The sequence below is a fragment of the Phragmites australis genome, chromosome 2 (assembly GCF_958298935.1).
Source record: "Phragmites australis chromosome 2, lpPhrAust1.1, whole genome shotgun sequence".
NCBI lineage: Eukaryota > Viridiplantae > Streptophyta > Magnoliopsida > Poales > Poaceae > Phragmites > Phragmites australis.
Window position 1 is genome coordinate 12,249,043 of NC_084922.1, and position 72,089 is coordinate 12,321,131.

At 38.8% G+C, this 72,089-nt stretch overlaps 2 protein-coding genes and 1 long non-coding RNA gene across 3 annotated transcripts; all 3 read right to left on the minus strand.

Moving 5' to 3' along the window:
• Positions 1-10,831: 10,831 nt before the first annotated feature.
• On the minus strand, positions 10,832-18,359 carry LOC133910286 (uncharacterized). The gene is made up of 3 exons (XR_009908498.1): positions 18,288-18,359; positions 13,110-13,253; positions 10,832-10,897 (listed from the first exon to the last, which is right to left on the minus strand). It is a non-coding gene; the product is annotated as an uncharacterized LOC133910286 (long non-coding RNA).
• Positions 18,360-23,430: 5,071 nt separating this feature from the next.
• LOC133909863 (uncharacterized) lies at positions 23,431-24,420 on the minus strand. The gene is made up of 2 exons (XM_062352408.1): positions 23,769-24,420; positions 23,431-23,670 (listed from the first exon to the last, which is right to left on the minus strand). Exons 1-2 carry the CDS (start codon positions 23,866-23,868, stop codon positions 23,537-23,539), a joined length of 234 nt encoding a protein of 77 aa, XP_062208392.1. The 5' UTR covers positions 23,869-24,420; the 3' UTR covers positions 23,431-23,536.
• A 16,746-nt stretch (positions 24,421-41,166) lies between these two features.
• Positions 41,167-41,732, minus strand: LOC133909864 (uncharacterized). Its single transcript, XM_062352409.1, has one exon. The coding sequence runs from the start codon at positions 41,631-41,633 to the stop codon at positions 41,376-41,378; it is 258 nt and encodes an 85-aa protein (XP_062208393.1). The 5' UTR covers positions 41,634-41,732; the 3' UTR covers positions 41,167-41,375.
• Between the last annotated feature and the right edge of the window lie 30,357 nt (positions 41,733-72,089).

Here is a 72,089-nt window from a genome sequence, read left to right on the forward strand (position 1 = left end):
GGTAGGAGACGATGGGCCGTACATTAGATCCTTATCCAACAATGGAGGATATGGTGGATTGTAGAAAAGGAAAAAATCAGTCATATGGAAAGTAGGATCACCCCATTTTACATATGGAGTGAATAGATCTAACCTTCTAGAAATTTAAACAAGATGCAAAAGGTTCTGGATGATTTTTATATATTTATTCCACTATCACAATATTTGTATCCATGATACATGAGAGAAAAATGTCTGTTGCCATTAAGGGGGAGGCCGGTGTTTGTGAAGGTGATATGTCCTAGAGGCAATCATAGAGATGATTGTATCAAGTCTATGTTTATGCACTTCTAAATAATATGTTATTCCAAAAATGACTATCATGCATATTGATTAGCAAATATGTGACTTGTTCATGGAACTCTTTATTTGTATCATGATGTTATTCTAAATCGAACCATGTTTATCATTATGATGATTCATAAGACCAGCACGTGTATTGATTGATGATCATATTTCACAGATGATAGGTATACAGATACCGAATCAATAATGGGCATATTTATATTAAACAACATGATGTTGTATAGACCCACATTGAGATACTGTTGGGATTGCTATTTATGACGTGCTATCAGTTGTTATCTCAAATATTGTACTTGCAGGATCCTTAGACCTGAGATTGTTATTAATTTCCAGAATGTGTAGTGACATACTTTACGCATACTACACCATAACTGGGTAGTCATAAAAGTAGTTTTCATATTTATCATCAAACATGTCGTGGGGTCCGAGCAATCAAAATAAAATTTGTCCCTACTTGATGGAAAGATATCTCTAGGTCTCTCATTGTCGTTAGATAAGAAAGTGCATGGCCATGTCAATATGACTAAAGAGTTAATCACAGTTTTGAGAATCCACAACTCGATTGAGTGAATGGTCAAGCTAACACAAAGGGTGGCATGTATCTCACCTTGAGCTCAACTGGTATCGCGAGGTAAAGGGATCGGTGCATCTGTATATCAAGGTTCAACCAATATGATCTTTGTGTATACTCAGAAGTCAATATTTCCTACTAGAGACTGCTATTGATTTCGGTTTGAAAAGTGTTTCCGAGTCGTAGCCGTTTATACATGAACCTAATAGGTTACACACTTAATAGGTTGGATCAAAACATATGGATTGGATTCGTATATGTGTTTTATTAGATTGTGACCCATAAGGAGTTAGAGTCTTAAAGGGCATCCAATGTGGGAGCCCATTAGCGAGCTCTATATAAATAGAGGTGTGGGGGTGAGTTAATGTGAGAGCCACTCTGAAACCCTAGCCACAACTCTCCACACAATCTTCCAAAACTCTGGCCATGAATGTGGTGCTAGCACACCAGCATACGACGATCCTACCCAGTAAGTGTGGATATCATAGAGGCGATGCTGTTATTGCAGCGTTGATCTTCTCGGTGTGAATATCGTGACGCTGCAGCTTAGCCGACCGAGGACTTGTTCGATCGATCGACATACTTGCTCAGTGCTTGTCGCAAAGCACGATGCGACCACTCAGAATTGGTTGAGAAACACGACACGACCACTCATAAGTGGTCGAGAACTCGACTCACCTGCTCAGAGATGGTCGACACTGTGAAAAACAAACAAAGGAGACATGAAATTAATGATAGGTTGTAATATTACCCGTCATTTATGATAATAGTGATGAGTTGTAGTTGTGACCCATTGCTAATTACTACTTATCAGTGACAGATCATCCTATGATAGTCATTAGTGATGAGTCATCCTAGGTCAGTCATTAGTGACAGGTCAAGTTGTAAACTATCACTAATGATCACTTGAGCAAAAGATTTTTAAAGTAGTTACAAATCTTGATCTAAATATTTTCGATAATATTATATTGGCTAGGCATGTGTTGATGATTAATTTCACCATTCATGTTGGAAAAACAAGATGCGGAGTGAAGTGCAGCCCATAGGCAGCAAAAGCCAAATTCTTTTGGAAAGAAAAAGAAAATTAAAGGCACAATAATTATATATATATACTGCAAAGTGGAGGAAACATGTATGCATGATTAGGATGAGAAAACTCAGTCTGTTCATGCCCAATCAATCAAAGCATACATGCTTAATTCTCCAAATTTCAAGCCCAAGAACAAATTTGATATATAGTTATATTGTTTTTTTATTTATTTTTCTCTTATTTTTTCTTATCTCAGCAGTACTAGAATAGGAATTTGTGTACATTTCTGCTCAAGTTTGATGTAAGGAATGGTGGCTATAGACACGAACGTTAATGCGCGTTTCAAAAACGATGCAGAAACTTCAGAGGACGAATTTGGCCTAAAAGTTGCCAAACCTAACAAAATCAGGGAGAAACGGATGTAATTTTTTCTGTAGATATCTAAAGAGTAAAAAAAGTTAAAATCGGAGTTCATATATAAAAATTATACCTATTTTACCAAAGATACTTTGGATCACCTATCAAATTGCGATCTTTTGTATAAAGAAATATTAATACAAATTTGGATGAAAAAAATTATATGTAAATTATAACCAGTTACTTAACAAATTTTATATCTAAAGTAAAAAAATACAGTCATTAGTGATGAATCAAGGTTATAACCCGTCGCTAATAATTCATAAATGATAGGTAAGATTCTGACCCGTTAGTTATGACCTTGGACAAAGAAGCTAAAATGATAAAATATCTGATATCAATATAGTTGATGGGCAACAATAGATACGATAGAGCAAAGTGATGTGGTGAACTAGTGATAGAAGAAATGGCAAAGAGCAGTTCTTTTTCAACTATCTTGGAAAAGAGTTAATGAATGAATACTTCAAAGAGGAAATGACCCCTCGAGAGCTAAGCTGCTGCACACCCGAGCAGGCCCACCTGCAAAGCAACGAGCTTCCTCACGAAAGAAACCAAGAAAGGTCTACTCCTTTCACAACGCAGCCCTCTAGTGAGGGGAAGATCGTGGTACAATTTTCACGAAACGTAAAGATTAAAAATAGTGTTAAAATATAGTAAGTGATCTATGGCGAGTTACAATGAGCCTATCGCTGAGATGGCTCCGATTAAAAACTATTTTTTAGTATTTTTTATCAAAAATTTGAAAAACTCATCAGTTATTAGTGACAGATTGAGATTATAACCCGTTATTTATTGTAAGTCATAAGTGACGGGTTGTAATCCGTCACTAATAATTAGTAATCAGTGATGGGTGTGTGATCTATCACCTATTATGGTTATCACTCATCACTGAAGGTTTTTTTCACGTAATGCGAGGAACTAGTCGAGGAGCAGGGCTACATGTGTGGAGCTCGTCGAGTAGCTATTTGAGAAGGTTGACGTTCACGATATTGAATCGATCTAGTTACACTCAACGTCGAGTGGTAACGATCTATGATCTTTTATTAGCATAATTTTTTAACTGACTGTAGTAGAAATTTTTTAATTTATACTTAGTGTAGCTTACTTGTTCGCTAATAGTTTGACCGCTAAGGTAATGGTTTGTTTATTCAGGATTGTGAACTACTGGAAGTGCCATGGTCACTAAGAAGGTTGCCGTGTGTAGGTTTTGGGTTGCCAAGTGGCTTGGTATTGTTGCAAGTGATATCTCTAAATAGGGAAATAAATTTTATAGGATCCAATAAGAAAGTTCTTTATAAGATTTTAATTTATATCATACATTTCTGATCTAATAGCTAAGAATCGGGTCTTTTAAAGGACAAGTCCGGTAAAATTTGTTTCCTCTAATGAGTGGGCACGCTCTGTTTCGGAAACACTCGCACAACTTTGTCGCGCTGGAGCCCGTCGACCATCCCCCTTTCCCTATGCCCTTTAGCTTTCACCTGCGCAGGCTCCACATAGGCTCCACACGACAACCTTCCAGCTTCCGCTGTGTGAGCCGTTTCCCGGCGACCGGCATCCAGGGAGGATGCCGCTGCACCTCATTTCGTCTTTATCTCTCTCTCTCTCTTCCGTATTGTGGAGTGGAAAGGGCGACAAGCGTGGTCAAGCGGCGGATGATACTGGCGGATTTTATTCTCGTTTTTCTAACTTTCCAATTGTTCCTACCAAACAAAATGGGTTATAATTTAATATATTCTTATTAAAAGGTGCCGTTAAAATTTCCAAACCACAATTTTTTTTTGAGTTAAATTTCTTTTAGCACCTAATAAGGAGCACCATTTCCTGATAAAAGAAGGGTAAGATTAGGGGTGGAAATGGATGGCAGGAAATCCGAATTATCCGATTCCGTATCCGTTAAAATGTGAATATGGATATCCGTATCCGTATTCGTTTCTGAAATGGATACTAAAATGGATATATCCGAATTCGTTTTCGAGATTCGGATTCAAATGTGGATATCCGAATTCGAGATATATCCGATTCGTATCCGTATCCGCCAACCAGGGAACCAAATTTTGCTAAAGTTTTAGAAATTTCAGATATGAACGAAATTCCAACCCAATCAAATTGGAACAATTTCAGTCAAATTTCATCAAATTTCAGTTAAATTTGATCAAAAATTTAAATTTCCAACATGAATTTTGAACAAAATTTTGTAAAATTCCGGCCCAATCAAAGTAGAACAAATTTCATTCGAATTTTATCAAATTTCAGTCAATTTTTTTCAAAAATTTAAATTTCCAACCTGAATTTCGAAGATCGAGTAGATATCCGAATGCGGATTCGTATTCGAACTATCCGATTCGTATTCGTATTCAAAGATATCCGGATCCGTATTCGTATTCGAATTAAAATGTGGTAAATCGTACTATCCGAATTCGATTTCATGCGTATCCGATCCGTTTCCATCCCTAGGTAAGATAGCAGCGTTGGAGTACAGTTTCCTCGTATGGAAAGGTGAAGACATTGGGAGCAAGCAAAACGTCCTTGCTGAGGAGTGAGAACATGGCGTGCAAGTCCCACGTGCTCGGGGGCATTCGTTTGTGACTTGCCTTCATGGCGTGCGTGTCATATTAGCATTCCCCATATTTCTCCCTATTAGGCCTTGTTTGACAAGCGATCGGCCGGAGATGTGGCCGACCACGTGTTTTCCCACCCCGGTTTTGGATTTTCCCGGCTCGGCCTAAAAACGCATTTGGATGAGCAGTGGAAGAAGGGTATTTTCCTGGCCGAATCCACTTTGTTCCACGGGAAAAGCTATCCCCCCACCTCTCGTGACGATCTTAATTTTGCATGTGCCTGTGCGACGCCTCTTTCCTCGCGTCGCTCCACCTTCTCCGACCTTGAGACCGATGCTTTCCAGCTCCGCGCCACTGACCTCTTCGCCCTAGCTTGGATGTGCCGTATCCTCTACTCCTTCCACCCCTTCTTCGAGGACTTCTACGACCTCCTTTGGGGCTCCAGGGCCGCTGTTGCCTCGGCTGCTTCATCGCTGGCTTCTTCGACCGCACCATCAAGTGACCGGCTCGATCTCTGCAATGTCGCCCACGACGAGCTTCCTCGTCCGGCACTGGCGCAACCTAATAAGTAGCTTGCCATTGCTGCAACCACTCCTTGCCTGACCCCACTGCACCTCTCGGGGAGGCCCAGATCCGCTGCTCCCCGCAACGGGTTCACCGGCCTCGCCATCCTCATGCTAGACAAGATGTCATATCAGTAGGAAACGAATTATACAGAACTCCTTCCTTCCAAAAGATCCCGCTCCTCGTCTGACATGTGTCTCTTTTTTTTACGTGCATATCGTTCTCAACTGTTGGATCAGAAATGTACAGTGTGGATAAGGTCTTGTAGGGATCTTTATACCGAGTCCTATAGAATTTGTTTCTATATCAATGGCGATCTAGTGGCACTACATAAAAAAAATCTTTAGTGATGAGTGATAACCGTTATTATTAACGAGTCTTGTATCTGTCACTCTCATCACATTACTAATAAGGTTATTAGTGACGGTTTATAACATATCACTAATAAGGTTATTAGTGACAGGTTATAACCCGTGGCTCGTTATTAATGTTCTTTCATTAGTGACGAGTCATAACTGTGATCATCATTATTGACTGAATATTAGTGACGGGTCATAATCTTAACCAGTCACTAATGATAGATCAATATTTTTATGGTTTTTGCCACCAAAAAAGTCAAAAAAATATTTTTTTCACCTAAACTATTCTAACGTAGGTCCATCACATATGCCTCACAAGTTATGCTATTTTTTACATTGTTTTCAAGTTTGCTAGAAAAGATGTCATATTAGTGGGAAACGAATTATACAGAACTCCGTCCTTCAAAAGACCCCGCTCCTCGTGTGACATGTGTCTCTCTTTTTCACGTGCGCATCGCTCTTAGCTGTTGGATCAGAAACGTACAATGTGGATAAAGGTCTCGCAGGGATCTTTATACCGGGTCCTATAGAATTTGTTTCTATATCAGTGGCGATTTAGTGGCAATATGTAAAAAAATCTTTAGTGATGAGTGATAACCGTTATCATTGACGAGTCTTGTATCTGTCACTCTTATGATATTACTAATAAGGTTATTAGTGATAGATTATAACTCATCACTTATAAGGTTATTAGTGACAGATTATAACCCGTGACTCATTATTAATGTTTCGTCATTAGTGACGAGTAGTAACTGTGATTATTATTATTGACTGAATATTAGTGACAGATCGTAATCTTAACCAGTCACTACTGATAGATCAATATTTTTTATGTTTTTTGACACGAAAAAAGTCAAAAAAAAAAATTCACCTAAGCTATCCCAACGTAGACCCATCATATATGCCTTACAAGTTTACGTTAAGTAGGAATCAAACCCACGACCTCCCCTCGTGCGCGTAGCCAATTTACCACCTCTGTTATCACCTAAATATGACAAAAATCGGATATTTTATCCTTTTAAATTTCTTTATCGAAGGTCATTAATGATGTGTTATCAACATGTCATAACCGTGATCCATCACTAATCACTGTACATTAGTAATAGGTCGTAATTTTGACCTATCACTGATGACTAATTGTGCTAAATTTTATCGAAGGTTATAATTTACACATAAAATTTTTCTTCATCCAAATTTGTATTAATATATGTGATAAATTGCGGATATCTAATACAAACGATCACAATTTCATAGATGACCCAGAGTGCTTTCAGTAAAATAGGTTAAATTTTTGCATACGAATTCTGATTTTGCCTTTTCTTTTACTCTACGGACATCTAAAAAAGTTACATCCGTTTCTCCTCATTCTTGTCAGACTCGGAAAAAATTTCGAGACTAAATTCGGCTTAAAAGATTGAGTTCTCGCCTCATAAAGTTTTTACACCATTTTCGGAACACATGTTTGTATTCATTGCCGCCACTCCTTACATCAAATGTGAGTAAAAATGTACAATAGTTTTTATTCTAGTGTTGCTGAGGTAAGAGAAAAAATAAGAGACAAGTAAAAAAATATATTTATGAGCAAATCAAGATCAGATTTACATTGCTGAGCATTTAAATGGAGAGCTAAACTAACATGGTTTATTTTAGCATGGGACACTTGTTTAGTAGATGAAGACTAGCATATTACAAAATAATCATATGATTCTATTTCCATACTTTTTTATCAATAGCAAATACCACAAGCAGAGCCCTTACCAAAGTTTAGCACTGATTAATACCATCATTAATGATGGGTCACAACTAGACTCGTCACTAATAACTAGCTTAGGATAACTCATCACTGATGAGTTAATCATTAGTGCAGGTTACAATTTAACCTATCACTAATGATTGGCCTAGGACGACCTACTACTGATGACCTGATCATTAGTAACGGGTCACAACTTGACTCATCGCTAATGACTGGCCTAGGATAACCTGTCATTGATGAGCTGGTCATTAGTGATGGTTCACAATTTAACCCGTTACTATTATGATCAGTGATGGGTCATATTACGACCCGTCAGTAATAACAACTTATTAGTGACGGATCTATATGTGATTCTGATCAAAAGGCACATTAGTAACGTGTTCTTATCGGACCCATCACTAATAGGATATTAGTGAGTCATGTTGAACAACTGTCACTAATATGATATCTCCTTTTACTTTCTTACGTAGTGTGGCATGGCTATGGGAGGCGGCATGATCGTCGGTTTGTTGGTGTAGCAAATGCATCATTATTGCATGCCACTTGTTCAACTAAATGCATCAACTACTAGAATTTTGTTGATTTCCTTCTCTATTTTGGTGTACCAATTGAATCGCCATAATTTTATTTTGCAAAGTGGTATCTTTGTAATCACAAGTACATATTTATTTGTTACAACAAATGTTGTAACTTGTAATATCCTACGGCAATATAATATCTCGCCACTTATAAAGTTCATAACAATGAGAAAAAAGTTTTAGTCACAATTAACCAGGTAAGCATTGACAAAAATGATATTTCATCAATACATTTACGTCACTAATATAACATGATGTGGTCAAATAATATTTTGTAACTAGTAAATTGCATAATAGTGCAAAAAAACGTTTAGTCACAATTAACCATGTAAATAGTGTCAAAACAATGTTTTATCACTACTTTTGTCACTAATGATATATCAAATGATGATATAAAATTTTGTCACTAATAAACTATATAATAGTGAGAAAATTAATTTCGTCATAATTAACATGATAATTAGTGACAAAACAATATTTTGTCACTACTTTTCATATGTGATGCATTGTTTCTTGTAGTGTCATTTGTTCAAATCCAATGATCAAGAATGAAAAGTACATATCGAAAGGTACTTAAGTTATAGATCGGTACCATAAAATGGTAGATTCAGTACCAATCAAAAGATTATGTTGTGAACCGGTACTATATTTTAAAAGAGAGGAACCTCCCAAGCACCATAAAACTTCTTTAGCCTCCTAGCTTGCTAGTACAGATCATGTCCTAGAATCGCTCTGGAGTCATGCATATATTTGTTTAAGCTATCCTTCATGTTATTGGTTGTTCTATGTTGAACAATATGTTGATGGTTATGCTTGTGTGTCCCTTTTCAGTTGTTTAAATCAATGATATCGCTAACTTGTTATATTTCTGGATGTAGTGTTGCTGAAATTTGAGGTCTCAATGCTTATGTGAACTGTATGAGATCTTCGTAAAGAAAATGTGAATTGTGTGAGGTGTTATGTGGCTTCACAAGGCGCAAGATGCTTGCCTATTCGGAATGACGTGGTGTTGATGAGACTAGAAAATAGTACGCCTTTGGCGTGCTATGTGCCCGTCGCTGATTATAATTTCATTATATTTTGGTTGCTAAAATTACCTGATTGTTTGATTAGAATGTAATCTTGATATGTTATAAGTCATCATAAATATAAACTCATAGTTATAATATAAGTAAAACAGATATAGCAAACTGGTTTCAATACTTGTTACAATATCATATATCATGTTTCATGATTTATACATCAGGTGGAGTAAATTTGCGGGAAGACATTGAACTATACACATCAAAAGAATAAGTACTGTCAGCAAAAGATGACCGATCTTCTATTCGAATTAATATGTAATTCTAGCAAAGTATAGCAAACTATACACATCAAAATATTATCACGTCTTGATTGCCACTACTTCATGCATGTTCAGCATGTCCCTGCACCAAAAGGTGGGGCTGATCGAACTATATACATAAAAATATTAACATGTCTTATATGCCACTACTTTATAGATGTTCAGCATGTTTTGCACTGACAGGTTAGGACGAGCGAATTATATATATATATATATATATATATATATATATATATATATATATATATATATATCAAAGTGTTAATAGATTTTGTCTGCTACTATGTTCTTATGCAGGTCCAGCATGATCTGTAACAAAACATTGAGACCATGCTGTAATTATAGACAAAGAAATATATAAAAGATTAACAGGAATCATCTATACTTAATAAACATGTAGGTCCTAAACCTTCATCTTCTAGGAAAGAAAAACTGGATAGCTACTAATTACATATGCATGTCCATATGTCAGTTCTTATTATGCAATGTGATCAAAGTCATATAAACAGAGAATGGACACCATAGACAAGGCAGAGCAAAATATTAACATCACTAATCAATTGAATAAATCATTCAAGATCAGTTTAAAATCAGAAAAATTGTGAGGTCGGCATAAGCAAAGAAGGAGGTTGGGTTCTATAATTAGAAACCATTGAAGGATTCAAACTCTCAAAAAGGTTAATCTTGTGAAGAGCATTTGTAATGTCTCAAACTACACGTAGCCCCAAATGCTCCTACTCTTGCCTAACTCATTTTTCTTGGGTTGGACAAGTGACCAGAATATAGATATGGTTGTATAGAAGATGAAGTTTTTTAGATGAGGTGAACAGATAAGTGTAGAATGCATGAGCCTATCGTAACTCATCAGCTAAAACCTTTAGTAATGCAAGACAGCTTTAAGTACAAGATAAATTTCTGTTAAGAAGTTTTGTAGAGACAACTATGTCCTCAAAGAAATATCAGGATTGAAAGGGTAAGAGGTGGATTGTTGTGATACCATATTGCACTCTTAGCTTTTTGGTGCCGCTCGAGCTTTTTTCATTGAATATATCAAATGTATTATCTTGAGCTTGCTCATTCTAGTAAACAATAATACAATCTGTGAGTAGTATGTATATTATAGAGAATGAAAAAAATTTATACAGAAATTGGTGAGAATAAATTACCTCTAAGTTGGTTGTTATAGATGTCTTTTACATTTCAATTCATGTAGGAAAGTTGGATCCCTTGTGCAATATAAAATAAATGATTAGTGATGATGCAAACTAAATTTCAAATTATGTTGTACATTGTTGCAGGAAATTCTTACTGTGTCTGTTCTATTTCCATACTGTCATCGTCAATATGCAAATTAGTGAAGTTGTGGGAGCTTTCCTATACATAGTTTGAGTTGTAAGAATATCAATTTTATTTTATAAATAATAGCAACATGGAACATGAAAGATAAATGAACCTGTATATTAGCTTGTTTTGGTTTTATTGGTATTGTAGGGAGTTGAAATTTTTTAATAGAAGAAGATGTTCATGATGATTGTGATAAACTTCAAACATTTTCGATTTGGGGGACTGTTGGTATGTTCCTTGTTTTCCGAACTGTTGTTTGATATGTGTAACTTCAAAGGATGGTCGATCACTGTCAATATTTTTCTTGGCTGCAATTTTTACAATGAATGTATACTTCTGCCCAATCAAAGTTTGTATATCGGGAGGTGTATCAAATCGATCATAGAGAGCTTGCAGTTTTTGACAGTTTTGCAATTAGCTGTTGAGCCTTTTGGTCGAACAGAACAAATTCTAGCTCATAAGTATCGTCACTTTCTATTAGACATAGCTTGTACCTTGAAATAGCAGGAATTTCTGATTCAATGGAGGGTAACTATGCTGTATTAAACACTTATGTATAAAGGATAGAAGGTATACCTGTATTCAATTTTAGTGCATGAACATCCTTTCTTTGTGCAGTTATAAATTGAACCATTTAATCGTGGCCTTGAATGGCATGCATTACATGCCAGGTAATACCAACTCTGTCTCGGTGCTAGCCTTGTGATGGTAACAGTACATTGGAATTTGTCATCCTGGAGGAATGGTATAATAAGCATATTCTATGTTAATATCTTTATATTTAATACATATATATAGTTAAATTGTAGATTACATTACATATTTTACCATCTTTTCAAATAGATCGATATCTTTAAGCTATAGAATAATAGTTTATTTAGCTTCTTGTTGAATGCTTTGATCATTAACCAGCTCTAATTTCTCTATTGGATCTACTATATCAGGTAAGCTGAAATAGAGGAATGATGTTATTAGAAGGTTGTACTGTAGAAATTGCAATGTAAATTGGATATATTAGATGGTAACTTTTTGTTCTTACCATGCATAGAAAATTCTAATATCTGGAATGTTTTCTTCATTAATGTACCAACGCCATGTTGATGACCCACTTAGAAAAGGCGTTTAAGATCTATAGCTTTTCCATAGTGTCCCAACAAATATAGCAATGATAGGGTTATCCTGTCCTATTTCATATACTGCATCAGCATTGAATTCAGATGCTCTTGATCCTAGTAGAGATAACTCTGTTGTTTGTCCACTATGTTATTGCAAAATATATTTATTATTATATGTAGAAGAGGATAGTGATAACAGTTTGAACGTAAAGAAATATATGCTCAGAGACATAAGAATTACACTTGGTTGCCGTATCACATATAGTATGTTGCACAGTTATTGCTACTAAATGGGCCATAATATGTACGACTAATTATAATATAGCTAGCAAAAACAAAATGAATCATGATCCTAAATTTTATTTCTACTATATTGCAGAAAAATATATTTGACTGAAATATGTAAATCTCAAGATTCTAAACCAAACTAAAAAATGTTGCTCTGATCCACATGGAAGGCCTAGATAAAGGATAACACATCTAATATGCAGAAGTCCAAAGTCAGCTAAAGTAAATCAAAGTACACCATGATTCAAGGTGATAATAATCATTGATATGATAGTAAAATATGAAGTTTTAACCGAGATCTTTGAGCATCATTGTTATTTTTACCTGGAGTTTATTAAATGCTCTAATTGTAGCGATCTTTGATATTGCAGTGATCTGTCTTATTACATCTGTAATAGTGACAGTGAGGTTAACAAAGTTTTGAAATAAAATGCATCATATTTTTTTCATCTTTTCCTTACTTTGACAACAGAATATTAAATGCATACCTATAATTTGATCCGTCATATTCAAGTGATCAGGGATCTCTGCAAATAGTGCCAAAGTGTATGTATACCTTGGGAAGTTCTAAGGTTGTGGATTCACAATTTTGATCTTCGTTCTTTTGTTCAGTATGATCATATATGGATTTTGAAAACTTTGAATCTTACTTTTGCATTGTGCACCAAGAATTTCTTTATGGTGATAACATTTTCTTCTTCAATAAGTAGCCATGAAAGAGGAATAGTATATGGTGGAATCTCAACATACATAGATGTAGACGGTAAAAGAAACCATGTAAGAATTATGCACCATGAACATAGGAAGTATCTATGTAATGAGATATATTCTTTTTTTACCTTTTCATCGATTATCATGAGATCCAAATGTTTGATGGGATCTTCATCATTCTTTTCTCTGTATTCCCATATTCTAGAGATCATAACACATATTGTCCAGTCTAAGCGACCAGGATGTATATATGATAGCAAGCTGATTGATATCTGTATACAATATAAAAACTTGGTCAGAACATGAAATTATAAGTATGAAAAAACTTCTTTGTATACAATATTTTTAGTTTTGTCACCACAACTTTCATCTCTGACAATAAGTTAATGTTCATATAAAAAAATTCATATGTATTTGAAAACTTCATGGTATACAATATTTTTTGTCTCATCCCCGTAAGTTCCATCTTCATTTTCTATAAGTATTTTTAGTCCGTCTTTAGATTTCACAAGTGAAACTGCTACATATAATTAGACATGTGTAAATACTGGTTTTCTCAAATATATGCCTACATTTGATAATGTCTGCCCTTGACTTTTATTGATAGTCATTGCATAGCATAATTTTACAGGAAATTGTCAACAATTTAATACAAATAGCCAGTTGGCTCCTCTAGTGGTTAAATTTATTCGTCGAATGTATACTTTTTCTACTACATTGGAGCCAGTTATTATTTTAGCTTCTATAACATTATCACTAAGATTAGTAACTATTAGTCGTGTCCCATTACATAGTCTAATACTTTGATTTAAATTCCTCAGAAGTATAATAGGTGCATTAATTTTCAATTCTAATTTATGGGGTGGAAAATGGTTTGCATTTAATTTGTTTAAATATTCAACATGATATATAATGCTAGCGTCATCGCACATATCAAATGATTTTGAAATACAATCTGCGCTTAAGTATTCTTTTTCTTCTTTTGGTACACATGTAATTACATATGAGTTAATCTCATCAACTATTTAATTTGTAGGACTTAAGATTGCTCTTTCTTTTAGGTACTCTGGATAAAAATAATTCTCTCTAAAGTTAGCATAAATAATGTTAAATAATGCATGTATTTTTGGACTATTAGTAAATAAGAGTAGTTCATGTGATATGTGTATCCATGTAGCTTCTATATCATTTCCATGGTTTATTGCTAGCAAAACTCCATCACCTAAATCTAATATCCATTTGCTGAATATTTTAAGTTCATTGTAATCATTGTCATTATCATTTTTATTTGTTAAATGCATGTTTTCAGTTAGCTTTAAAATATGAACATATTTCCATAAATTTGATTTTATTATTTCAGCATTAATTATCTGTGATCTTGTGCCATTTTCAATTACAGATAGAATCTACCTTACATCACCTCCTAGTACAACAACTATTGCTCCAAATGGAATTGAATTGGCTTATGGATTTTTTTTGGCTTAGTACATCTCTTAATGACCTTGTCTAAAGCAATGTCTATTCATCATAATTGCTTCATCACATATGATCAATGATGTTTCTATAAGTATTTAGCAAGTATTGTTCCACGTTTGATATTGCATGTTGATGTTTTATTAATATCTAATGGAATTTTAAACGCTGAATGTGATCTTCTACCATTTGGTAATAGTAAAGATGCAATGCCAGATTATGCTTCGGTAAGAACAATTTTCTTGCATGCTTGTAGGTACAAAACAATTGTATTCCATAAATATGTTTTACCTATACCTCCATATCCAGATATAAAATAGAATCCAGGTGTGTTATTTAGAACACTATCAACAATAGTATGAAATCAATTTTTTATCTGTTTTCAAGCATAAATACGATTTGTTAACTTCTTCTTCTAGCTTTTCTATATCATAATCTAATTCTTCTACTAATCGATTATTAGAATAAGACTTATGTTGGTTACTTTTGCTAGGTAGGTTAAATGTTTCTGTTGCAACTTTGTTTCTAGAAAATATATACTGTAGATCATCCAGTAATAGATCTATTAACTCAGTATCAGATATTGAATAATGGATTGGATGGAACTTATGTTTTAACTAGTATTGGAAGTCACTGATCATTAATCGTCAGTTTCTTTTGAAAAATCTCTTTCATTTTGTACTGTACAAAATAGTAACATTATCACAAGAAGTTGTCTTAGTTGATATCATGATACCCAAGTAGAAGCCTCTTTAAAAGTCCAATACTATTCATCATCATTATTCAATAAGCCATGTGCAGCACATGCATCTTTATATGTGTTATATATTATTCTTTTATATATTTTAATGTCATCATAATTTCTTGCACCTTTTATTATCATTAGCAACATACGTAGGTAAAAGTGTTCCCCTTCATTAGGATTAACATAGTATAAGTGTCCTATTTTTAAGCCCTGTGCTCACTTGTTCCACTTAAGATTTTTTTTATCCCATGTCCACTTGGATGGAAAATCACAATATGTTAGTTCGTGTGCTTCTTTGTAATTTTTGTTTGCTGTAAACCACTCTGTTAACATTATATTTTGTGTCGCAGGATTGTTGTGAAAGTTTTTTTAGTGTCACGTTACTTGTGAAAGTTACGATATTCTTCAGTGGAAGATGTACAAGTAATCGTTCAACAGCAGGTGTATGATGATGGATCTCATAACTGAATAACCTCCAAAGTGCATCTTGCTCACATATGTATCTACAATCTAGATATTCTTTTATTTCATTAATGTTTCCATTATCTGCATTGGTAGATGTATCTTCACATTTTTTTTCATTTGTTCAAAGATAATCTTAGCAGTATCAGATCCTTTGGTAACATATTTGCATAGATATTTCAAAATTCTACTTCTATTGCAATATTCAACATTTATATGAGCCTAGTATTTTTTTAATTAGCTATAAATTATAAGGTACAACCCATCTATTATCGAGATTGTGTTTATTTCTTTGAACATAAATATTATTATTTTGTCTTTTGTAAATTGCGAAACCATTATTGCCAAATGTAGTCTCATCTTGAAATTCTTTTGGATAGAATTTTGAACATTTTTCTTTTTTCATACAAGGGCATATTGGATTTTAATCACCGCATGGACCATGCATCATATGTTCTGCTATGAGTATATATCCAAGTGGATCTGTATTTGGTTGGGAATTTTAGCATATATAAAGCGATCTATCATTTCATTTGTAATTTCAGAGTTATTTTTGGATATCCATATTAAGATGTGAACATGTGTTAAACCTCTTTTTTGAAATTCTATAGAGTATAAAATGGCATGTGTAGGGCCAAATACTATGCCATATCGCATATCACATAGTAATTCACTTAGTTTCATATGGAAAACCGGAACTATTATATCAGGTTTATAACTTAGTTGCTGACCTTTAAGTAACATTTCTGTGATTTTAGGCCATCTAGGATTAGATGTTAAGGTAATAAATAAATCAGGATGTTCATAAACTCGAGATATTGCAATACCATCATGATAATTTTGTATCATATATCGTCTACAACCTGTAGGACTCGATGGTAAGATTATTCTTTTTCCTATTTCCTTACTTTCAACTATCCCTTTTTCTATTGCATCAGTTATGCCTTGTAAGTATTCCACTCTGAATCTGTCTTGATTTTCAGCTATGGATTGTTATTTGTCTACATCTTCGTATGCACGAGCGTCATAGTATTATTTGTTTCGATAATCGACCCTAACATAAGTAGGGGTTTGGTTGGCCTTCTCGATAATGTATATGATATTTGAAGTACTCATGCATGGTGACCTTATTTCTCTTATGAGGTTTATCATTATTGTTTCCATGGTAATTTATTCCAAGTTGATAGCCCCTTTCACCATATGGAAACAACAAAGGGTATTGTAATGCCATATATGCAGGATGTAATGTTAAAATTCGTTGTAACCTATCATTTTTTGTGTGAATTATGATATCTCTTTTATATTTTTCTAATGACATATCACCAACTATAGTAGTGCTAATTCATCAGCATTGGGCATTCATATTGTATTCGATCACCTTTATTAGCTCCAATTATTCTTTTAGTAAATCTTGTGCAGTACGAAATTTTTTAACAAAAGGATTATATGTATCTAACATATTCATTAGACCTTTGACAATTTCAGGGTCAATGTTAGTATTGTTAGGTTCTTAATTTCGTAAAGCATGAATTCAATTTGCAATTTCATTTTCCGTGTCAAAGATATATAGTTCAAAATATTTAGGTATATTGTTAGGTTTAGGTAGTAATGAACCTATACGATGGTGTATTTGCCCATTAACTCGGAATACATATGGTCCATTGGCTTGATTTATTGATTTGTCTATATTACCACCCATTGATGTAAAGGCAAATAAGCTCTTATATTGTCTATTTTTTTTGTAAAAAATGTTGTGACTGATTATCCCCATTGTAGTCAAGTAATCTTGCTAGAAATTTTGGAGGATTTTCGAACGGGGAATTTGAATTTTACCTCCTTTGCAATATAGAGTATATATATATATTTGATTAGTTCTTGCTTCGCTTTTGAGTTTTTCTTCATACCAGAATATTGCTTTGTAATATAGGCATGTATATTTTTGTAGTACCATAATATGAACGACCAATATATGAGTTTTTAATTAAGATATTGGATATGTTCATCAGAAAAATATATCATACCCATGGGAATTGATAAATATGCAAACTTTTTTTAGATATAAATTACGTTGTTTTATTTTTTTCCTTCCTTATTTTCTTCCACATCTGGTGCATGCCATTTTCATTTTTTATTTTACATGGCTATATATAGAATAATAATATATAACAAGGGATCAGATTAGTAATATGGTCCTGATAAATAGAATAAGAAAACGGTGGAATAATTAGCAAAATTCAGAAAGAAAATTTTGATACCTACTCATACATTCTTCATATCCATTAACAATTAACTTTATATTAAAATTTAGTGCTTCAATTGCTGCATGTATTATTGAGTGATTATTTTTCTTATATAGCACTATTTTTTATAATTTTAGTCAATTATTGTAAAACTATGCAACTGTTTTTTTTATAAACTATACATCTGTTAAAGAAAAAAATAGTTTCTAAGATAATTTGCTCTTGCGCTGTTAATTGAATTTGGGTGCCATTACTCCATAAAAAGATTATTTTTCCTATTGGATGAAGAGGATTGGTAGATCAATTTCAACAACGATTAATGTGCACTAAATAAACATACTAAATAATAAGTAGAATCTTAGGCAAGGAGTGGTGTTGTCCTGTACCTTTTGCTTGAAGCACTTCCTGTTTCTAGTTCCCTTTGAGCAATTTGTATTACTGTTCTGCATGAGAAAAGCTTCATAGAACAAGCAAGTAGAATTAGTAAATTCTTAATACAAATATTAGTTTATCTAATGTATCAATTTAATTATTTAATACAAAGACAAATTGCATATTTCTAAGTTACTAAGTACTAATGATCGAGGCATGCCAAAAAAAAGTTGTTTCTAGGAGCAGTACAAGTCATATGCCGCATCTTGTACATGTACGGGTCAATATTAACACTGTTTCTTCACATCCAGATATGCTTCGGCTCTTTTATGTTGACATGGCAAGCTACATAGTTGACAAATCATCATGTTACTACTAAGATGGTAATTTTCAAACGATTTTCATAAATAGATAACAAAAGGGTTCCAGAATCTGGGACCATTGGTATCAAGGATCATTCTGTGCCCCAACCGAGGGACCTTGAATCCCTCCACAAGAGAGCAAGAAGAATAGTCTGAATCTTATTACTTGTCAGACTGAGTTTCCTTGTCTTGTTCCTGTTTTGCTGCTTATAGTGGCTTCATTAATCAATCAACTATGACAACATCATATTTTATTTTCTGATTTCATATTGCAGCAGGGCACGATGATCATAAAGGGATGACAACTCTACTTTGGCTATCAAGTCGTGAGGCACAATCAAATCTTGCAATCATACAAACATGAAGGGATCACTGACAGATTGCCAGTGGAGTTGCAAAAGCATTTGGAATATTGTCTAGAAACATGCTGAGAAGGCAAACATGCTTGAATGTAAGGGCTACGAGCAAACCTCAATATGAATTCAAACCAGAAAAAAAAAAGGCAAAGGCCTGTAGCAGGGCATGAATTGTGGTTCATGCATGGCCACAAAGGCCACATGCATGGCCACCGAGAAATGGTGCAGGATTCTGCAGAGCATGGTGTTCCCTTGTTCTGATATGGAATAGGAGTAGTAGCCGATAACGTCAGTGGTAATGTTTTCTTAATCCAAATGCAAAAGGTTGGTCTTCCAAGAGAATGCTGTTTTGTCAATAACCATTTTTGAGGCCGTTGAAATAGCTAGCCGTGAGAGTTGTTTAAGGCTACATTTATAAATCAAATCTTGATTTTTTATCTTTTAATTTGGTTTCTGCTTTGCACTGTCCCTTGAATCACATGAGAGTTCAGGCCATTTCTAAGAAGAAGCGGAAATTTTGAAAATGGTGCTAGATTTATTAAGTTTAGAAATTTACCAGAAGAGGCTATAGTTTATCGAGCTAAAAATATCTAATAAATATAAGTTTTTTAGTCAATGAGGGTGCCTTCCTTGAACCCCCTAATGGTTATGTTAGGTCACTTCTAATACTGGTGTTTTCTAATATTAATTAGCTACCTATCTAAGAAAAAGATAGTGTGTCAAGTAATTTGAAGATTAAAGAGGAGGAGTTTGTTTTTTTATAGAAGAAACTAGTTTTTTGAGTAATCTTATATGATTGTAAGATAATAAATTGCTTTAGAAGACCTTAAAAAAACTAGCAAGACATATGCATCAATTGAAAGCTTATTTCTTAATATTAATTTCTTACCCAATCTCTTCTATTAGACATCATTTAAAAAACAAAGTACTAGGAGTGGACTTAGACTACTACCAATACGAGGTTTCCTATTTGTGTTTCCAAGAGTATCACATAAGAAAAAGTGCATTTAGTTGATGGTTGAAATAGTCTCTGCAATGTATTATTTCATTTTGTTGTTTCATAGTAACACATACAAGAGAGCGACTATGTTGAAAAGAGTGTCTAGTAGTTTTATCTATATGAAACTTTTTTCTTCTCTCTTTATTACTTCTTTGTCCTCTCGTCAAAAATACTGACATGGCGCTGCATTGAATGAGAATGAAACTCTCATTGAGAATAGTCTTATAGTATCATCTTGTTTAGTTTACCAAAATATTGATTGCTTCATGTGTTCCGAGTCTTCCGACAATATTATAGAACAATAGTTGGAGAGGTACAAAAGCGCAGTTTTTGTACTAGTTGGCAAAACGTATTATGATAATATAATAATATGCTTAAGTTGCCGCAGCGTAATTGGAGGCAATTGCTATCTAGCGTGCTAGTCCAATAATGTTCCAAACCCGCACTCATAATTTGTATTATCTATTACCGATAAAATATTTCTTTACATAAGTTTGCACGGCAGGGACGTTTTGTATTCCATCTCTTAAGTAGCTTAGCGGAGTTACTGTAGCTCCATGCTATAAGGGAAATAAGAATCAATCAGTTCCTAGATAATTTTAGGAGGAATCACTGCTATAAAAAATATCATTATTGTTAGTTTTGAAATCTGTGGTGATTAAGTGATATTGATACTTGGTAGTATCATTGTCGATTTTGAAATTTGGCAGTAATAGAATTATCATAGACAATTTGTGTTACGAATCGATAGTAATAGTTGGTTCCAAATCTTATATTTTTTGGATTGAAATTTTTTATACTCAACGAACGAACATTTTGTGGGAGTCAAACCTGCGATCACACCCCTCGTGTGGAACTCTTTTACCATCTCACCTCACGGTTTTAGTTGATGATTATGGGGTAATTTATTCTTTTGAATTTTTCTGTATAAATATTTAATGATTATTTAGACATATATATTTCTTCAAATAAAAAATTGATCAACTACAAAGTTATAGAGCTCGCCAAGAGCTATAATTATCATATAAAGTTTGTCTGCATCTTACTCCGTATAAAAAGTCATGAATTTCTAAAGACCAATCCATGTATTATTCAATAAAACAGCCATAACTTTTACATTTAGAGTCCGATTTTAACATTTAACCTCTATTTTTGAAGCTAACGTATAGGCACATTTGAAACAAATACTGGTGTTTACACTAGTGTCTTTCTTCATCCCAAAAAGACTTTTAGAAAACCATCAATAGGACCTCTAAAGTTTTCGATTGAAAATTGACCTTCTCTAATTTACCTAAAAAATTTTAGAGATATAGTTCTACATTTAAAAGTCAATGTTACATAGATGTTTAATTAATCTGAGTTACCAAACTCACGATAAAATTCTTTAAAGTTGTAGTTTTCCACTTTGTGGCCCTGTGTCTGGCTTAGTGTTATAACAAATCCGACAATTTACTTTATGATCCAGTACATGGTTTTTTCTTCGACAGTTTTGTAGAGTTAGTTTCTGAGATTAAAATAAGATTTTTTGACTATGGAACCATGATCTTACCCCTCGCGTGAAGATTTCTTACCATCTCACCTACAATTTTAGTTGATGACTATAGGGTAATTTATTCTTTTAACTTTTTATGTAGAAAACTTTAGATGATTATTTGGGCATTTATGTATTCAAATAAAAATTCAATAACTATAAAGTTATATATATCTCTTCGAGGGCTATAATTTTTATATAAAGTTTGTCTTTATCCGATTTCATATGAAAAAATGATGAATTTCTTAAGATGGACTGCATTTTATTGTCACTACCAGTTAATATAACAAACCAGCAGTGATAATACATATATTATCATTGTCGGTTCATGATTATATCTGGCAGTGATAATCAAGTACCACTAATTGAACTGGCAAAGATGCTTGATTATAGTGTTAGTTTTTGTCAAATGGTCAATTATTGTCAGGTTTTTAAGAACCTGCAGTGATACTTTATCAGTACTGATTATTTTCAAATCGGTAGTGAAAAGACCCTTTTCTATAGTAGTGAATCGTATACCCTACTTCTATGTACCTTCTAAAGGTATTAGAAAAGTATACTTCAAATATTTGATGTCCAGGATGTTTATTTATCTTGTGTTTCAATTGAGTTCATCTATTTTCCCCTATTTTTTATGTGGGTTTCCTTAGAGAGTGTGCTCAAGAAGAAGCAAAATGAGGAATAATTTGAGTTGTCAATTGGAAAATTTATTGATCATAATTATTTGGATATGTCACAATAAAATTACAGAAAGATAGTTGGAGCCGAATAAAAGTGGCCTCCATAAAAGTGTGAAAATTGATTGTAGTGATATTAAGATATGTTTGACAGAGCTGCCAAATTAGTTCGCAGAGTGAAATCAGTAGGACCTCTGTCAAACGATAGTTTTCAGTTTTTAGCTCTCAAAGTGATCCCGTGGGAGTGATTCTTGAAAATAAACTAGATGTTAGGAGCTAAAAATATAGTTTTCCATAATTTATTTTTTCTACAGAATCACTTCCTCCAGAGAGTTTACCCTATAGAGACACTAAAAAATCATTTTTAGTCACATAATTATTTTCTCTAAGAATCACTTAAAAAAATTTAGATCAGGTGCTCTAATAAAGTGTTGAGTGCGGTTGCTGTAACTGAAGACCATGCTAGTTACTGTGCAAGTCATTTATGATAATCATAGAGGAGTTGTGGTAGCTAGCTCCATGCTAGATTCAGTTAAAATAAGCAAAATCGTTAATCAAGTGAGTTCCTTCAGCTAGCCCTAGTTTTATGCGGGCCCTCCTCTCTCGGATGGAGAAGGAAATTCAAGAAGAGTGAATATAATTTCCTAGTTGGAAAATCTACTGATCATTACTGTTTTGCTCATTCATAGATGGGTACAGGTGGATTGAGTATGAATATGGATACAGGTGGGTTGAGTATGATTGATGGACGTTTGCTCCTCCTTTGAGATCTCTTGTGCGGAAGAGAAGCAAAATCTAGAGCTATTGAGGATACAGTTAAAAAACATAATGTATCCAAATAGAACGAATGACCGGTCTAGGATTTCTCTGAAAATAAATTAAGTATTCCCATCCGGATTCATGCTTTCCTAGCTAGTAGGATGTAAGAAATCAAGAACCAGTAAAAAATTAAACAATGGGTTAAAAATTTGACAAACCGTCGTGAGTCAAAATTGAGAGTGTCTAAGCGATAAATAGTATATGTCGATGACTATAAACTTCATGCATCAAACTGAACAAAAGAAATAGAGGGTTGCAACGATCAAGATCCCGATGGTGGTGGTGATGTACATCTCTCCAACCAAGCAACTTAACGAGAAGAGTGCCAGTGGGGATTCAAACTCTCGAATTGAGCAGCAACCTCCAAAGCAAGCTAAATCTAGCTACATACAAAATGGGCACTTAATTTCAGGGCTCGATCTGCTTCGAACCCCAAGACAGCAAGTGGGCCGGGAATGATTGGTGAGGGGAAGAGATTTTGCTATGTACTCCATGCATGAACAGACGATTGGTGGCGGTCATGAGCTGCCGCTGAGCTCCTGGATTCTTGCCTGGTCGAGCATGGACCACATGACCTGCACGTCCTCGTACGCGCACGCCATCACCTCCCCGTGCAGCTTGGCCCTCTCGGCGTCGACGTGCTGCACCATCGCTGCACGCAAGTCGCACATTCAGACCGGACGCCCCAAAATTGCACTAGGAATTAACGAAATGCAACGCATGAACAATTAATCTGGTAAATGGACTAACCTGAGTTTGGATGGTGCGGCTTCTTGCCGTCCCTCGGGGGGCCGAAGATGGTGCAGGCTTTCCGGAACGGCGTTGTGATGGTGCGCACCCAAGAACCCATACAGAGCACGGCACAAGCACAGGCCACAGAAAGGGACAGATACCCAGAGGGACAACGCTAGAACTGGCAAGGCCGAAATCAACAGGCCGGCAGATCTGTACGCGCGAGTACGCTTATGTGAAGGCGCTGCAGCAGATTGCCAACAGGCACAATGTTCATGTTCAGAGGATAAAGGAGCTAGTTCGCAGCAGCTCAATCATGGCGCGGTGTGGGGAACATGTGTGTGTGTGTATTATGGCGACGACGAGTAGGGGGAGTAGGAGGTGCGCAGAACAGCGGCTTGATGATGAGAGGTGCTTGGAGGGAGGGGCTGGAGGCAAGATCCGGGGGACAAGCGGGGTGCGCGGCCATGTTGAGCACCGCGCAGTGGCTGCACGTGCTGCCTCGCGTTGCCGTGCGCTGCTCTGCTCGTCTCGGCATGGATCAGAGGGAATGGACAGTGGATGGTTGGGCGGGATGGACCACGGAGTTTCGTCGCCTCCGCCGCCCCGCGCGAGCGGCGGACCGGCCGATCGACGGACCGCGCCCGTGCAGTACGTACGAAACGTACTTTTGTGGTGCGCACCGCATCCGTCCGCTCCAACCCCAATCATGGAGGCCTCGGGCGATTGAGAACACACGCATGTGATGGGCGTATGCCATGTGTCGCACTCGGCTCCCCCATATGCATCCTTGCTCGTCCAGTGCTCAAACAGAATTATTCATGGACGTGCCGCCATGCCATGCCTATACACCTACTCCTTTTGGGCTGTGTGGTTGGTCGATCGATCCACCCCGTGCATGTGCGCCTAGCTGCGCATGTCTCCAGCCAAATCCATGGCACCTTTCGAGTTGTTTTCTTTTTATTTTCGGTTCTGCGAGCTCTTCCAAGTTGAGCTCGGCGGCTTCGGCCTGTCCCCAATCCCCATGGCCTAGCAAGGAATTTTCCGCAAAATGTCGCTAGAATAATGAGCCCAAAGTTGCTCGGCTAGTCTTAGACTGAATAAGGGACCATAAACTACCAAAACTCATATGACTAAGGGTCTTGTGGTTGCCATATGTCATATACTAATTCTGTAAATAAGCAAGGTAGCTCCTAATTTTAACAGCCTTGCCTTAATTTACTATTTGTCATGCATTCAAACTTTCCCAAACATTACAAACTACAAGCGCCAAAACCATCAATCCTAAGCCTTGTACCAACGGCACTCTTGTTCAAAAAGTTCAGTAAAATGGCAACCACAGCACACTGGACGTTGCTTGTATTTGTCATTCCACATTGAACTTAGTATTTAGCTGATGGGCATTGCAAAATCATGGTTTTTTTTAGGACACTACCAGCATTATAATATAATATCCAATCGAGAGAGAGAAATGACGTGGAAAGTCTATTTTGACCTAGCTAGTTGGGCCCATTTTTAGATTTTTTGCTTTTCTTTATTCCTTACCACCGGGACCCACTTATAATTCTCTTTTCCTTCTACGTCATCGCTTCTCCTCTCACCCAACCCACTCATAGCGTCATCGCTTCTCCTCTCACCCAACCCACTCATAGCATGACTGTTCATTGCCACCATTTCATGAGAGTAGGGCAATCAGGGGATTTTGGTTTATCTCTCTCCATATTCCTTAAAACATAGTTTAATGCAGTACATTACTATGAAAAATGGTCACAATTTTGTAGTGTCTATGGCGTGTTCTGTGTCCTATGGCAAGTTTTAATTTTAAAAATATTGTGTTTCCTCCCTAGCGATAGTGACACCCTGCGTTATAGTGTCTTTACTCTATTAATAAAAGAAGAGTTTGTTGCTTGGGTTTGCAACCATCCAGCAAATCTAAGGTTTGGATTACAACTAGTAAACCCTAATGTGGGATTGAAACTCAACGCCAAAATACTAAAACAAATGAAAAATCAGATGTTCATAAATTTCGATCAAATAGTAGGCATGAACTGTAAAGTAACTATCAAATCCCTCTCTTATTATAGCACTATATTATTACACAAATCTTTTATGAATATAGACACTAGCTAACTAGCTGTATGCATCGGGTTTGCTCAAGAGATGACATAGGGTTCAGAGCAAGCTAGGTTGCCAGTGGGCATATATTCTACCCTTTCCACCATAACAATATGATCCTCTCGATGGTTTCTATGGTTGATCCGATTTGTTTTATCGCCCCCAACAGAAACCCTTTCCATCACGTGACATGTCCATTACGGAATCGAAAAGATTCGGGGGAAAACCGTACAAAGGGGCAAGCTGACACAATAATAGTGCCCGGTCCTCGCCTCTGCCCGAGATGGATCCTGCAATCATCTGTGAGTGCATGTTGCATGCCGGCCGGGGACCCCAACCCGTAAGCCCAATCGGGGTTCAAGTTGCCGTTTTTTGCCTGCTCGACAAAAAAAAAAAAAAAAAATATATATATATATATATATATATATATATATATATATATATATATGCCCCGGGGGTGGGTTCCTCTTCTGACGGTGTAGCAGCCACCATTGATACAGTGCTGCAAGTTGCAACAAGTGGCAAGTGCATGATCCTGCAACAGTACATTTGACTGCTGCAGCTATGTGATGATTCTTTTGGTCTGTCTTCGAACCGTTAAATGTTAATGTACTGACGCGAGGTACACATTGCATGTGTGCTGATAGGCTTTGATCTTATCATTGGTTCTCTCTGGGGTCCTTAATTTTCACGCGTCAGAAGTAAATTGATTCACAAATTAGAGCAAAGGTTCTTATTTGGACAGTAACTGGTCAACTCTCATTACTAAAAATTTATTTTTAGAGGCGAGTGATAACTCGTTTTTACAGACATTTAGTGCACCCGTTTACGATCGAAGGTCTATAGAAATGAATGATTTTCACAAGCGCAAAAGTGACCACTTGTGAAAATATATTATCACAGACGGATCACTTAAGGAACCGCCTGTGAAAATGGGTTTCCACATGCGGTTCCTTAAGCGGACCGCCTGTGAAAATTGATTTCCACATGCGGTTCCTTAAGCAGACCGCCTGCGATAATCGGTCCCTCAATCGATATTTTTTGAACCGAAAAAAGCAAAAAAAAAAAATTTGGACCGATCAGGAACCCCATGCGATCGCGAAGTCACAAGTCACGCGTTTTTTCGAGCGAAATACGCGCGCTACGTGGTTTTTGGCACTCGAATTCGAAACCTGTCAGGTCGCACGAACCCTCCCCACCATCACACTAGAGAACGACTTCTGAACAGATGAGCATACGTAATTCTTTTGATATCTGCAATCCGAAACTTCAAACGATTTTGGGCATCTAAATGACTTTAAATAAAAAACGTTTTAACTACAAAGTTGTAGAGCTCGTCGAGGGCTACAATTTTCATATAAACTTTAACCTTATCCGACTTCGTAGGAAAAAATTATGAATTTTTAAAGATAACCTATTACTTATTTCTACAGGTAGTTCCTTATACGGACCACCTGCAATAATATGGTCATTTCTACTGGCGGTTCACATAAGGAATCGCATGTGAAAATAAATGACAGTTTATTTTCAAAAATTCATAATTTTTTCATACAAAGTCGTATGAGGATAAAGTTTATATGAAAATTGTAGCCCTCGATGAGATCTACAACTTTGTAGTTGAAAAGTTTTTCATTTAAAGTCATTTAGATGTCTAAATAATTGTTTTAAATTTTAAATAATTATTTGGGCATCTAAATGACTTCAAATAAAAAAATGTTACCTACAAAGTTGTAGATCTCATCGAGGGCTACAATTTTCATATAGATTTTTTCCTCATCCGACTTTATATACAAAAGTTATGAACTTTTTAATAGATGGCCTGTGGAAATGACCATTTTTACAGGCGGTTCCTTATATGAACTGCCTGTGATAATAATTTATTATCACAGGCGGTTCCTTATGTGAACCGCCTGTGAAAATATAGGCGGTCCGTAACCGTAGGAGGCCCTCGCCAATTGTTCAAACGGTTTATTTGAAAAACCGCCTGTAGAAAGTTACTTTAAGTGTCTCGAAAAATAGTTTTTATAGTAGTGTCTAATAACAGGACTGAGTAATAAGTGACGGGTTATAACATGACTCGTCACTTATGAATTGTCATTAGTGAGATTGTCACTGAAGATAAGTCATAAATGACAAGCCGTAACATGATCCATAATTAATGATTAGTCTAGAATGATCCATCACTGATGAGTTAGTCATTGGTGACAAGTCACAACTTAACCCGTCACTAATGTCATCAGTTGGTCATTATGACCTATCAGTGATGGGTCATAGTCCTGTCTCGACCTGAGGCTACATAAGTGATGAGTCGTAATAGGATCCATCACTAAAGGTTCTTAAGTGATGAGTCCTGACGACTGTCACTTATATAGTGTCTTCTTTATCTATTTTTCACCTAGTGCATGTCAATTTCATTCCCTACCAGAGAAAAACATAGGGAAACAATCATTCCTTACGCTTGCTACCAGCAAACCATAGGGTAGTTTACCTTTCCCATCATTCTTTCCTCTGCCATCCTTTCCCTAAAAAAAGAGTAGGGGAACTTGTTCCCTACTATTTTTGAGTCTTCCCCTAGTAAAACGAGTTGTAGGGGCATTTGGCTTTTCTAGTAATGCACCTCCATGCTTTCAAATAAAATGGATTATTATCATTGTTAGTATTATGTCCTAAGATAATTGTATCACATTTGAATAATGTGCTATTATGTTCCATGGATAATTATCATTTATATTAATTAGCAAGTATGCCACTTGTTCATGAAGCTCTTCATTTGCATTGTGATGTTATTGTAAATTACTTCTAGTCTCATATTATTATATGAGATAATGAACACATGTATTGATTGATGAGCATATTTTATAAATCATAGATATGGGGATATCAAATCAATAATTTAGACACATGCTATAGAATATGGTGTTGAATTAACCCAACTCGAGACGCTGTGGGGATTGTTATATCTCTATGTGCCATCAATTGCTCTCGAGTGGTATACCTAAATGTTCCTTAGATATGAGATTGTTATTGATTCCTAAGTATATAGTAGCACACTTAAAGGCTATCAAATGCTACTCTGTAACGGGGTAGTAATAAATATAGCTTTTGGATATGAGAAACATGTCGTGGGATATGAGTGATCAAGATAAGATTTTTTTTCCTCCTAGATAATGGGAGAGATATCTCTTTGTCCCTCGATATGGTTGGATTATGAAAGTGCATGATCATATCAATGTGACTAATTAGTTAATCATAAGTTAGTAATCTATTGTAAGATTGAGTAAATGGTTGAGCTATGACAAGGACAGCACAAATCTCAGCTTGAGTTTGGATGATATTGTGTTGCAAAGGGATCGGTGTGTATCAAGGTTCAACTAGTATTATCTTTATGCGTATTTAGAAGCCAACATGTCCTGCTAGGAACTGGTATGTACGTGTGCTTTCTTGTCACGCCCGCTCACACATGAACCTAGTGGGTCACATCCTTACAAGGTTGAAACAACATGAAACAATTAGATCTATTTGTTGGTTTATTTGGATAATGATCTATGAGGGATTAGAGTCCTAATAGGCTTTCAATGTTGAAGTCCATTAGCGAGCTCTATCCCGAATTTGGATTTAGGGGGGGCAGTTGAGCCACTGCAAAACCCTAGCCATGTGGCAACCGTAGAGGCGATGCCATTGCAATAGTTTTGATTGGCAAGGAGAACACGACCCTATTGTTAGGAGGTTCGCCAACATTAGCGGGAGATGGAGACATTTGTCTCGTGATGAGATTGACTACTTTTTCCACACCGATGCACGCGATGTTGTATCATAATTCTAACTCGTATGGTTTTCTGGATGAACGAGGGAGAAATTTTTTATTTGCTCAGTGTAGCCTACCAGTGTCCCATCAATCACTCCGGGTGGTGGCTATAGACACAAACACGTATTTCAAACACTGTGCATAAACTTCAGGTGGAGAGAACTCAATCTCCTAAGCTAAATTTGGCCTTGAAAAATTTGCAGAACCTGACAAGATTGGGGGTCATGGATGTAACTTTTTCTGCAGATGTCCGTAGAGTAAAAAAATCAAAATTAGAGTCCGTATGCAAAAATTATTTCCGTTTTACTGAAGGCACTCCGAGTCACCTATCAAATTGTGATGGTCCAAGAGAAAGAAGTGGCAGTCACAGTGGATCCGATCTTGCAATGGTTGAACTCTTTTTAAATAATGAATTGATGTATTTGCACCCTTTGGACTTTGGTAACCACAATTTAAGAATTAGGGAATGCGTAGTGAAATGGGACTAGAAGAGTTGAGGAGAAATGGATGTAACTACGTGATTTGGCAAAACTGAACATTAGTGACGAGTTAAGATTCTGACCCGTAACTATTCAGTCATGAGTGACAGGTCACGGTTACAACCTGTCACTCATGACCTTCGGGAAAGAAGGTTATAAGGATAAATTATCCTATTTTTATCATAACTACATGATAGGTGAGGTGGTAAGGTGACTACGCGCTCGAGGGGAGGTCTCTAGTTTGATTCCCACAGAATGTAGAGTATAAAAATAGTGTGAAAAATAGCAAGTGACCTGTGACAAGTGGTGATGAACCTGTGTTAGGATGGCTCGGGTGAAAAAAAAATGGCTTTTTTGTGTTCAAAAAACATAAAAATAAGTCATTAGTGATAGGTCAAGATTACGACCCATCACTTATGATAAGTGGGTCATCAGTGATGGTTATCACCTATTACTAATGACTAGTTATCAGTGACATGTTCGGGGTGATAAGTCCCATGACGGTTATCACCCATCATTGAAGGTTTTTTTTCACGTAGTAGTGGTGAGCCAGGTCCTACTTGGAAAGGCGGTCTCCCTAAAGTTTTTATGGGTAGGGAATGATAGTGACATAGCAAAGTTGTTTCCCTACCTTTCATTTTACTTGGTCGCTTCAGTAGGGAATGTTTGTTTCCATTTTTTTAAATAGCCTTGATATTTCCCAACCAATCAATTACAGGATCACAAAATAAACTGGTTAAATATACAAATGGTCTAGATTTCACAAGCATGACATAAACACCACATTAGATGCAAGCAATTAGACCCAAGTCATAAATCTTAATACATAGGTGCAGGTGCATATAGATCCGAATCATAAACCATTTTGCATGCAAAAATTGGATATCTCGCAGACCCAAGTCTTGATTCAGTGTGCATACAAATACTAGAAATCTCATAGGCCCAGTCATGATGTATTTTGCATACATATATTAAAAATCTCACAGACCACAGGTGCAGCGCTTTGTGATTGCTTGCATTTAGTATCACAACCTTTGATGTCTTCTTAGCTTAGCAGCGATGAAAATAGGGAACACAAGTTACCAACAACAAAAGAAATATCCTTCCATCACTCACTACTACAGAACATGTCATAAGTAGCGCTCTATCAGTGTCGGTTGTGCGAAAACCGACACTGGAGACGTATAAGTGCCGGTTGCTAAACTCCTGCGTGCAAACAATGGTTGAGGGGCTAAAATCTGGCATTGAAAAGTCACTATTAGTGCCGGTTCATGGCTGGAACCGGCACTTAAAAGTCACTATCAATGCAGTCAAATCTTAAGTTTAGATTGTTCAAGGAAGGATCAAAATATGATAAGTTTTGTAAGTTACTTAGAGTAAACTCATAGTACCACAGATAGGAGATTGTGAGAGATCAATAAAGTTATCCTCATTTATTCTATTGTACACTTCTAAAGGGTAAGATGAATTCATAAGTTTAACTGCATCCATTCATTAACTTAGTTTGTCTTTATAATCATGTATGTGCCTTATTTATCCACATTTACTCTTTTTGAATGCTACAGAAATATTCAGTCTCACTCAAGATGATATGATGACGAAAGAATTATTTAGTTTAGATTGCTATCTGTACATCTTTGTATGTAGAAAAGCTGTTAACTAATTTCAGCATGTCTAAAAAAACTTTACACTCTGGAAGAAAAATTAAATCTGGATCAATTAGTTTAAGATTTCTATGCTTAGCAGATTATCTTTTAGATTGTAGCTTGGTGCAAACTAATACACATGTAATAAAGCTGATAGAATAAAGTATGTCTTTTATACACAACAAAGTGATAGAATGAGTTGTGTTTATGCTAGTTATTCAAGTTTAATCCCAACTTTGATTTGTTACCAGCACGTTACATGAAGGTCCTAATTGTGAGTTGATCTATTCATTTGATACTAAGTGAGGTCACCCATTCTAGTATATTCATTTTTCTTGAGATTTAGGCTAACTATAGACATTTTTGTTCTGCACCTGTCAATCTTGAATATTAGAGAAGTTATATCTCCCTAAAATACCAGATATTATTAATCATCTTTGTCATTATCTTGTCAATTGCCGTCAACATATTTCTCTCAAAACATGATGTTCTCTTATACCATGCTTTAGGAAAAGTTCAAGTTCAAAAAATCCAATGAATAAAATATCATTTTCAGTGTTCTCTCATTCAACACCCCCAAAATTAGACTGCTTCAAAGTTTGAAAACTGATTAGAAAAATTAATGTAATGCTGTTACATGTACTAATTGTATTGAAAGGAGTTACATGTAATGTTGTTTATTAATATAAACTAATAATATTTCTACTTTTTCTAGGCTAGTTTCTCAAATTTCTTCGTGACATCTCCTAATCCTATTATGTGTATCTTGCAGGTCTTTTCTTAGGCCTGTTAATTTATATCGAGATGGCTGCTGTTCTTTGTGCACATGTATATTGTTCTCCTCATTGCATTCTTTTTCAAAGTCATCTACATCGATAATATATTCGTTCTTCTCATAAGTTTTCTGCAAAATATTGTTAGTGTTCAAAGTATTGTCATCACTGATAAAATAAACTGCAAAATATGTGTTCCTTGGAGTACCTAATTATTTGAAATTTCTGGCTTGCTGATTTTTTCAGATGTATATTCATTGGATTCCTTTTGACTTCTATCGCATTTCAACTTTCTGTTTTTTTTATTTTTTAGCTGTTTGAAGCTTGCTTTTTTCACAAATTTCATTTGTTTTTTATTACCGCTACATTCAGAATTTTCCTCTTCTGGAATTGTTCTTTGTTGTTCCTAGAAAAAAATATTAAAAAGTTTGTACATTTACACATTAACTAACAAATATGAAATATGATAATCAGTTTCTTTGGTGTACCTCATTGCTTGAAAAATCTGTTTCTCTCTGCAAGTAAACATCATCTTGTAATCAAAAAGTGAAAAATCATTGTTAGTACTATTCGTGATTATGACCAATTTTCTCTGATATGTAAAATGCCTGATTAGTTTAACTTTTTTGACTTCGTTACAATCTTTCTGCCTTCTTGCTTTCCATGAGGGAAATTATTTTTGGACCTTTTGGTTGACTTCAAGTTATATTGTTTACCGTCCTTTACAATCTTGGAATCATTGATGCTTTCTTCCTTAAAAAAACAAAAGCACACATGGACACAAAACCTTGTATGTAACCAAGATGGAAGATGAAACTTTTGTTAATTCTGGTACCTCATTAGTTGGAAATCCCGTTTCCATCACAACCACTCTGCCTTTTCTTTTTCCATGAACAACTTTCCTTAACTTTTCTTTTGACCTTTTAGAACCTTTGTTAGCATCCTTTTCCACCTCAGCCTCCTTGTGTTTTGCAACAATATCTTTCTTCATTTTCCTATTTACCTTTTCAGCCAATCTTAACTACTCAACTTGATCATTCGAAAATTTCAATTCAAGCTAATCAATCTTTTTGACCACTCTTGTCCCAGTCTTAATGGCTTTTTCTAAAATAGATTTCTTAATGGAATTATTGTAGTCAACATGTAAGCCATCATCAACTTCATGTGTTCTTTTTATGGATTTTCCATCAGCAATTTTAACTTTTTTTTTTTTGCTATAAACTGTTTTATCATTTTCTTCTTCATCTGAGTTATCTTCTACAATCATAACTCTTTGTCTTCTTTTATCAGCAAGATTGAATTTCCTTGATGATGAAAATTATCCTTCACATATACTATTATCCATGTTGCTCACATAGAATGCTAATTACCTCTAGCTTTTCGTCGTGTACACATGTTCTTTTAACTAAATAGTATACCTTTCCTTCAGTCAAGTTCTGGTTGCTGAGCTTGAATTGAAAGGTAAGTGTTTTTCCGCATATAATCTGGGGAACTTCTTCATATCTTCCATTAAGTGAATCTAGCAAGTTTGTGATAGATATCTTGAGCATTCTTTGTGCCTCATCATCAAATATACTGTAGGTGGTAGCTGTTATGTGGTCACTTATTTGCAGTCGGATCCAATACTTACCATATCATTATTGTTACCGCAAACAAATGAAAATATTATAGAAAACAATGTTTTTGTATAGTATGATTACCTAGGAATTGTTGATTCTGGTTCTATATTGCACTTATTGCAATGGTACTGGTTGGCTATCTTAGTACACATTTTATTGCAAACTTTGCATGACATGTACCACCAAGAAAAATTATCTAGTGAATCGATTGTAGCTCTTGATGTAAAAACAAAATCCTACAATGTGAAAATCAGATGTTAGCTCTTGAAATATTTTAATTTAATAACCACATAAAAGTGCTAAATATGGTGGAGGCTAAACAATTATCCAAAAATTAGATATATGAACTCTATGTTGTACCTGATCTGTTGGATTGTCGTGTCTCATTTGATTAATGTCCAACAAAGTTCTTCTGTTCTAAAACATTTGCTCCTCTAGTGTACCTTGTATACTTTTATCTATTTCCATCAGCTTTGCTACATTTTCTTCATATTGGAGAGTACAAACTACAATGCATTAGGAAATAATGACAGTACAAAAGTATAGCTGTGTATTGAAATTTGGTAAATAAAATGGAAATATTTTGCATACCTGTCAATAAGCTTCTATGTTTCAGGTATATCTAAATTTGTATATAATCTTGTGCTGTTGCCTGACTTCAAAAATAGCATATTTAATTTTTAAAATATTAATATGTTACTTTTTGTAAACTTGAAAACTATGATAATAGCTTGTTAACAAAGTGAAGTTACCTTGCATTCCATCCACCACTGTTGTTGTAACTATTAATACAGTTTGCTTCCTATAACATCTTCACGTAAAGAATAAGCTAAATTTTCCCATAATGTTATCCTGACTTTATGATCACTGTAATTTATGCCATAGTAGACAAGTTTTTTTCTAACGTAAGAAATAACATTTCCATCATTTACAATAAGATTAATTTAATACAAAATGACATACTTACTTTGCTATTAAATGTTCAATCTCGCGAATGTCCCTTTTTCACAGGTTGGCGGTGTTTTTCATTACCATTCTAGTTTCTACTTTCTTAATCTTTGTGAGTAATCCAATAACATCTACAGATTTAGGTAGTAATAATTAAATACCAAATACAAAGTATAATATTAACATATAAAAATTGAGATTATATAGGACATTATGGAAAACTTACCTGGACATTGCTTATCACTATTTCTCCGTTCTAGTAGTGTATCTCTAGAGGCAAACTCAAAGTAATAGTCCTGTAATTTATTCAACTGCTCTTCTACTTCCTTGACATTTGTATTGCAAATGAAAACTATTTTGAATGTATTCTTCACTGGACGGTATCTGCTATCTTCTTGGACTTGAAATTGCTCAATGCATAAATATAACACTCATTGACCTTTGGTTTATAACTATCAATTAGGCTGTTCCAGATAGTAGCATGAATTATTTCACCCTGTCAAACAAATATTAATTTCGCAATCAACTAGTTAATGCTATTAGCTTAAGGGAAAATTACTTTTCTTGGTGTGTTAAATATAAAGGGGTAGATCAATACATGTTCATCCATAAGAATCAAATCTAAGCTTATAAGCTTATCAGTTGCAAAATTAAATGACTCCCACATTCTAATCACTTTCACTTTAATACTCCATGCTTGTCCGCATGTTGTCAACTGACTCAAATATTTGTAATCCATAGTGTGGTTTCCTGTAAAAAAAGTATATATATATATATATATATATATATATATATATATATATATATATATATATATATATATGACATATAAGATATAATATTCCTGTTATATTTAGCAAATTTTCTGGTGCACCTAGCTACCAATGTATTCCTATTATATTTAACAAATTGATCTTGGCTACAGCATCTCGAGATGCAACCATTAAACTATTTGACTTGCAAAAACTTTCAAAAAGCTTCCACACTTTCTACAGCCATGAGTCATTATTTCCTTTGAATTCATACAATGTGTCCTATCCAAATTACCATTTGTATAAATGCTATTCTTATATTTTCTTAAGTGTCTTAATGGGGCATAGGCAAATTTCCAGTTAGAAAAGGCAACCTACTATTTATGGCACTAATTGTTAGTAACATGTATCTGATCTATATCAAATAAGATTATTTGAATATTAACTTGGTATTCAAATTTGTTTCTATTATTTCAATCACTCATCTGCATTGTGAATTACTTGTCTAATTCATTCTTGTCAAATACATGATACAAAGCATGGAAGAAAACTACAATGGAAATATTGTATTACGTAAAATATAACTTGCTAATTTGATTTGGCCCAGTTCGATGGCTTCAGGTTGCACAATTTATAGTATTTGATATCTATTTTATTCATTTTTTTTCATGTAGTTTTCTATGTCATATTGGATCAGTTATGTTCTACTAACACTTACTGAAAACTATGACCTTAGGTTCAGGTTCCACCTGCAGGGGAAGTTGTTTTCAGGTTGAGTGGAATAAAATATTCACGTCCTCTGCTTGGCATGGTACGTGTTTTTGAGCAACACGTTCCCTTTGGAAGCAATTTCCTAAAAAACTTTAACAATTCATTGAAGCCCTTATCGGCCCAACCATTACTAGCCTTCATTTGCATCAGTGTCAGTACCACATGCAACTTGTTTTGCTCATCTTTACAATTCGGGCAAACTTGTGTTTTAGAGTTCTCTACCATGTGCTAGAACTTTTGATATTGTCTTTCACTGATGAAGTCCCCCTCCCCATTGCGCAACATTTACTCTAAGCCGTCTTTATTTTTACCAACAAAAGTGTCCCCTCCATCATTCTCGACAAAAGTATTTTCAAATGCTGACATATCAAAGTCTTCATTAGCCGTCATATCGTTGCTTATGTCTTCTTCGATTGTTGGTTGCCCACGCCCAACATCTTCAAGTTCATAGTGCTCAGTCCAATAGGTATAGCCAGCCTTAAAACCCCTACGAATCAAGTGTATATGGATCTGCTCTATGTTTAAAAATTATTTCTCGTTCTTGCAGTGGACACACGGACAACATATATAATGATTGACATACTTCCTTTTTGGCTTCTTGTACGTCATGACAGCCCTCAGAAAAGCCTCAACACCAACAAAGATCTCTAGCTCTCAATCCTTGTACATCCATGACTGATCTATCAGCAAATCATTATAATTAAACATATTCAACTTATAACCATTAAGCATTTCAAAATCTAGAAAAAATTTATTGAATAATCTCACATCCTGATTGATCCCTATTTGAGGGTCCATCTCTTTCCGGTACTTGAGCCGGGCTGGGGATCCGCCTTCCAAAGACTACCATGTCTGATTGCAACACGTGGATGGACACACCATCCCTAAAATATAGTATTATATCAATTATGTTAAATTTACTACGTTGATTAATGATAAGAGGAAATCCACTAGATTATTATTTAAATTCAAGACTTTCAAAATATACGCAATCTACATAAAAAAGCTGGAGCTATATTTTAGGGGTATTTACAAATACCTCCCTGATTTCTTATTCCTTGCAAGGATACCACTCGAATGACAGTTCTAGTAGTATTTGTGCAATTTTTAATGGCAATAACGATTCATGTAGTGGCAAATTTGCAATCGTCCCTAGATTTTAATATACGCACCCACACCTATTTACATGTGACTTTAATTTACTCCTTAAATTATTTATAATGAAAAAATTGTGATCTTTCTCTAATTTATATCGATATTGGAGCTTTTGCTCATTCCAAAATTCAACACCAAGGAACAACCACCTAAATTCAAATCTAGAGCAATCTAGAAACTAAATCCAACTAAGAATCAAATGTAGATCATCTCTATACATCTAACAATGATAAAGTTGCAAATTTTTCCTAAATTAGATCTCAATTGCATATCTAAATCTATAACCATGGAACAAGCACCAACCATCAACTCTAGAAAAATCTACCAAATAAATCTATCTAAAAAAGAAATATAGATCATCTTACTAACATTAAAGCACTTTACTACTCCAAATCTTAAATCCTCCAACCGTAAAGATGACAAAAATGATGGCCAACGGCCCTGTTCTAGGTGGGCTTGTGGCGGCTCTGTTCTGGTTGTGCTTAGTGGAGAAGGTGGACTTTTATACTATAATACTCATCAGTGCCGGTTGGTATATAGAACCGGCACTGATAGTGACTATCAGTGTCGATTCGTGGATAAAACTAGTACTGATAGTGATTATCAGTGCTGGTTTTTACCGTCTTAGTCGTAGTTCGTCTAAATCAATATTGATGGAGCGGTACATATATTGTGTTCTGTAGTAATGTGTGCCAATCCATGAACGAATGGCTTCGGTAGAATGACGTGTATGTTTAGTGGCGCACGTAACCGTGTGCTAAGCACACACGTCGGCATGCAAAGATTGAGTTGGGCAGCGCGACCGGTCGTAAGCTAGACGAACGAACAGGGAACGCTTTGTACATTTGAACGACGTACACTGGAGTTGAATTGTATTATTGTACAAGCATGCTGGCTGCGCCGCTAATATAGTCAGTTTGAACAGCTTGATCGGTGAAGCTTCATGGACAAATGAGCACTGTTCAGACTTAGAACTGGGATCTCGGCGTTGAATGTAGATATAAGATACAAGTATAAAACTGTTGTAGATATAAGATACAAGTATAAAACTGTTGCTTTCTCTCTACCTCTGCATGCAAGAGAAAGTCAAGAAAGCATTGAGCTTGCCCGTGGATCCCTGGAGTTGTTGAGAGAAACAAGCTTCTGTTGGCTGCAGCGCGGCAGAAACTTCAAAAGGTGGCACTATGTTTAGCCTTTAGCCGGCTAGCTAGAGTTAGTAGCAACTAGCAACCATCATATTTCGTGAAGACTGAGGGTTCTTATTATCACAAATTAACTAACATGCAGGAAATTAGCAAACTCAATTGGCCGGAGGTGTCAAATCGCGGTTTGGTACGTGTGCACCTTCAGAAGCAGTCAAAAAGCGGCTTGTACTGATGAGGGGCGAACAGGAGGATCTGTCTGTCAGTTTCGTTTAAGAGAACAAATTCTCTGATTAGCGAGCACCACAGAGCACTTTATACGTGTGTTATTTAAGTTTATCATTGCACCTTTCTGTGATTTTGCGCTTGAGCGGGTACGCTCCGCTGCAGGCAAGCTCACCGCCGGGGATGCTACTCTTTTCCCGTAGGTAGGAACTAGGGATCATAGGTGGGCTAGGAATAGATATGCCAGTATACATCTATGCAAACCGATGACACGTTTGCAAAGTGATCTGTAAGGCCAATTCCAGCAAACCCTCAAATTTGCAGATTCATCTGCTACAGTATTTTTTACAGACGCTGCAGTGTTACAGTGCTACAGTGCTGTAGAGGGAATATGGATCTGCAAAGCTGCGGAGCTGCAGCACGTAATACTGTGGCAGTACTGGTAGCAAACACTGTTCACAGAGACTGTGAGTGGGCCCGGAGGGAAAAAGCAACGCTGTAACTGTACTGTTCACAGAGGCTGACAGCAGGATCAGAGAGAGAAAAAGAGAAGTATAAGGTAGAAAATGAGGTACCTGCTGGAGATGAAAAATAAAGGATACTGTAATAGTGATAGGGGATACTGTAATAATATTTTTGATGATAAAAATTTAAGGTAGCCGTTGGAGATGGCCTATAACTACTTTCAGGGGTAACTTTTTTTTATTTGCTTCAGGGGTTACTTAAATGGCATCGCGAATTTCAGGGGTCTATTCAGACCATTTTAAAATTTATGGGTTAAGGAAATATTCCCCAAAAGTTCAAGGGGTTATTTAAGCTTTTCAGAGCCATTATCTTTTAGAATTTATAAATTCAAATAATTCATTAATTAGGAGAGAATGACTAATGAGGCGCCTAATTATACTTAGAAGGGGTTATTCTTTTTCTAAATATCTAAATTATTTCTATTAATTGTATTAAGATGGGGTCTTGATAAATTAGTTATAGTTGGAAGGGAGTCAATACTTGGAAGGGAATAATTATTTTTCTGGAGTACTGTAATTAGGATTTTTATTAATAGAAATTATATTATATATGTAAGGGATATGCAATATAGAGCCATTTTTCGAAAATTTCTATAATTTTATATCAAAACTATTTTGTGCTATAGGTTAATATGTTCCATTAAAACAGTAGCTTAATTATATGTGAATCTCTAAATGATTTTCTTTTTGTTCCATTTAGGTAGGGAATTCCTATCCTTTCCATCTTGATCTAACGTGAGAGTTCATGTAAAAACCTTTAAGTTAACGGTTACAATTTTTACCTGAATGTTAGTGTATTATTAGAGACGTCGCCCTCAACAAACTTAAAGAATCATATCGCTTAGGATATCCCAAATTTCACTCAAATATTGTCCCACTAGGGCTATATCTAACGGCACCTATACCTCTTTCCTAAGCATAACTCAATCCTTCACCTCGACTAATCACTGCTGCTACCCTTCCCCGCTACCCTTGTGTCGCCACCATCCACCTCGTTGGCAGTTTATGCAGCCACTGGTGTCATATATCCCTGCTCCAATGCAGCCCTGGAGACCATCCACCGCCCCTCATCCAACTAGCCATCCTCTCCCCTGCTGCCCTCCCCTTCTTTCTTGTCTTCGGCAGCTTACCGGCCGCTGCCTGATCCGCCACCCCCATCCATCCTCTATCAGCCCGAACTTGCAATTATTTGCACTCCTTTCCCTCGCCATTGAGGCGTTGACCCCACACCATTATTGCCACCCCCTACCCCAACTAATTCTAGGGTCAGAGCCCGGTTGAACCCAAGCCCTAACGAACACGTCACTGTCGTGGACCAAAACAATAGTCTTGAGGCAAAATCAAAGGAGAAATTCAATTGATGACCTCAAAAGAAAATTTTGGTGTGAGTATAGCAACTCCAGGAAAAAAATACATGCATGCATGCATGAGCACTCCTCGACGTACCTTGATGAACATAGTATTAATTATCACACACTGGATTTAGTACTAGATTATTACAGTATTACACATAGAAACAACAAAACAACACGACCAATCCAACAATCGAATAAACAACCACACACACAACAGTGCACAGTGAATCATGCTTATTCATGTATGGCTAACAGCGACCCCGGAAATGCATGAGTCTCCATGCACGCACGCACGCACGCACAGACGCCGGCCGGCCTACTCGTCTTGTTCGTCGGCGAGCATTCCGCGGTGCACCCTCTCGATGTACTCAGAGGCCCTCCTGTTGATGTCGCGCTCGGCGTACCAGTGCCGGCCGTAGTAATCGTCGTCGTCGCTAGGCCGCACCCTCCTGCCCTGGTAATACATCTGCTGCTGCCTCCCCGCCGCCGCCTCCTCCTCTTGCCTCCCGCCTGAGCCCTGCTTCTTCGTCCAACCAAATAGGGACGCAAGCACGGACTTCCTCCCTCTCCCCATCGATATGCACCACGCTCGATGTACCTCTCTCGCAAAGCTACAACACAATTTGGCTGCTAATTGGTTTCAAGCCTCAATCTCTCGCAATCTACAACTCGATTTGCCTGCTTGGTTGTAAGGGGAGCCAGTGTGGTGATGATGTATTTATAGGCGAGTACGCAGAAGACCGGCCGATTCCTCCACACGAGCGCGCCACAAAAAGACTAAGCCTAGAAACCGATTACTCGTTAGGGATTGGCACGGAAGGCTATATGCTTTCTACGGTCGTGTTGTTAGGCAGCAGCTTTGTATGATTAATCGCGGCGACCCCTCGCCTCTTTTTGACTGACCATTCATTGGGCGGGTCGTGTAATCCCGCGCCGTTTGTTTAATGGCCAGTAATTATTAGCACATGCAAACTGCTTAGGGTACATCAAGACTGAGAAGCAATCAAAAGGTGACTGAACCGATCGATCGAGGTTTCTAGTGCATGCTGGTTGTCCATGGATTGTGTGCAAAGCCATGGGTGATGGGTAGATGACTTGGAAGGGAACGACGAACAAAATCGCACGTGAATGTCTAGCGGCGTACGTAACCGCGTAGTAATAAGCGCACACGTCGGCATGCAAATATCGAGTTGGGCTTGGGCAGCGCAACCGGCCATGAGCGGCGACGAACGAAAGGAGAGAATAGAGAAGACTCTTTCTGCATTTGACAATGGGAGTAGAACGTACAGTGAAGTTGAATTGTACAAGCAGGACTAATAACTGATAGCTTAATCTGCGAGGATGCATGGACAAATTACCATTGTTCAGACTCCGGTTCTCGGCGGTGGAAGAAGATATACAGCTGTTGCTTGCTCTCTAGCTGCCCCTACATTGCATGAGAAAGTCAAGAGAGCATCAAGTTTGCCCGTGGATTCCTGGAGTTGTTGGGTGAGACGACCTCCGGTTGGCTGCAGTGCGGCAGGAATTTCCAAAAGTTATACCTACCTAGTTCGCAGCAGTAACCATCATATTTTTATCGTGAAGACGAAGGTTCGTAGCATCAAAAATTAACTAAGGTGAACGCAATTAGCAGACTCGATATATCCGGAGGTGTCAAGTCGCGGTTTGGTATGCGTGCACGTTCACATGCAACCGGGACAGCGACTTTCGATCGCTTGTTATGAGGGGCGCAAAAGGATATCTGTTTGTCTGTCTGTCTGTCTGTTTCGTTTCAGAGAACAAATGCCCTGATTAGTTTAATCACCCCTATTCCTTCTTTCAAAGCACATCACTCTTAACTAGTATAGTCTATTAACAATAACTACTGGATGGTTGCTTCTGTCTTGGGCTAGCTTGCTTATTGTTAGGCACGTCCAGCCACGTTTATCTGATAAAACAGAATCAGATTTGCCGCATTCAGCGCGGTAGCTGCGTGTGGAACTGCAAGGATTAATCCATTTAATTAAGCTACTCTGATAAAAAGAATATATGTCGATCGTCCAGGACATTGGCATAGTCTCCAAGATAAAATTTTAACTAACATTTTATACCAAAATATTTTATTTCAAACAATTAGAATTATACAATATTAGGAAAATATTATTTATGATCAATCTAGGAACATCAATATTGACTTGCAGATCTCGATAATTCTTTATATATCAGTGGCAATGCTTAATTAGTTTGACAAACACAAATCCTAAAACGACTTATATTTACAGATAGGAGGAATTACTAACGAGAGTAGACAGAACAGTTCCAAAACTGCAGCTAATGGTGTGAAGTGAAAACAAGTATTCAATGGAATAATTAGCAGCGAAAGTGACTCAAGTTGTAGTATTAGGGGAGGCTCTTTTCTCTTGAAAGAATCATTGTGGGGTGGGGGTGTTCAAAGAAGATGGTTAAAAGTCGTAAAAGGTCTCAGACTTTTATTGACAAGAAAGTTATTGTATGCCATGCACAAGTGGTGCTGGAATCTTTGAGAAGACAAGAGAGGGGAGCAGAATTGCGTAAATTCATTCCAAAAGGCAGAGACCAAGAAATGCTCTGCAGTTTACAAGCTATAAATTTTGGAATGAATTTATAATGTAAAATTAGGATCTTTGGAATATCACATTGTTTTGTGATCCTAATTTTAATGTTTGTGGTGGGAGGGTGTCTTAAACGAATACTCATCTTGTAGTAAATCAGTTTTGTTCATGAGAGAAAATAAAAAAGAAAATAAATTCTTATATATGCAACCAACTTAATTAAACAAAGCATGTATATTTTTTAAGACCCACGAAATTACTAATGTTCAGTCGAAACAAAATCGTCCATTTTACCAAGCATGCTAGTTAATAGAGTACTTTTCTAACTTTCATCAACGGTGGTATGCCTACGTTGGCCAAAAGAAAACTATGTAAGTCTTATTTACTTTGAGAAATATTTTAGGCTGAAGGGACTATTTCAATATATATGCATTGTCCTGTATGAATTCTTACTAACGTATCACCCCAGTAAAGTGAAAAGGCGTGAAGTTTCTTTAGGCTAGCTAGTGGTTTCTACGTGCAAACTGAACAAAGTTCCTTAGGTAAAGAACATATATCAAATAAACATACACGACTAACTTTTGAGGCATTAGCAAGAAGTCCATTCCCTTTTGCATCCCAGTTAAGAATTATATTAAGCAACTATCAGATTAACCCGAAGGAAATGCTTGACATCTAGGATAATCTAGCACACAAGTGTCTAGCTCTAGAGTTGCTTGACTTACAAAATGCAAAGTTGGCTGCCATTAATCTCGTTTTTGGCGCAACTTTGGCAGGAGCTTTGTTTCCACGCTTACGAGTTAGGGGGGGGGGGGTATTGTACAAAAGGAATAAAGTTGTTTACCAAGGGAAGGCAAACATTATTATTTGCTGTGGGAAAAAAATCCAAGGCCACTAATTGCTTCTTTTGTAGTTAACATGGCATATCGATCAAGTGTACAATTCCCTAAGGATACATAGGACTCCACCTAGTCATAAGTCTCCTCAAGCCACTACCCACCACAATGCATGGTGTGAACTTTTAACTATTAAAAAAACTATTTTTTCGAGATATCCAGGGTTCTTTTCTACAGGCGGTTCATATGGCAAACCGCTTGAGTAGTAGGCTGGAGTCCTGTACGATTTTAGTCAGCCTGTGAAAACTAATTTTCAGAAGCGGTTTCTTATGTGAACCGTCTCTGAAAATATCTTCATTATCATAGGAGGTTCACGTACAAAACCACCTCTGAAAATAATCTTTTCCATAGGAGGTTTCTTATATGAATCGCTTGTGATAATGGAGCCTTTTTCCACAAGCGGTTCACATAAGGAACCGCTTCTGGAAAAGATAATTTCCACAGACGGTTATTTATATAAACCGCATGTGGAAATGGAGTTATTTTCAAAGGCAGTTTACAAAAGGAAACGTCATTGGAAATTAGTTTCTACATGTGGTTTTTTATGTGAACTGTCTGTGGTAATCTCTCCATAAATAATACATGTCCGTGAGGAGCTCCATTCAGACTGAGCTCACTGTGTGTGAACAGTACAGCTCAAAGGCGATCACGAGATTTGGAAACAATGGGTGAAGGTTTTGTTTTTGAATACCTTGGAGGAACCATCTAAGGTAAGAGTATCTAATCCCTAGCTAGCATCTTTTCGAAGTCTAGATTTAGATTTAAGGCTTAATTAGGATTCGATGTGATCTAGAGATGCTTATGGTTCTAGCCTTTAGATCCCTGAATTAGCTAAAATATGTAGCTAATGTTATTCAATTGTGTAGATTCACATGATTCTAATATTAAATTTCAAAAATATAGCTTCCATTTGATGTTTTTAGCCTCTAGGAGGTTTTATCGTGAATGGAGATTTTTTGGGTCTAGATCTAGATCTAGATGTAGAGTGAGAGAGAGTGCAATGAATCCACATTGTTTTGAGCCATAAATTTGCACCAATGTAGATTTAATTGCAAATACAAATTATTATCGTAACAAGCCTAATTCCCCCTTTTTTAAAAAATTACTATGATTTTGTTATTAATTAATTTATGTATCTAGTTTTGCGTTTGAGTTAAAGATGGACAAAACACGAATGTACGATGCACCAAGATATGGAAAAATATACATTAAAGGACTCTACTTTTTTTAAAGCACCAAGAAGGACGCTTTGACTAAGAAGACAAAGAAAATACACTGTCCATACTCTGACTACAAGAACCAGAAATTATAGGAAAAATAAGGGATAATCAAATTACACTTGATCGTGAGAGGTTTTGTAGAGGATTACACATGTTGCTCCAAACATGGCGAACAATGTAGATGCGAATCAAACGAGAACATAGCTGTTGATCAAGTGGATGGTGATGATAAGGGAGTTAAAGGCGACACTGATGTTATGATGGATGATGATAATTATTTCGATATAGAGGAAATGTTGCACCAACAGAACTGTATGTTTGAAGAGACATGAGAGGTTTAGATAATTTTGAGGCATTACAGAAGGCATCAAAGAAACTTTTGTATGTAGAATCGAAGGGCTATGAAAAGGAGTTTACGATATTGCATTCAATGCTTGAACTTCTAAGGTTGAAGGCCAGAAATAGATGATCCGATAAGAGTTTCTTGGATCTGTCGAGTCACTTAGCAAACATGCTTCCGAAGCCTAATTACTTTCCCACCACCACTTATTAAGCGAAGAAGCTTATCTGCCCATTGTCATTGGATGTGCAAAAAATACACGTGTGTTCAAACCACTGTATCCTCTACCGTAAAGAGTATGAAGCCTTGTATAAATACCCAGTGTGCAATGCTAGTCAATACAAGAGGAATGATTATTGTGAGGATGAAGATGCTTCTGCCAACGCGAAGAAAAAGAAGAGTATTCCTGATCGTGATGAAGTAGACACTTCTTCTAACATGGAGAAGAAGAGAAGAAGTCATGCCATGGTAATGTGGTACCTACTAGTGATCTCCCGCTTGCAGCATTTGTATTCGAACCCTAAGGACTCTGAACTGATGTGTTGTCATTTCGATAAGCGTGAGAAGGATGGAACTAAGCTTCAACACCTCGGTGATGCTAGCCAATCGAAAAAGTTCAATGTCATGTATCCAAATTTCGCTAAAGATCCATGGAATGTAAGGTTCGTGTTGAGTACCGATCAAATGAATCCTTTCGGTAACACCTCACATAGCACTTGACTAATGGTCCTAGCCATCTACGTTCTTCATCCATGGCTGTGTATGAAACGAAAGTGCCTTATGCTGTCCATTCTTATCTAAGGACCAAAACAATCTAGCAACGATATAGATGTGTTTCTGGAACTATTGGTGGAAGATATGGTGAAATTATGGAACGATGGGGTCTGGGAGTGGGATGAGTTCCGACGATAGTACTTCTGTCACACCAGGTTTTATAGAGGGACAAAATCAGATGTAAATTACATGTATATCAAGATCTAGTTTCATACATATAGCGACTTTAACTACATGAAAAACTGACAAAGGAGACACAAAATTAGTGACGGATCGCAATATGACCTGTCACTTATGTTAAAAGTGATGGGTCGTAGTTGTGACTCATCATTAATGACTAACTCATCAGTGACGGGTCATTCCAGAGAGTCATTAGCGACAAGTCAAGTTTTGACCTATCACTAATGACAAGTTTTGATCCGTGAGAACAGATGAAGGAATCTTAATTAGTCAACCATTAGTTGTATTAGTCAATCAGTTTGATGAAATTTTAGATGTATTAGCTCAACTACTTTTCAGTTTTTTTACGTAGTTGTGACATGTCTAATATATCATTCATAATGTATCAATTATAAATCTAGCTAGTATTAATAAAAAATAATAACTATATAATTTATTGTATCCAATAGTAAAATTTGCATTGATTTGCAAACCATAAAATGTGTAGTAAAATGGTAAAAGCAAATATCATTTTTTTTAAAGCAATTTGATTTATAGTAGTGAATTCACAAATATTTTTATTTTATTTTTCTCTTATTTTTTCCACAAATATTGTATATTTCTACTCAAGATTGATGTAAGGGATGGCGGCTATGGATATAAACGCGCCTTTTGAAAATGGTGTAGAAACTTTCGAAGGCGAGAACTCAATCTTCCAAGCTATTTTTGGTCTCAAAAATTTTCCGAACCCGACAAAGTTAGGGAAAAACGGATGTAACTTTTTATGTAGATATCCGTAGAATTAAAAAAACGTCAAAATTAGAGTCCGTATGCAAAAGTTATGCCTGTTTAACCGAAGACACTACGGATCAACTGGTTTGTGTGTCTATTGTACAAAGCTCAAAAGTAACGGGTCATAACTGTTGGGATCGAAGTCCCAGACAAGGTGGGCCTTCGGGAGCGGAGATATCGAAGGTCCCTCAGAGTGTCACGTACTGGAAGCGAAACAGTTTTCGATTACCCCTTACGGTTACACTGTGGCTCTATTTATAGCCCATACCCGGCCATCACGGGTTCCGTTTACATATCTTACCCCCTAACCTGCTACATTCCCTGAATATCTGGGGGCATTATGGTACAAATGAGCATGATCCCATAATTACAACAGTATCCAGGACGACCGTAGTCGGGCCCACTGTCGAGCTGGCCATCCTTTCGAAGGGTGCCAAAGCCTTCTTCGCCCGGTCGCATGCCGGGCAGCCTTCGCCTCCCGGCGAAGGTCAGCTCATGCCTTCTCTTGCTCCAAAAGATGCGGGATGCGAACCGGGGCTTCGCCTTCACCGGTTTGGGAACCTGAAGATGCGGGATGCGAACCGGGGCTTCGCTCGCCAGTCGAAGGCAATGAGCCTTCGCCTTTGCCGGTTCGGGAACCTGAAGATGCGGGGGCGCCCGCACCCTTCGACCAACCTCGCTCCCTGATCTCCGCGACTGACGGACGGACTCCTGCAACAGAAGCACGATGGCTATCACGTAGCATCTCCAGTAGACTTCGCAGTTCCCTTTGAGTTAGGGGGTGGCAGGAGATGATCCCCAATAGTAGCCCTCTACTGGCAAGGTTTATCTTTGATAGGTCGAGCCTATAGCCTTCGCGATATCTCAATGCCGTCCCCCTTCGGCCTGTCGAAGTATACTAGATTCAATGCACGCTGTTAATTTTTGGATGTTGTATATATATATATATATATATATATATATATAGATCCTTAGTAGCTACGCAACGATCTCTATAACTGCCTACGCAACGATCTCTATAACTGCCTGCATTTAATGTTCTTGGTGGATGCCTCAGCATGGTTTTCGGTGCCGGTTCAATTTTTGATGCGGGAAATTGTAACTGCCGCCGTCTCGCCCTATAAATATCGGGTTGCTGTCAAAAAAATTTCACCGTGCCCTTGCTAAAGCTGTCGCTCTCGCACGAAGTCGGTTACAGTTTTTCGAACGCCTTAGACGAAGCCCCCAGTTGTCATCGTGCTGTTCAAGGAATTTCTTGGGCTAGATGGCTCTGAAGCTTAGATCCTCTCGACCGAAGACCTATTGGATTGGCCAATCCAAAGTGGATGGTGAAGTTCTAGCTGGCCTTGTCAGAGAAGGTTTGGTTAGCGATGTTTCGAAGGTTCGGCTTTCCGGCAAACAAGAGATACCGGAGCCAGCTGATGATGGGGCTATTGTGTTTGTGCACTATTTCCGGGCCGGCCTTCGGCTTCATTGTTACGAGATGGTGATCAAAGTATTAAAACTGTTCAAAGTCTATTTGCATCAATTGACCCCTAATGCCATAGTGAGAATGGGTCTCTTCGCCTGGGCCGCTCGCTCGGAGGGGGTTAAGGCGTCCGCCAGGGCATTCGCCGCCGCGCACCAACTGCACCACCAACCAAAGCCGGTCTTCGCCTGCGGAGTGCAGAGTGAGGCTCACCATGGGTGTTTGAACTTCGCCTATCGCGCTGGCTTGTCTACGCCCGCGGTGGTGTACAAGAACAAGTGGCCTAGTGATTGGACCCAGTGGTGGTTCTACCACAAAGTGGAAGCCGAAGAATATCTTGTATCTAGATGCGAAGAAGTTAAGGGAAACCGTGCACCAGATGTGCGGTTGAAATCATCGCAGCAAATTGCCCTTGAAGCCTTCGCCAGGTGCGCGAAGCATCTTTCGACTCGCGACTTGGTGGAGGAGTTTGTAGCTGCCGGAGTCTGGCCCCTGAGCCGTGGCTGGGTTATTCCAGAATTCGGGGACAAGGGGCTCGAGGGGCTGTGTCGGTCCCATCCTACTGTGGACTGCTTCGCAGGTGCTCCCTTGTCCGTACATTTTTACATAATTTGAATTTCCTTGCCTAACGGTTATGATTTTTTCCAGATTTGTCAGTGCCGAGGTAGAGGCAAAGGCTATAATGTTAGTCGGCAAGATCACACCTGGCGAAACGCAGCTCTGTGCCGACCAGGGACTTACCCGAAGACTGAATAGAGTCTTCGAGTATCAAGGTCTATCATATGCTGAACGACTGAAGATCGCCGTCGTGCTGCAAAGTAGCGCGTGGGGCTCCCCAGCAGTGGAAGCGGGCGAAGAGGCCGCCGCTCACCCTTCGACAAAGAGGAAGCACACCGAGTGGTCACCGAAGGGGGGCCGTACTAAGAAAGGTGTTGCCCTTCGGAAAAGGCCGCGTGAAGCCGTGCCTGAGGTTTTTCACACAGAAACGTCTCCGGAGGGCTTTGCTGCTTCGCACGACATGGCCCGGCGGGAGAGTTCTGAAGGCGCGCAGGAGGTCCAAGCGCCAAAATCATTGTTTTGCTTGCACGTCGATCTCCCAACGTCAATTCTGAGCGATGACGAGGAATTGACAGAGGCGGGTGCAATACCCGAGGCCGCTACTCAGGAGGAGCCCAAAACCAAAGGTGCCGACAACATAGATGTGGTGGCGTACTCATTGCCCTCATCGCCTTCGAGCTCATCTTCTGAGACCGAAGAGTCAACACCGAGTGCGCCCCACCGTGGCGGGAAGGGTTTGAAGGGCCTCAGCGGGCTGCTTGATGCAAAGGCCATTGCGCCTGAGGCGTTGCGTCCCGCCGCTTTTGAGCCGAGTATCGGGGAGGTTAGTGATGCAAAGAAGATGTTTGGTACCTTCATCCTCCCTGAACTCAAGATTCCTCTCGCCCAAAAGTCTACAAGCGAGCTGCTCGATGCTTCTGATGTGGCTATAGCGAAGGTATATCATTTATTTTCTTACATTACTAAACCTGGTATTTTGCTGACTTGTATTCGACACTGCAGGTTTTTCTCCTCTCACGGGCTCAGCAGAAGTAGGCGGAGAAATCCGAAGCCCGGGCCCGAAGCGCTCAGGCCCAGATTGACTTGCTGCAAAAACGGGCAGAAAAAGCTGAGGGCCAAAAACGCGAGATGTCGCGGCGAGCGAAGGATGCTGAATTACGACTGGAGCAGCTCGAAAGGGAGGTTAGCACCCTTCGCTCGGAGAAGGAGATTGCGGATAGCGAAGTAAGCTGCCTTCGCAAGAACCTACAGTCCTCCGGGGCGCAAGTGTGCGACTTGCAGGCACTTTGCGCGTCGGAGAAGGAGAAAGCGCAGCGGCTGCAGTCTGAATTAAGCGAAGCGAAGGCTTTTAACGATGATACTCTTAATGTCATTGGGGAGCTTGAGCCGAAGGCGGTCACCGCGTGCGAAGCAGTCAGTCATACCTTCGAAGGTATTGGCGCCTCGGTGACTCCCCCATCAATAGAACTTGTAGGGCTGGGGGGCTTATTAATTGGATCGACGAGACCAGTGGGAGCCTCCTTCCTGCAGTGCAACTTTACGGCAATTTCTGCTCGATGGTTGCCGCCCGAAGTCTCATGCAGTCTATCGAGATGACGGGTTGCGACCATCATACTGCTCTCCAGAGGCCTTCCTTCCAGTACCCGTCGGATCTATCGACTTCGGCCGTTACGAAGGCATCGAAGAGCACCGCTCGATCATTCACCACCAATTATTGGTGCAAGCACGGCCGCGAGCTCGCTCTTCGAGAAGCCGAAATGAATCGACAAAGGGTATGCTAAGTAAACTTTTGTTTTATCTGGTTGAAGATTATAAATGAATTATGTGTAATAATAATTATAATTATTATTAATTTTTTGTTAGGCCAAGGTGAGGGATGACCCCTCGTCGAAACCGACGACCACGACAGCCGAAGATACTGGGAAGGTGGGCTGACTCAGCGCGAAGGGTCGTATTGTTTGTGCTTTCGCTTTTGTAATTGACGATGTAACACGTTGGTTGTGTAATATGTTTTATGTTTATATCAAAGTGTTATTGACCTTTTTGCGCTCCCTACGCAGGTCGTTCCTTCGGACACTGCGCAGGTAGCCGAAGAAGCTGTCCCTTTGACCATGATGAGGGACAATTTTTATGTGTCATGGTCCTGCTGGGAATCATTTCACCGACGTCATGCCGATATCAAGCTGGAGCGGTATTGGCATGCAAAGTGTAGGTCATATGATGATATGACACTAGCTAGTCGACGAGCTGAACGGAATCTACGCCGTGCAGTGAGGGGAGACGTTGAAGGCACATCGGTGCTCCTTGAGCCGAAGATTGAACCTCAGGACGAAGAGCCAGTTTTGCACCGACTGCAAATTTTCTATCGCCGTGGTCCCTCTCCGCAAGTAGTGAGGCGCAGTGGTAGCGACGACGATATCCCTATGTCGCCGTCATATTGTACTCAAGTTGGCGCCCATCCGGCCCCAACGACGCATTTTCATGCTAGCGAAGGCATTGCTTTTTGATTTTCTTTCAGTCATTGGTATAAGGATTTTGTTGATCGAGATGTTGATTACGATGCGGAATAAATCGGTTTTGTATTATGATTTGTTCTTTTGTTATACTTTTAGTGGCATGGCGCCCGAAGTGTTTTCTGCGATTCGAGGCGTTCCGAATCTCTTTAGTTGGGTCTTCAGATCATACGTACTTAGCGACGCCGTCCCCCCGACTTTCGCCGCAGTTTCCTGCGATTGCGTGGGGCTACTATTTTATTTTATTTTATTTTTTAAAACGCCATCCCCCCCCCCCCCCCGCGCCCCGACTTTAAGTCGCAGGTAACTTCGGCCTGTAGGGATTTGGTTCTTTTGAGGTCGTTGCGACGGCAAGCACTCTTGGCTCCCGACTTTTAGCCTCGAAGGCTTGATTTTACTTCATCTCGGGGGGGGGGGGGGGCGATATTTGCCCCCGAGTTTTTTGTGAAGTGCACTGCCGTTTCTTTGGTCAGGCGATACCTCGTTTTCGCTCCTGAAGGTATGTTTTTTCCTTCGGTGCAGGGACAGGCTCTGTTAGCCCTCGACTTTTTGGCGAAGTACGCTGCCGTTTTGTTGGTTCAGCGATACTTCATTTTTTCTCCCGAAGGTATGTTTTTCCTTCGGTGCGGGGGCAGGCACTCTTGGCCCTTGACTTTTGGCGAAGTGCGCTGCCGTTTCGTTGGTTCAGCGACACTTCGTTTTTTCTCCCGAAGGTATGTTTTTCCTTTAGTGCGGGGGCAGGCACTCTTAGCCCCCGACTTTTGGCGAAGTGCGCTGCCGTTTCGTTGGTTCAGCGATACTTCGTTTTTTCTCCCGAAGGTATGTTTTTCCTTCGGTGCGGGGGTAGGCACTCTTAGCCCCCAACTTTTGGCGAAGTGCGCTGCCGTTTCGTTGGTTCAGCGACACTTCATTTTTTCTCCCGAAGGTATGTTTTTCCTTCGGTGCGGGGGCAGGCACTCTTAGCCCCCGACTTTTGGTGAAGTGCGCTGCCGTTTCGTTAGTTCAGCGACACTTCGTTTTTTCTCCCGAAGGTATATTTTTCCTTCGGTGCGGGGGCAAGCACTCTTAGCCCCCGACTTTTGGCGAAGTGCGCTGCCGTTTCGTTGGTTCAGCGACACTTCATTTTTTTCTCCTGAAGGTATGTTTTTCCTTCGTTGCGGGGGCAGGCACTCTTAGCCCCCGACTTTTGGCGAAGTGCGCTGCCGTTTCGTTGGTTCAGCGATACTTCGTTTTTTCTCCCGGAGGTATGTTTTTCCTTCAGTGCGGGGGCATGCACTCTTAGACCCCGAGCGGTTTTTGTAATTCCACAAAGGTCGCAAGTGTATGTTTGTTTTCTTACACTTTACACCACGTTCTAGTCGTCGATTGGTGCGCCAATCTACCTCTAGGTTGGCGCACTTCGACGATAAACTACTAGTACTCGAGACAAGCAACATTTTTTTTTGGGGTGCTACTATCAATGTTTACATGGGTTTCTGCCTCATTAAAAACCTCACCCCCTAGTGAAGGGGTCCCCCTGTGAGGAAAAGAGTGCAGTACGCTTACAATGTGATTACAAGAAATACTACAAAATAAAAAATTACATTGGAGTCTTGGACTTTAGTTGTCGACCTTCAGGCGTAGAACTTGCGAAGATTGTCTGTGTTCCAAGTGTGTGGAAGTTCCTCACCTTCCATATTAGCTAGATGATATGAGCCAGGTCTCAGAGATCTTTTAACTATGAAAAGGCCATCCCATTTACTCTGAAGTTTTCCAACCGATGTTGTTGTACCGAACCTTCGCAGCACCAAGTCTTCGGGGGCGAAGGTCTTGTCGGATATATTCCTATCTCTCCATTTTCTGGTCTCTTGTTGATAACTAGCCAGATTTTTTGCGGCTTGCAATCTTACTTCTTCAAGGGCATCTTTCGATGATAGTTCCTCGCATTGGTCTGGTTCATTCCCGACCCTGAATGATTTTGTTTTGCATTTCTCTGGAGTCATGGCCTCTTCGCCGAAGAGGAGGCAAAATGGCGTGTATCCAGTTAGTCTTGCAACCGTTGTTCTTAATGAACATAGTACCTTGGGCAGTTCTTCAACCCACTTTCCTTTTGGCAATCCGTGAAGACGCTTCGCGACCCCCACGAAGATGATGCCATTTGCTCTCTCAACTGCGCCAACTGTTGGGATCGAAGTCCCAGCAAGGTAGGCCTTCGGGAGCGGAGATATCGAAGGTCCCTTAGAGTGACACGTGCTGGAAGCGAAATAGTTTTCAATTACCCCTTACGGTTACACTGTGGCTCTATTTATAGCCCGTACCCGGCGATCACGGGTTTCGTTTACATATCTTACCCCCTAACCTGCTACATTCTCGGAATATCCGGGGGCATTATGGTACAAATGAGCATGATCCCATAATTACAACAGTACCCAGGACGACCGTAGTCGGGCACACTATCGAGTTGGCCATCCCTTCGAAGGGTGCCGAAGCCTTCTTCGCCCGGTCGCATGCCGGGCAGCCTTCGCCTCCCGGCGAAGGTTAGCTCACGCCTTCGCCTGCTCCAAAAGATGCGGGATGCGAACCGGGGCTTCCCTCGCTAGTCGAAGGCAATGAGCCTTCGCCTTCGCCGGTTCGGGAACCTGAAGAAGCGGGGGCGCCCGCACCCTTCGACCAACTTCGCTCCCTGATCTCCGCGGCTGACGGACGAACTCCTGCAACAGAAGCACAATGGCTATCACGTAGCATCTCCAGTAGACTTTGCGGTTCCCTTCGAGTTAGGGGGTGGCGGGAGATGATCCCCAACAGTAACTATGACCAGTCACTTATTACAAGTCAAAAGTGATGGGTTATAGTTATGACTTGTCACCTATGACCTTTGACAAAAAGGTTAAAAGGACAAAATATCCTGCTTCTTTAGAACGTAAGCGAGGGTGAAATGGTAAGGCAGAGATTTACGTGAGGGTATGTCATGAGTTCGATTGCTCCTTTAGAATGTAAGCGAGGGTGAAATAGTAAGGCGGAGATGCACGTGAGGGTAGGTCGTGAGTTCGATTTCCACAGTACACACATGCTGAAAATAGCTTGAAAAATAGCAAGGGACATGTGGCGAGTGGTGATGGCTCTGAGTTGGGTTGTCTCGGGTGAAAAATATATTTTTTAACTTTTTTCGTGTCTAAAAAGCGCAAAAATCGTTCATCCGTTATAAGTGATGGGTCATAACTATGACCCATCACTTATGACTTGTAATAAGTGATGGGTCACAATTATGACCCATCACTTATGAAGGTTATAAGTGATGGGTTAAGTTTTGACCTATCATCAATGATCTCATTGGTAACCCGTCAGTTATTACTGGTCATCAGTGACGCGTTCAGGTGACGGGTGCGGGACCCATCATCCATGGTAGTTATGAACTATCACTTTTGAGCTTTTTTCACGTAGTGTTCATCAGTGTATCACACATAGTACCATTATTACAATGCTTAACTTAAACAAGATAGAAAGACCCTAAAGTCTTTAACTAAAGTATACTAGCATACTAGCAAAACATAGCAAAGCTCCCATCTTTCATAGGCAATTGACCGAGGGTCCACTAGCCTAGCAATCTTCATCTTCATCGATGTAGTAGTCTGGTTCTCCTTTATTGTCTAAACAACGTTTGATGTACATTTGGATGAAAATAGCAAGTGTGAGTATATTTTGTACTCCGCAAGTATGGGAAATAAATAACATGCTAGCTTAAATAAAGGAACATGCTATAATAGGTTAAATTAGTATAAATGCCAACTATGCAAACGTAGAGTTATAAAAGCATCCTATAAAAGCATCGCTAAATTTCCATCTCCTAGAAACATTTGCATATGTTTCCCAACTATCTGAAAACCGCATCAGGTTCCCAAACTAACCGACTTGATACCTATCATAGGTAACACCCCACCATCCAACCAAACTATCCAACTAATCATGTGAGGATCTAAGTCTCTCATGACCATGAGTATGACTGATATATCAGATTTTACATTCTGCAGAGGTTGTCCAGCTTTCCCCACGAGTCATGATTTCCCGTGTTTGCAAGATACTTAACATACGCTTATGGTGTGTCACCCGAAAAATCACTACAAGACCATTACAAAGCATCCTCCCAATAAAAATAAGCCTGCTTAGGTTTCACCACCATCAAAGTGGCGTCACACCACCTAGAAGCCCCCTCTTGTGCCTTATAGCTCCATAAAGTTTCATTATTCCCTTCTACTACACCATCAGTGGCTCATTGTATGCTGAGGATCTGCTAGTTATAGCTTAGGTCTATCTCATACTAGGCCTCGTGGTTGGTACATTACTTCTTGGGTTGTCACTCCACGAATCGGTCCTTACTTAGATCACTTGAGCAAATACCAAACTAGCAACATAACTATAACCACCATCATCAACACCTCTTTGCTCAAGGCCTAAGGTTCCATGTTGCTATACCATTACTAGAATTTCCCAACTCATAGTTACATAGTTTGTTAGTCTTTTTTAACCAACAACCCATCTTTACCCTTGTGCAAAGCTAAGCATAAGCTACCCATCATAACCACTAGAAACAACTAGGCGACAATGACTATATGGAACATGGTACTATAAGTAAATGAGATTGAAAATTAACAACATGCAAGCTTGAATTAAAGAACGTATTTAAAAAAACTAGGATCAAAATGTTCAAGGACACTTGTCTCTTCCAACTTGCTGCTCAGATTCTTCAAATACTTGGTCCTGGAGATTCTCGAACTGCTCCTCATTTGCTCTCGAAACATCAGAAAACACACAATAAAACTAACTAAGAATAGTACACCAAACAAATCTAACATCTATAAAAAAAGGTACTAAAATAGAGTACACGCTACTATGAACATGTGAGCGCGAATATCATCTAAATTGGATCTAAAACGAGAAAGTTACGCTAAAAACAAGTTTATGGTTAAATCTAAAAAAGAAAATGAACTACTTTGAATAAAATAGAGAGGGCGCCTTTTGTAAAAACAAGAAAGTTTAAGGACTAAACTACAAAAAGATAGGGGCTTATAGGTAAATACAGGAAAGTTTATGGGCTAAAGTGCAAAATCCCAACAACCCCAGCCTTATCCTACTCCCGCACGCATTTCCCACCTATATAAGTTTGTGGCCCCTTTTTTGATCTATTTCGCCCAAACCCTTGCTCGTTGCCGCAATCTCCATTGTCGCTTGGTTGAGCTCACGGTCGACCGATCTCACCGCCTATTCCCCCATCCAAGTCGCTTGCAAGCTTCGCCATCGCCCGTTAAGACCATGGGTGCTCTCGGTTTTGCTTCTAGGCCACCTGAGCTACTTCCCCGATGCGCTCTCATATGCCGCTGCCGCCTCCATCTTCGTCGATCATCTCCGAATGGGCTGGTGCGAGGAAGGAGGCGACGGCTCACGGGCGCTATGCAAAGGCGATGACAGGTTAGGCCGGGGAGCCATCTGGGAGAGGCAGGCAGAGCGGGAAGCAAGAGTTAGGCCTGGCCTTTGGCCGACCCATGTGGGGAGGCAGGGAAGGAAATGGGCTCAGCCCGAGAGGAGAAAAGGAATGTGCCACAAGGTAAAATGAAAGAAAAAGAAAAGGGAAAGGAATTAGTCCCAAGGGAGGAAAAAGAGATTTTCTTTTATGAAAGCGTTTCAAAAAATTTCCAAAATTTGAACAATGTGCCACGATGTTTTCAAAATTCATTTTTCACCCAATAAAACTCTAATGCCTATTTTCATCATGAATGCAACACAAGATATAACCTATGGTCAAATTAAATTTACTTTAGAAAATAGGTTTTAACCTATTCTATTTATCTAAACCTCATTTTAATTCTAGAATTTTTTTTAGAAAATTATAAAAACTAGGGTGTTACAAACCTACCCCCCTTACAATGAATCTCACCCTCAAGATTCAAAAGGATTCGAACAGGTGCAGAAACTCGACTTTCAGATCTGATTCTCTTTCCCAAGTTGCTTCTTCTTCAGAATGGTGTCTCCACTACACCTTGGACATACGAATCCTTCGATTCTTGGTGATTCGTTTTGGCATCTCTAGAATCTTGATAGGATACTCCATATAGGTGATATCCTCTCCAACTTCTATTTCCTCTAGGGGCATCTACTCATCGGCAACTCGTAGACATTTCTTCAACTGTGATACATGGAAAACATCATGAACATTTGCTAACTGAGGCGATAGCTCCAATTGATACACTACTTCTCCATGTTTTTCCATCACCTTGAAAGGGCCTATAAACCTGGGTTCAAGTTTTCCTTTGACTTTAAATCTACAAAAACCTCTGATCGCCAAAACTTGTAGATATACGAAGTCGCCTACTTCAAAAATCAACTCACGACATCGATGATCAGCATAACTCTTCTGTTGTGATTGAGCTATTCTCAAGTTTTCCCTAATATGCTGTACTTGCGCCTCTCTCAGAATTTCTGGCCAAACACTTGACTTTCACTAGTCTCATTTTAGTACAATGGTGTTCTACATTTCCTTCCATACAAAGTTTCAAAGGGTATATCTTCAAACTAGCCTGATAGCTATTGTTGTAGGAGAACTCTCCATAGGGAAGATTTTTATCCCAACTAGTCTTGTTTTTTAAGGCACAAGCTCTCAACATATCTTCCAAAATATGATTTACCCTCTTAGTCTAACAATTGGTCTGCAGATGATAAGCTGAACTAAAGTTTAACTGGGTATCCAATGACTCATGTAGCTTTTGCCAAAACCTGGAGGTGAACTGGCTTTCTCTATCAGACACTATACTCTTGGGTAGTACATGAAAACATACAATTCTAGCGATATACAACTCAAAAAGTTTAGGTTCTGTGTATGTGGTCTTGACGGGAATGAAATGAGCAACTTTCATCAATCCATCCACAATAACCCAAATAGTATCATACCCAAATTGAGTTTGGGGCAATCCAATGATAAAATCCATACTGATTTATTCCCATTTTCAATCTGGTATCTTCAAATGTTGAAGAAATCCAGTGGGTCTTTGGTGTTCAGCTTTGACTCTCTGACATATATCACATATTGCTACATAATTTGCAATCTCTTTCTTCATACCGTTCCACCAATATCGATCCTTAAGATCTTGAGGCATCTTGGTGCTTTCAGGATGAATAGAGTATGCTGACTCATGCGCTCCTTGAATTATAGTTTCCTTGGTAGATTTGATATTTGGGACGCAGATACACTTCTTAAACCATATTGTTCCATTCTCATCCTCGGTAGCACCTGGGGCTTTATCCTCCTTATACGCTGTTTGTTTCCAAAATCTTCTCATCCTCGAGTTGTCCTTTGTGAATTTCTTATTCCAAAGTCGAATCAACTTCAATTACCATGGCTTCTGCGTTGTTTACCAATCCAAGATGAAGTCTTTCAAAGTCTTTGCATAACTAGGGTTGTCTATCTTGCACGGTCATTATTCTGATATAAGTCTTTCTACTCAAAGCATTGGCAGCTACATTCGCTTTTCTGGGATTATAATTAATTACCAAGTCATAATCCCTAAGCTCTAACTATCTTCGCTACCTAAGGTTGAGATCTGGCTAAGTAAAGATATCCTTCAAACTCTTATGATCCGAGTATATCTCACACATTTTTCCAATCAAGTAGTGTCTCCATATCTTGAGTGCATGTACCACAACCACTAACTCTAAATCATGTGTAGGATAGTGTTCCTCATGCTTCCTCAACTGCCTTGATGCATAGGCTACAACATGACCTTCTTGTATAAGAACATATCTTAATCCTTGATGAGAAGCATCACAATAGATGGAGAACGACTTCTGTGTGTCTGGCATGACTAATACTGGCGCATATGTTAGTCTGTTCTTTAACTCTTTAAAACTTTCCTCACAAGCAGTGGTCTATTTAAATATTTTACCCTTCTCAAGTAACTCTGTGATATGCTTTGCAATTTTAGAGGAACCTTCTATGAACCGACGGTAGTAACCTGCTAATCCAAGGAAACTATGGATCTCAAAAACATTCTGGGGAGGCTTCCAATTCAAAATGTCCTCCACCTTTCTTGTATCAACTGCTATTCCTCCAGCGGAGATGATCTGACCAAGGAAAGAAACTTGATCTAGCAAAAACTCACATTTACTCAACTTAGCATACAACTGATTATCTCTAAGCTTCTATAGAACCAATCTCAGATGTTCTGCATGTTCCTCCTCATTCTTGGAGAAAACTAGTATGCCATTGATAAAGACTACAACAAACTTATCTAGTTACTCTATGAATACCTTGTTCATCAAATACATGAAGTAGGAAGGGGCGTTGGACAATCTGAAAGATATGACCATATACTCATATAGTCCATAATAGGTGATGAAAGCGGTTTTAGGGATGTCTAATGCTCGAATCTTCAACTAATGATACTAAGCGAAGATCGATCTTGGAGAACACACATGCACCTCTAAGCTGATCAAATAAGTCATCGATCCTAGAAAGAGGGTATTTGTTCTTGATGGTTACCTTATTCAAGGCTCGATAATCTATACACATCCTTTGGGTACCATTCTTTTTGGGTACGAAAATTACTGGTGCACCCCATGGTGACAAACTAGGTTGGATATAACCTTTGTCTAACAACTCTTACAATTGTTTTGTAAGTTTTGCTAACTAATTAGCAGCTATTCTATACTGCCTTTTAGAAATTGGAGCCGTACCAAGTACTAGTTCTATAACAAACTTGATGTTAGAGTCAGGTGGCATACCTCGCAACTCTTCAAGAAACAACTGGAATGCTCTCTATTGGGGTGGAGTTGATAAGAAACGTACTGATCACGACATTGTAACACGCTGATTTTCACTTTTGCAATTTCTTAAAATTTTCTAGAATTTAATTAAGGTTTAAACAAATAGATTAGGTTAAAACCTATTATCTATAATAAATCCAATTTTTACATAGGTTATATATTTGTTTGAATGCACTCATGTTGCAATTAGTCATCTAGGGTTTCCTTTGTTTCTATTAAGTTTGTTTTGTGGTTTTCTTTTTAAGTTAGATTTGCTTTGATTTGTTTTTCAAAAGGTTTAGAAAATGAGAAAGAAAAAAGAAGAAAACCCTACTCAGGCCTCTCCCCCTCACCCCTCTTTCCCCGGCCTACCTTGGCCAAACTGGCCAGCCAGCCTATCTTCTCTCCCGCCTCTTGCCTTAGCGGCACTCTGCCCTCCCGACCCAACCACCTGCTGCCGCACCCTGCCAGCCAGCGCTGCCATCCACGCCCGAAAACACCTGACCACCTCCCACCTTCACCCCGCCCCCGCGCTTTGTCTTCGGTTTGGATGCACCACCGCCACCGTGTCCGAGTGGAAAAGCCGTTGCCGAGAGTCTCGAGCCGCCCTGAAGCCCTTGAGCCGCCTATATATGTCCCTCGTGGCCCCCTCATGTTTTCCCCAAGCCAACCCGTCGAGTCCTGCACATCTCGCCGAGATCTGAAGCAGCCAATGCCATAGCCACTACTGCCTCGGTCTGCCTCATCATCACGCCATTCTGTTGCCGCTGCAACCTATCCGAGCCGACCAACAGACCCACTAGCCATCCCTGAAGCTTGTGCCACTATCGCCTTCACCGTTTGGTCACAGAATCACCCTCGTCGACGAGTTCCTGAGCTTTCTCGCTGTCAACCTCCCTCCGGTGCCGCGCCACCCTGGGTAAGGCCTCAAACGAGATCCCTGTGAACTTCTTATCATAGTTTGCCACTCGTCGTTGCCACCAGCGAGCCAAAGCACTGTTTTGTGTATTTTTCCAGCGATAGCACCGTCGTGTTGCCTCGGTTCTACCGTGACCTCCCTCTCTGACCGTCCCCTTTTAGCCAGCCAATGGATCTGAAGCCGACAACCCAGATTAGATCCACTCGTACCCCTTCGGTAGCCAACCAGATCTTGACATGTGTTACTTCATAATCTCAGTCAGCTGCGTTGGCCACATTACTCCACCACGTCATTGCCATGTCAGCTAGTTAGTCGATGTGTCAGCCCAGTCACAATTAGTAAGCAGCCCAGTCAACTGTAAAAAGATAGCTCCATTTTTAAAAGAATAGGGAGCTAAACCCTAAACTTGTTTTAAGCGTATCGTTTTTGTCGTAGCTCCGTTTTAAGTAATTCTAGTGCTGTTTGATTTGTTTTTTAGAGCTCTATATTTTTAGATAGGTTTTGTCTTGTATTTTTTGTGCTCTGTTCCTAGTGTGTTTTGGTTATGGTGCTTTGCCGGTAATTATGCAATTAGACAACAATGCCTCGAATCAGTTTGAGGAACGTCAAGACCAAGCGCTAGAGTACACTGAGCAACAACAAGGAGAAGGTAAGTGTCCTTGATCATATTGAACCTATGCTTTTAAATGTTTTGTTGTAGAAAATTGCATGCAATGTTTGTCAACTTGATAGGTAGTCACCTATGTTAGGGTTTACCTAGTTCTTCCTTTACATTATTTGAAGCCTAAGTAATAATTGATATGAGTCTCTTGGCTAGAATTGCTTAGTGATGCTTTTGGGATGTTGGGAAGTATCATATACATGTTTAGTGGACATATGCAATGGTGTTGATAAACTTGATATGGTAACATGGAACTGGGAAATGGTGGTTCATGTGGTGGGCTTGTGGATACGTTCTAAGCAGAGATGTTAGGTTTGGTTGGTTATTTCCTTGTTGGATAGTCTTTGCCCAAGTGTCACATATAAGGACTGGTTCATGGAGCAACAACCCAAGAAGGTTCGTAGAGCGACAACCCAAGAAATACCGTACCAAACATGAGGCTGATATGGGTAAGGCTTAGTATATCGATTAGACATCTGACTGGCATTCGTTGGAGTACCAAGACCTAATTGATGGACCATGCTTCATAGTGATTCTCCTAGTAGCACACCACTGGCGTGTGTTAAGTGTCTTGAAAACACATTAACATAGGGATATCACGACTCGTGGCTAAAAGTTGGACAACCTCTATAGAGTGTAAAATATTTTGATAGCCATACCTGAGGTTATGAAAGATTTGAATCCTCCCATGATTAGTTGATCATGGTAATTGTTTCACTTTAGGTTGGTGATACTGGTGATGGTTAGATGGTTATGGATGCAGGGTGGTCAGCCTCGGGTGATGCCTAGTTATTGGGTTGTTGGGTGCATTCACTTAATAACTACTTAATGCTTTTGAATTAAATACTATTTTCTTTACTCGCATTTACGCAAATATATCATGTGTTAGCCTATTCTCGTTGTAAGCCTACGTATCATTATTTTCCAACACTTGCTGAGTACTCCATGTACTCACCCTTAGTATCTCGCACAATACATATGTTTCTCAATGGGGGACTTTAAAGATTTTTAAGACTATGACCTGGTGTTCTAGGAGCGTGTCTTCTGGTCAGTGCCAGTAGAGTCATATGGACGCTGATGCTTTCATCCCGCTACCATCATTTAGTTCAGTAGTTTGGTTAATAGAGTTGTTTATGTGAAGTCTTTTTATAAGAGTTAAATGATTATAAATTAAAGTATTGCTTTTGTTACTTTACCTACGATGTCCTTATGTGTGTTGAACTTTCTAGGAACACATAAGTTGCACTTGGTTTTGTCCATTAAAACTAGGTGTGATAGAGGTGGTATTAGAGCCATACTGATTGTAGGACTGCAAGCATAGTTAGAAAGGTCATTTTAAGGTTTTCTCCTAGTTCGTTTCAAGCCGTAGAAGCTTTCTTAGTTATTTTTCTCGTCTCTTGCTATCTTTAAGGCTAGTTCTTACACCCTATCTTCTCTTTTATAGATGGTTTGCCAACTGCTAACTACTCACAAGTCAACTAAGGGTCGTCTGCCCGTTCTTCAACATGTTCCAACTGAAGAGGAGATTGACGATCCTACTTTCATTAACATGGATCCCATTCTCGATGTCTATGAGAGTGATGGTCTTCATGCTGGATACCTTCCTCTCCTGCTGTGGGGAATACTTTCTAGATTTGGACATAGAAAGAAGCCAACCTACGAAGGCATTAAGAAGCAACAAACTGGATATGTGGAATGTAAGATAGAAGTCACCATCTACGACTATGAGTGAAGCGAAGATGAAGATATGGATGTTCGTCGGGTTGTGGACATTCACTCTGCAATGGCTCGAAGAGCAACCTTCACCGTAGGTGTTCGAGATGTAGCGCGTCAAGCCATATCCTGTGTCTATGATCAATACAACAAAAGATGGTCAACTCACCTTATGCCTACTGTCCCCAGAGAACTCATGGAAGTGATGAACCAGTCGTGAAACAAACCTTTGGAGAAAGTCCCAAGCTACGTGAGCAAGTGGTGCTCACTATAGCTTTGGAAGATAAGCTGGATTGTGCGCTATGGGAGTTGGTAGATGTTCGTTGTCACCTTGCTTTTGTCACTTCACTTCTCAAGGATGAACAACGTGCCAACCAAGAAGAACCTGCAGAAGATGAAGAAGAAGTCTTATCTATCCTCTCACCTCCATACAAGAGGATCTGTCTCAACACCCCACAATAGAAGAACAAGGATCAGCCGAGTCTTTCTCATGATCCCGCACTAGAGAGGAGTACTAGTAGTAGAGTCTTTTAGTAGAATCGTTCGTCTAGGTCGAGCGTTGATGTAATCGTTAAGGATAATAATGATAGTGTGAGAACTATTATGGTGCTAAGTGTGTGATTTGGATCTTTTGTTTCAGTGTCGGTATGTGTTGTGGAATGCTTTAGCACCTTGTCCATAGTCGCATCTTTAATATCTATATAATATAATATAGTTGTGTATCCTTAGTTAAATCCTTTCTAGTCTTGCTTATCTACTCCTGCCCTTCTTTTCAACCCCAATCAAATGGTGAACACAAGAAAGAAAACCTGTACTAATGAGGATGACAACAACAATTAGAATTCAACCCTACCTCCTCCAATGACCCTGGAACAACGGATGGATATGCAGACTTAGATCTTGCAAGCTTTAGCTCAAACCATGGTGTAGATGTAGCAGCATCAACCAAATCGTGTTCCTTAACCCCATCGACCATCAAGACTTGGGGAATTCAAGAGAACTCAATCTCCAGTCTTCAGTCATGCAGTAGAGTCTATGGATGCAGATGATTAGCTGAAGGACATAGAAAGGAAGCTACAAGTTGCATAGTGCACTAACAGAGATATGGTCTTCTATGCTTCGCACCAACTCACCGGTCATGATGTGGACTATCGGGAAGCATATTGTGCTACACATGATAACCCAATAGCTATCACTTGGATGGAATTCAATTCCAGTTTCTGCACTCATCATGTGTCTTTGGATGATGTCCGTCCGAAGAAGAATGAATTCATGAGCTTGAAGCAAAGATCAATGACTGTAAGGGAGTATGTGACCAAGTTTACCCATTTGTCTAGGTATTCCCCAAATAAGGTGGATATAGATGAGAAGAAGCAGGAATGCTTTTTGGAAGGTCTAAATGATGCTATTGAGTATGCCCTAGTTTGCCAATTTCCAAGCAATGGTGAATAAAGCTTAAATGGTTGAACACAAACACCGTCAGTTGGATGAGAAGAAGGAAGATGTCTTTTCAAGGACAAGGAAACAACACACACCCCTTTGTGGCAACTTAAGCTCCTCTGCAAAGTCCTATGTTCTATTCCAATAATCTGTACAGGACTCAATCCTAAACACTTGTTCAACGCTCCAATTATCAGACACCTCATTCAACTCCATCAGCCACTCCTCAAGTCAAGAATAGCCTAGCTACCCCTAGCCGAAGTAAAGGATGTTTCCACTATGGAGAGCTAGGACACTATGTGAATCAATGTCCTAAGAAGAATCTAAATGAAGCCAACACCAACACCCCAAAGCTTACTCAGTTCCAACTCCAATCACATAATGGAAATCAGACCCCTGTTCAGAACAACCGTGGACAGCAAAACTTCATCCAAGGTAAGGTCAACCATGTCACCGTAGAGGAAGCTCAGGATGCTCAGGATGTGGTGTATGGTGTGTTCCTTGTCAAGTCACAACCTACATTAGTTTTATTTGATTCTGGAGCTTCACATTCTTTCATAAGTACCTAGTATGTTGCAAAGCATGGTTTGCCTATGGTCCTGATGAAACAACCTATGCTTATTAGTTCTCCTGGAGGAGATTTGAAAGCACATTATATGTGTCCTAAAATGAGCCTTCAAATAAAGGGGGTAGACTTTCAGCAAATCTTATATTCATGGAATCTAAACGCATAGATGTGATCCCTGGAATGGATTGGTTAACCAAGTTTGATGGAGTTATAGAGTTTGCCAAAAGGGTAGTTCACTTAAGCAACGGAGATGGAACTAAAGTTGAGTTTGTAGCCACTGTCCCAGCAATAGCCCGAGTGTTCTCCAAGATTGATCTAAGGTTTGGATATTATCAGTTGAAGATTCAATCATCAAATGTACCTAAGACCGCCTTTAGGACTCGATATGGACTATATGGGTATACTATTATGTCTTTTGGATTGACCAATGCACCAACCTATTTCATGAATCTAATGAATAAGGTATTTATGAATTATCTGGACAAGTTTGTAGTGGTGTTCATTGATTATATACTAGTTTTCCCTAAGAGTGAAGAAGAACACGAAGAACATTTGAGAATTGTGCTACAGACACTCAAAGAGCATCATCTGTATGCCAAGCTTAGCAAGTGTGATTTTTTGCTAGATCAAGTCGCTTTCCTCGGCCATATCATAACAGCTGGTGGTGTAGCAGTAGATCCAAGCAAGATGAAGGATTTGTTGAATTGGTTACCGCCTACAAATATGTTAGAGATCCAGGGTTTCCTTGGTTTAGCAGGATATTATCGCTGCTTCATAGAAGGATTCTCAAAGATAGCTCAACCTCTCACCTTATTGCCACAGAACAACATGGTTTTTCAAATGGAGCCCGGCTTGTCAAGCAAGTTTTGAAGAGTTGAAGAATAGATTGACTATAGCCCCAGTGCTAGTTCTGCCTGACTTCAACAAGAACTTCGATATATGTTGTGATGCTTCACGACAAGGACTTGGATGTGTTCTCATGTAAGAAGGTCAAGTCGTGGCCTATGCGTTAAGGTAGTTAAGGAAACATGAAGAGCACTATCCTACGCATGACTTAGAGTTAGCAGTAGTAGTTCATGCATTGAAGATTTGGAGACACTATCTTATTGGAAAACGATGCGAGATATATATGAATCACAAGAGTTTGAAGTATATATTCACTCAACCAGATCTAAACCTTCATCAGCACAAGCGGCTAGAGTTAATCAAGGATTATAATGTGGGAATCCATTATCACCCAAGAAAGGCTAACATAGTAGCTGATGAATTGAGTCGAAAGAGTTACTATAACTCGATGATGGATAAAGAAACTCAACCTAAGTTATGGAAAGAGTTTGAAAAAGCTCAACCTTGGATTTGTAGCAGATTTGCAAGCAGCTGCCATGGAAGTTGATTGCATGTTAGAACGAGATATTCATAAGGGTCAACATGAGGATCAAAAACTTAAGGAAATTAGGCAGTTAATCAAGGATGATAAAACACCAGCCTTCATAGAAGACGATCAAGGAACTGTATGGTTTAAGGAAAGAATCTATATGCCTAATCAAAAGGACATTAAAGAGCTAATTCTAAGAGAAGCTCATGATTTAGCGTATTCCATTCACCCTGGAAGTACGAAGATGTATCAAGATCTCAACGATCGCTATTGGTGGTATGGAATGAGGAGAGATGTAGCAGACTACGTAACTCTCTGTGATACTTGCCAGAAGGTTAAAGCAGAACACCAAAGGCCAGAAGGATTGCTACAAACTTTGAAGATACCTGAATGGAAATGGGAATAAATTAGTATGGATTTCATTGTTGGATTACCTTGTACCCAAGGAGGTTATGATTCAATATAGGTGACAGTTTACGAGCTAATATGGGTGATAGTCAATCATTAGAATGCCACTTGCAGATCCTTTAGAGGGCAAACCATCCCACAATCAAGAAAGATGTTTACAATGGCACGTTCTAATACATTAAAAGTTTTAAAACATACCTTGATTCCTTTTCTTTCCTCTATTGAGAACAGAATATACTACACTTGATCCTAACTTCTCTCCTCTTTAATTTGCTGCAAAGCCATTTGCATGAGTTGATCTTTATTGCATTGAAGAATCATTGTATACTTGTTAGTTTTTTCTAGGCAAACAATAATCTAGTGATCGATTAAGTACCATGGGGCACAAGAGGACAACAACCCATGAAACCCGAAGCACAGAGAATGCTCATAATAGAGGGCACTCTAGCACAAGATGGTGGGGATGCAAGAAAGAGGTCGGATAGGAGCCCAAGCCCACACCCATTGTCCTCTTCTGATAGCAGAAATAGCTTGGGCTCATATCACAGCCCGAGCCCGGTTCCGTGTGATCAGGAGAGCCGATGTCAGGAAAGTAGCCCTGACTACTCTTCTTTTGTAGAGGTATTGAGATGAGTCAATGCATTTGATATTTCTTCAATAGAGGAAATTTTTTTGTTTATATCAACTTCCCTTGTTTTCTCTCTAGAGGGTGCAAAGATCTTCTTATCAATCATCTGTTGCACAACATTTCGCTCCTTCTGTGCTTGAAACTTCAGGTCCTTCTAGGGGTACACTGAAACGAAGATGGGGTGAGTGAAGCAGAAACAAGTTGTCATCTTGTATTATACAATAACGCGAGTCAGTGTTGAAGGGGAGCCTATTGCACCACGTGAGGCCTGTGCCAAATTCCATAACAGTTGTCGATTTATTGTCAAGGAGTACGTCTCAATCACAATAATTGATTGGCGGCTGGTGATGCATGAGACGAAAGAGTTCCCGTGGGCAACATTACAAAGAACCACCAATTAGCCTAAGGCGTAGAGGAAGCCGCCAAATAGAATGCATTGAAAACTATGGGAAAGAGTTTCTAGTGTTGAAAGAGTGAGCTGAACTTCGTAAAGAAGAACATGCTACTTTTCAATAAATACGAAAAAATTACGCCAGACCAATGGGAGGAGTTTGTTTGGTAGAAGAGCACACCTGAAGCCATCAAATTGAGTGAATTGTTCAAAAACCTTGCGAAGAAGAACAAGTAGCACCATCACCTGGGCTCAGATGGGTACGCTCCCAAAATTTATGAATGGAGGAGGCAAGAAGAAGAGGTTGCCCGGGCTGAGAAACCTAACTCATTGGAAAATTGTGATGAGCAGAGCATGAACTGGGTCTATGCTCGGTCAGAACAAACCGAGGATGGGAACTTAGCCTTCAAAAGCCTGAGACCATGGAAGTTACTCAAACCATTCAAGAGATCAGTAACAAATGGTCTTTAGATCCTAACAAGGAGAATGACCTGCTTCCCAAGGCCCTGGGGAACAAGGAACACCTGAGTCACACTCGAGGCATCATATCAAAAGTGGGCTGGAAGCATGGGTTCCTAGATGTTGTGGGTTAGTAAAAGACCCGTAATAGATACAAGAAGACCCTAGCAGAAGAGATACAAGAACAAGTTAAGGTCCAGTTCATGAAAATGTCGAAGGAAAATGAGAAGGAAAGGTCAGCATTAATGATGATAGAGCAACCAACCATCCCAGGCTTTCGGAGTAGCGTTGGGTCCATGCAAGTCGATAACCAGAGATATCCTGTGGATAATATCACAGAGGCTATCCCTTGCATGCTACATGTTCCGGCCCGCAAGGGAGACTTCACTATCGAGTTTGCCATAGGTCAGGCTATTCCATGCCGTGTGTTTCACAATCAAGACAATCTGGCCAGTTACGTCAAGGTACAATTGGACTCTGTACAACCACTTTTCGTGAAGTACAAGCTAGAAATCAACACACCTAAGTGTATCGAGATTCTCGATGAAGCTATTGACAACTTCATTCTATGGTCTAGATGAGATATCATCTTCAATCGTTAGCATTCAAAATCACTAGTGTCACGGTCGCCCCCATGCCCAGCATCTCTGCCCCCATGCCAAGCCTCTCCGCCTTAGGCACCTTCGCCCCTGTGCCAATCCTCTCCGACTTAGGCACCTTCGCCCTTGCACCCATCCTCTTTACCTTCGGCACCTTCATCCTCGTGCCCAGCATCATCTCTACATCCGGCATCTTTGCCTTAGCATCAAGCACCTTTGCATGCTCAGGCATCTTCACCTCGTGCTTCACCGTCTGCAACTCTGGTACCTCCGCCTCCAACATCTGCAACTCCGGCACCTTCACTTCCAGCGTCTGCGCCTCTGGCACCTTCACCTGAGCATCGGAGAGTCCCTATAATTTTTACCCCATATGAAAAGATTCTAACATCTCCAATGAAGAGGTGGATTTTTTCCTCCAAAGCAAAGGCATCATCTACTTAGGAATCTCCAGCAAACGGTGATGTCACGAAAGAGACTGGCAAAACAATGAGTACCCCTCAATTGGATTTTTTGCTTACACTAGATGTTCCAGAGACTTATGAGAATGGAAAGCCAATTCTACCCTTGTTTCAACTCCAAGATGGTTCATGGGAGATGAAGAGACTCCACAAATGGTACATGAGGGCATGTTGCGGGAGGTTCTCAATAATCCTTGCTAATGTTCCCTGCTAACATTTTTTTAAACAGAGACTCCTATCTCATGGTGGATATTAAGGACATGCACACTTTGTTCTACCATGACAAATTCGACATCAATCTCATAAGTGTGTGGTGAATGTAAGTGCCTACAACCTACCCCTATGTTCATATATCAACCAATATATGTTACAGAAGCTAATGACTTGTTTTGTATGCAATTTGATGATGTAGAAAAGATGAATTTACTGGTCAGATTCCTTAATCCACAATGAAGTTCCCAACCTAAGTTGGTCACAAAGTTGAGGAAGGATGCCTTAGAGATTAAGGGGAAGAGTAATAGGAATAAAGCAAGAGCATAAAAGAAATGACCAAATCACGTAGGCTTGATATATCAACCACATAGGAAGGGTTATGCTAGAAATTCAAGACAAGAACTACATCATGACCCCCTACAACTATAAGTAAGTTTGATATGTCAATTAGTCCTAAAAGTTTATTTTGCACCTAACTTAATTGGTCGATCAAGAACCTAACATAAGTATTCATGTAGGAAGCACTTTATTTGTATAATACTGATGCCGAATTATAGCAGACTCGTGGTCCTTGACTCAGTCGATCTCTCCCAAGCAACCTACCAAGATCTCATCGACGCTATACAAATGAAAAAAATCCCTATACATAAAATCCTTATAAATCATTTATGAATTGGTAATTACTTTTTGGCATTCAAATAGGGCCTTCAAGTGGTATGTGCTGAAAGGTGAAAGATACGATATGACCAAGATAGATGTGATGGCGGTTCGTACAAACTTTCTGGTAATAGGACACCTCTAATGCTTGTAATGCACTATTTATGACAAAGAGTACTATTGAACTAACTAATATGTTGCATTTATTTGAAGTGTCACAAGCAAGATTCCAACTCCGTTTTTTGTGGATACTATATTTGCCAGTTTCTTAGGGTAAACGAGAGGTACACAACAAACTCTGAGGACGTAAGTTATTATTGCACTTGCACATTATTATTTAGTTATGTTTCCGTTATCAGTAGTGTTTAATTCTTTTAGTTGCGTTTTCATTGCAGGCATGAAGGATCGAATGTACTAACACCTCGCTCACCGACAAATATATCTAAATTGTCCAACGTGGCATGTGTCGGTTCATCATGCAC

Coding starts and splice junctions, on each gene's coding strand:
- LOC133909863 (XM_062352408.1), bottom strand. CDS start 23,868: ATGGGTTCTTGGGTGCGCACCATCACAACGCCGTTCCGGAAAGCCTGC. Junction 23,671..23,768: donor GCCGCACCATCCAAACTCAG/GTTAGTCCATTT, acceptor ACTTGCGTGCAG/CGATGGTGCAGCACGTCGAC.
- LOC133909864 (XM_062352409.1), bottom strand. CDS start 41,633: ATGGGGAGAGGGAGGAAGTCCGTGCTTGCGTCCCTATTTGGTTGGACG.